This window comes from Trachemys scripta, chromosome 13 (assembly GCF_013100865.1).
Source record: "Trachemys scripta elegans isolate TJP31775 chromosome 13, CAS_Tse_1.0, whole genome shotgun sequence".
Lineage (NCBI taxonomy): Eukaryota > Metazoa > Chordata > Testudines > Emydidae > Trachemys > Trachemys scripta.
The window spans coordinates 21,345,761-21,417,849 of NC_048310.1; the positions used below are offsets into that span (position 1 = coordinate 21,345,761).

General features: G+C 42.4%; 2 protein-coding genes and 1 long non-coding RNA gene across 5 annotated transcripts in view; 2 read left to right on the forward strand and 1 right to left on the reverse strand.

Annotated features, from left to right (window-relative positions):
• Positions 1 to 7,246: 7,246 nt before the first annotated feature.
• Positions 7,247 to 9,108, forward strand: LOC117886487. 2 transcript variants are annotated; one of them, XR_004647988.1, is made up of 4 exons: positions 7,247 to 7,404; positions 7,784 to 7,876; positions 8,344 to 8,451; positions 8,976 to 9,108. It is a non-coding gene; the product is annotated as an uncharacterized LOC117886487 (long non-coding RNA). The 2 variants fall into 2 exon arrangements; XR_004647987.1 differs by having other exon boundaries at positions 7,247 to 7,876.
• Positions 9,109 to 12,823: 3,715 nt separating this feature from the next.
• Positions 12,824 to 45,380, reverse strand: GPATCH1 (G-patch domain containing 1). 2 transcript variants are annotated; one of them, XM_034788353.1, is made up of 20 exons: positions 45,283 to 45,380; positions 41,323 to 41,457; positions 40,877 to 40,962; positions 39,995 to 40,155; positions 39,551 to 39,648; positions 39,333 to 39,382; positions 38,634 to 38,876; positions 36,884 to 37,031; positions 35,517 to 35,596; positions 31,290 to 31,494; positions 27,229 to 27,507; positions 24,172 to 24,350; positions 23,771 to 23,898; positions 23,231 to 23,367; positions 22,708 to 22,877; positions 20,229 to 20,442; positions 18,604 to 18,711; positions 16,239 to 16,363; positions 15,549 to 15,697; positions 12,824 to 13,999 (listed from the first exon to the last, which is right to left on the reverse strand). In XM_034788353.1, the coding sequence occupies exons 1-20, from the start codon at positions 45,359 to 45,361 to the stop codon at positions 13,969 to 13,971; spliced, it is 2,805 nt and encodes a 934-aa protein (XP_034644244.1). In that variant the 5' UTR covers positions 45,362 to 45,380; the 3' UTR covers positions 12,824 to 13,968. The 2 variants fall into 2 exon arrangements, with proteins under 2 accessions (XP_034644244.1, XP_034644245.1); XM_034788354.1 differs by lacking the exons at positions 12,824 to 13,999; positions 16,239 to 16,363 and having other exon boundaries at positions 15,555 to 15,697.
• A 22,707-nt stretch (positions 45,381 to 68,087) lies between these two features.
• RHPN2 (rhophilin Rho GTPase binding protein 2) overlaps positions 68,088 to 72,089 on the forward strand; it is a 46,612-nt gene continuing 42,610 nt past the window's right edge. The window contains exon 1 of the mRNA XM_034788692.1: positions 68,088 to 68,156. Within this exon, the coding sequence (XP_034644583.1) occupies positions 68,088 to 68,156 (69 nt within the window). The remainder of the gene's footprint in view (positions 68,157 to 72,089) is intronic.

A 72,089-nucleotide genomic window follows, 5' to 3' on the forward strand; every position in this document is an offset into this window, starting at 1 on the left:
GAAGGGGAAAAATCGGGGGTGGGAGGTGGTAGCCGAGGTTAAGCCCGGGGGGAGACGCTGCCAGACCCCTTGGCGGGACAAAACCCCCGTTTAGGGACGGGGAGGGGGGGGAACAGTGACCCCGCGGGATGAGCCACGTGCTGTGCTCGCTAATCTAGGGGTGTGGGGGGTGCAGAGGCTGTTTTTGTTCTGCTCACAGGACGCTGCATGTCAGCCCCAGAGCAGAGGGCAGGTTCCGGGGCTGGGGACTTAAAGGCATAAGCAGCCCAATTCCTAGACTGTCAAAGCTTAGACACCAGTGTTCCTCTCTGTCTGATACAAGGGCTGCGGGGCTACGTTACTGCTCCAGCCAGGAGACTGAATGCGGTGAAATATTGTACAGACACCCCCTCCCTCAAACTCTGCCTCTCACATTTTGAATATGTAAAAAGTGTCTTCTATCAGTTTCCATGTCTATATGAAATCACTGCAGCTCCTTTCTCTTATATAACGTGCTGAATTGCTAACTCCCTCCCAGAGCCCACATGTCCGCACCCACTCCTGCACCCCAATCCCCTGCCCCAGGTCAGAGCCTGCACCCTTCACTCAAACTCCCCATAGCCTGCAACCCTCCTGCACCCCAACTACATCCCAGAGCCTGCACCCCAAAAACAGCCGGATTAACCTTTTGTGGGCCCGGTGCTAAACATATTTGTGGGCCCTCATGGGGGAAATGGGGACATGGGGCAGGGGGGAAGAGTCCTCAGAGTGAGGGGCCGGCCGGGGGCAATGGGAGATGGGCCATGGCACGGCAGGGACAGCCCCGCTCCACCCAGCCCAGTACAAACCAGGAGCTGCCAGATGCACACTGGGCAGCCCGGCCCTGCGCTGCCATGGCGCTTCTTCCCCTTGGGGGCGGGCCCATGCTGCACCATGCTACCCCCCTGCCCAGCACCCCTCTGACTCCCTATGCCCAGTGCCCCACCACCCCCACAAATCCCCCTCCCACAGACCACTCCCCCACCCACTCAGAACCCTCCCACAGATCTTCTCACTGCCCAGTGCTCCCCTAGCTGAATACCCCCCACAGCCCTCCCATAACTGCACAGTGCGCTGCACCTCCCCGCCCAGAGACCCCCCCCAGATCCCCTCACTGTCCAATGCCCCACCACCACCACAACTGCACAGTGCCCCACACCTCCCCACCCAGAGCCCCCCCAGATCCCCTCACTGCCTAGTGCCCCCCACCGCCACAACTGCACAGTGCCCCGCACAGACACCCCCCCACACACTTCCCAGTGCCTCGACACACACAGATCTCCCCACCCCCCACTGCCCAGCACCCCCCCAGACCCACTAGAGACCTACTCTCCCATACCCTAATCCCCGGCCACAGTAGCCGGCCCTGATGGGAGGTGACTGTGTCTGCCAGGCTGATCCAGCAGCGCAGCCAGAGCTGGTCCTGGGGCAGGATAACTCCGGCCCCTTAGGAGTGGTGAGATCAGCCAGGCTGGAGCAGGAGCAGAGCCTACCAGGCCTCCTCAGGACCCACATGCCTGGCAGGACCCAGCTGAGCCTCCCCTCCCCCCCACTCTCCTGTGACTGGCCCAGCCTCTGCACCAGTCCCAGGTGGCTCTTCCCCTGGGGAGGCAGGTGGGGCCCTACAGGTCCCAGGCAGTGGAGACAGCTCAGAGCTGGAGCAGTGCTGGGGAGCGGGGCAGATCCCTGGGACGTGACTCCCAAGATCCCACCAAGTCCACCTACACCCATTGGCCCCATGTCCAGCAGCCCTGCTGAGCCCGCATGGTGGCCCCCAGCTGCTGGTAATGAGCCCCCTACAGCAGTGGCGTAGCCGAGTTCTAACATCAAGGGAGCGAACACATTAAAAAAAGGCACCACCCGACATATCAAATTACTAATTACATACTTTTAAATTCGTTATACATATTTATTTTGTACTTAAAATAAAAACACAAGAATGATCCAGCTACGGAAGGGTTTGCACAGCCAGCATTTTGCAGGAGAACTTTAGATTATACTTAGATATACTTTTGATTCTAGAAAGTAAATGACAGAATACAGTAGTTTATAATTGTCACAGGATTAAAAAAAAATACTGGCCATTTTTTCCAGTTACTAATTTCATTTTAAAAATCAATGAAATGTACTTTATTCATAATAGATTGTAATCCTAAAGTCACCAAAAAGGCATGACAAATACAAGTTTTATGAGAATTGGTGAGCAAAGATCTCATAGCTCTTCGGTGTTGGAGAAAGCAGTAATTTCCCTTAAAGTAGCTTTATTCATGGGTTTTTTTAAGAACAGAAGACATCTCTACAACACAGGTATAAGTAACATCTCTCACACCAAACAGGAACTTTTCCACAGTTCATTGCAATTTGGAAGTGTGATTATTATACCTTGCCTTACAAACACCAAACACCATTACATATGCACAAAGGTCAATAATTCTCCCCCCACCACCACCCTATATACTGAGTTGTGCTTCTGCATATAATATCTATTTGAGATGAATATTGAGCTCCCAGCTCTTCAGGAAGCAGTAAAGACTCAGCAGCCAAGCCACAGGTTGAATCCTATTGCAAACAGTATGGGTGACGCATAAGGCATTCTGAAGCAAGAGGAGGAAAACTTTAAATAAGACACAGAAAGAATAAACTTTTCCTAGGTTTTGTTTCTGTCAGATTTATTGTATCATGTATAGTAAGTGTTTAATATAAAAATCAGGTAGTAGGGTTTACAATGTTATAACAAGAGATTGTGCTATTACCATTATCCAGTCAACTTGCACACTACTATTTTGAATTAGTGATAATTCAGAGAGAGAGAGAAAGAAGAAAGCTGAATTTAGAGAATAATTATTAACCAGACTCTTGGTTATTCACCAGCCACTGTGCTCCAGTCCATAGCACAAAGCACCTGGCAGAATCTGGCCAAGAGAATATTCACCTCAAATTGGCATCTGCTACACTCCCCGCCCCCCTCCGCCATCCCCCCAGTCACCACTATTCAGGATATAGCTAAGTGAAAAGGTGGCATGGCTGAAGGATTTAGCAGGCAATTGAAAACTAGTATAGAGTACAGTAGCCCTGAGAACACTGCTTAATTCTGAGCACTGGGTCTGCAGCTAGTCAGCAGTGAGACGCAGAACACATAACTGGCACCTTAAAGCACCTTTACCCCACTTTTCTTCACAAACTGCACTAAGCACAGTTTAGATACAGCCCTGTATCTGATCCACAGTATCTGTCACACTTCTGGGTCTCATGGAAATGAGTACACTTTATGTATAAAAGAGTGCACTAAAGTATTTCTCTCTTTAAAAAAAAAAAAGTCTTTAACATTCTATCTTAAATTTTTGCACAAAACCAATGATGTCCATGAGAGTTCTGCACATAGATCAATGCCAGCGTATAGTAGCTTTCAACTTTTTTACAGCTTTCCAGTGTTTTATATTGAGACATTATCTCCCCTAGACCAGTTTCATAATTCTCTACAGATTTGTCACCAAGATCAAAGTCTGCAGTGAAAAGACAGCAAGGCCTGTGTGCTGGACTGCCCCAGGCGAGGGGCCAGACCCAGCTATGTGGATGGGTTACAGGGGTCTGTAATGGGCCCCTTCCCAGGGTGGGCCTGGTGCCACGGCACCATTGGCACCATTGTAAACCCGGTACAGACCCCAAGCCCCCTCCCACAGCAAAACTCCCTTGGACCTTTTCTGGATGTCACCAAAAAATATAAAAACCTGCTGCCCCGGTGCTACTTTATTGCTACAGGAGACTTGATGCAGTGAAAGAATTTCCCTACATTCCATCAAACTCTGCGTCACACATTTTGAGTATTTAAAAGAGTCTCTCATAACTATTTGTCTAGGTGAAGTCTCATAACAGTTCACAAATTTTAGGATTACCTTTTGCTGCATTTATCTTGCCTGTGAATCCAGCCCTTACAGTCCCATGTTCACATGTCATTGCTTGTGTGTAGAAGCTGATTCACAAATATTCAGTAAGTGTATTATATGGTGTCATCTTACATCCTTCCCAAGGGCAAAAATCTTCTACAAAAATGAAGGCTTGGGCTCATGACCAGTGGCTGCAGAAGTTTTGGATGCGCAAGTCCACATTTCTGCATCTGTGTGCAAAACTCACCAAAATAAAAGCTGCACTGACAATGGAGAAGAAAAAATAATTGCACTATGGGGATTTGCAACACCAGATTCTTATTGGTCAATCAGTGGTCTCTCTCCTAAACCAAGGTAGAATGGATTTCTTTAATGTAAGTAGTCACAACATATTGTTAAAGCTCATTTCATGCTCAATGCAGTAGTGTAGCTAGGGCTGTTCAGGGGAAACAGCTGCTTCCCCTCAGCACATTTTTCAAAAGCGGCGCCTGCCAGACCAGCACTGGGCTCCTGCAGGCAAGGGGGAGGGCGGGCAGCACAGCCCAACTCTGGAGGAGCCATTGGGGGGGGTGCGGCCGGAGGAGCGAAGGGGCCAGCTCCTCGGGCATCGCGCCCCATGCTCAGCGCGGCCCCAACGTCACCGCAGCCGCCTCCTGCGGCAGCTCAGGGCTCAGCGGCCGAGCGCTCCGCAGCTGGCGGGCAGATCTCCTCTCCCCGGCAGCTTCCTGCTTCCCTCGGCCCGGGCAGCCCACAACTTCCTGCTTCCCTCGGCCCGGGCAGCCCAGCATTAGCAAGGGTATTCTCAGAGTATTCATTATGGCATACACTTCACATGCTGTCATACTCTCATTTTCCAAACAGAGCACAGTATCATTGAAGATTTCAGGACATTCTGGAGGAAAAACAGATGAACCTCAACTTTGCTAGGCCCCTCATCTTGTTCACCATTTTCCGTGTCCAAGAACAGCATCCATAGAAATTTTGGGCACTTACCCAGAGAAACAAAGTAGCACTTAACAGCCGGCCACATATTTACAAGTCTGTTTACAGCTGGGAAAAAGAAGAGGTGAGCGGCGCCGGCAGCAGCTTGCGGTCCTTCTCCACCAGACGGTCCCGATATCAGGACAAAGTGCGTCCCGACCGATGTAAGGTTGGGACGCGGGACAAGTCCCCTAAAATCGGGACCGTCCCACTAATATTGGGACGTCTGGTCACCCTAGGGTGAAATCCCTCATTTTCCCTCACTGTTTCTTTTTCTACCTCAGGTATTAACCTTTAATAATGTAACTTATTTTATTTAGGCTCTCCTTGAATAGTTATCACTATTAGTCCATAAATAACTTTACTCTTGTGTTTGTATCTTCCACATTTATTCTGCAGCAATGCTTCTTTTACCTAAGCTACAGATCCCTGTAGCGCCCAAAAATACTCTAAAAAGAAGAACAGGAGTACTTGTGGCACCTTAGAGACTAACAAATTTATTAGAGCATAAGCTTTCGTGGACTACAGCCCACTTCTTCGGATGCATATAGAATGGAACATATAATGAGGAGATATATATACACACACATACAGAGAGCATAAACAGGTGGGAGTTGTCTTACCAACTCTGAGAGGCCAATTAATTATATCTCCTCATTATATGTTCCATTCTATATGCATCCGAAGAAGTGGGCTGTAGTCCACGAAAGCTTATGCTCTAATAAATTTGTTAGTCTCTAAGGTGCCACAAGTACTCCTGTTCTTCTTTTTGCGGATACAGACTAACACGGCTGTTACTCTGAAACTTGTCAAAAATACTCTGGGGTTTGCTCATCAAGTGGGTTACTACCAGTACAATTGTGATTTAAGAGTGGGGATAGGGACATTCTAAATCTGGGACAAATAAGGGCGTCAGCTTGAAAGTGCTGTTTGACTCATTCCATCGAGCACACTAGCAGTACATTGATAGAATTACACAACCACCCCCCCTCCAGAAGAGTAACCCTAATAAATGAGCGTACCCCAAAGTATTGTGCAAAGCTGGTCACAAATTGTTGAACAAACACAGGCAGCATGTGACCCTAATCACATGTTAATTGTTGAGTAGTTGCTGTGGAGTAGGGAAACTGAGGCACAGACCTGCACAAGCTTTCTTTTTCTTACCAAGCTCCTTTAGCAAGGGGTCTCTCTCTCTCTCATAGAATATTTGTTAACCTTCTGTTAAGAATCTTGCTTAGAATACCTGTAGACCTGTGCAATAAGGAGTTAAGAGTTGTGCCTTAAAAATAAAGGTTTTACAGCAATACTGATAGTAGTGGAAAAGGGGTGCTTTACAACAGCTTTATACACAAGCAGTACATTAGTAGAATTATCAGGGGGAAAAAACCCAAACAATGAGCATACCCCAAGTAATGGGCAAATCTGGTAAAAGTACACAAATACTAATCGTCTTCCTGGCTGACTGCATGAATAATCAAGAATCTTTACAATAACTGTATAGTCATTTCTTAAATGGTTTGCATGCCTGTAATCATGGTGATTTATTTACTGCTCCCCATTTCTCTATTGTTTATCTGTGTGGTCTCTGTCTGGTTATTTGTTAACGGGATTGATTCATCAAATATTATTGAAACTGTGCCTTTTCTTTCATCATGTGTTGTAGATTATTGATGCATATTTGAGATGTGTGGTGGAGAAAGTAGATGGAAAGGTAGGCTACGTACTGTGATGGTACATGAAAGTATACATTGATTCAATAAGTAAACAATCATGTGAATATGTGGCACAACATATTTAAGTCCAAATACCCTGGAAATATCAACATAAACCTGAAATAGCAACATTTCAGTGTATTTACTGCTGCCAAACATTTACTGAAATGTATTTGGAGGTGCATATTGGACATACAATACTTGACTAACTGAGGGCCACAGTTAGTGGCTGTAAAGTTCAGTGTGTCCATTAAACACAAGTATGCGAACAGCTTAGTCTGTTTTTACATTAAGTAAGACAGAGCACATTGATTACAAATCTTTTTGTTTTTACAGGACTCTCTTGCATATCTGATTTGTAACACTAACTATCCCTTGCATGTCTGTCTATATTAAATTCATTATGTTCTTGATGTGCCAGAATTATTAATGCATTAATAACTTTGTTGACTGTCAACAGGTACAAGCCATCTCATCAGTAGTTTCCACTGTCATTCTCTCAGGCAGAGCTCCACAAATGAAAGTGTGCTAACACACTTTCATACATAGCATGAGCAAAGCACAATTTCATTCAGTGAGTTAAACACAGTGTGAAACAGCAAATACAACTCTATGTTCGATGTGGAGGAGTACTCTAATAGTAATACATGTAATGAAATTGGGAATTACAGTATAGTGTACATTTCATGGTTTGCTTCACTGGAAACTATAATTGCATTTCTATTTTTTTTTAATAAATACAGAGTGAATTACTTCAAAATGATATATTATTACTTCCTTACCACACACCGGGTCATTGGGTTCTTGCGGTAAGATGTTTTGTATTGTACTTCTGGATTATGGGCAATAAATGTGGTATTAAATAAGCGATTTGTAACACAACTATAGTAGCAGTGATATAATTTCCCGTGTTGCGGGTTTTCAATGAGTTCAGTGCATGCAAAGGAAAGTGGAATGTGAATGTTAAAAATAAAATGCTACTGTCAAGTTACGTTGTTAATGTAACTTGGAAGAATACACTCTGTAATGAATTGATCAATGATTTCACAATATGCTTTTCTCTTGTGTATTACTGAGACATTACAAACGAGAATATGTTAATTGCATAATGATTTTTGATAAATCAGTATAAAATTTTTGAAATAATCACATTACCAATATAATTTGTGAATATATTTACACTTACAGATAGCCTTGATGAAAAAAAGGAATTGTTAATAATTGACCCCTTGTGTGATGAGATGAGATGAGATATGAAAGAACATGTCTGAGGAATTGGAGGTGATTTATTAGATACTTACTTTTACAGTGGACATGAATGTTCCATTGAAATTTTTTTTAAAGGGAATGTAACAATAGTGAGACTAATATCTTCCTGTCAGCTACAAATAAATATTGAAACAGCATATACTTGTACTGAATATGCCTAGTAACGGACTTTGAGTGAACTTGTGTGATTGGACTCTGGGAAACGACTTCCCAGAATGTGGACACGAAACAGTAGCATGTTGCATGATTGAGAATCTGTTATCAAAATGGGGCACAGCAAATCAGGTGATACATTGTGTAAGAGTAAGACAATAATATGAAAGCAAGTGTGTATATATATGTGAGCAATAAGTCATTTCAATCATTAATTAAAAAGAGATAGAATGGATTTGTATCCATGTCCAGAAAGCGGAGGTGGGCTGGGGGGAGGGGGGGAGTTCATTTATGCAGTCCTCTAATGTACTCTGTAAAAATTTCAGAAACTTCATCAAACGATTAACTAGCAAATCCTCATCTGATTGGAAGAGTAAAATTGTTCAGCACCCAGACAAAGTGATGGTCACAACTGCGGACCACTCATCTTAAAGGTATTGAATACCACATTGCCATTATCATTTGTTATGTATGTGTAATTATCCAGGGTGAAAGTAAATGCCAGAGATTACCAGTGGGCACTACACCGGCGTCCTTGCCAAGGTGTGTGGGATGGGCTTGTGGCCCCCAGAAGGGACGAGGTCTCTGGCAGAAGGTGCAGTGCTGGGGGGGCCAGATTCCACCAGCCAGCCCTTCCTGACAGCTGCTGCTGCAGTGGCCAGGAGCACCAGGCCCTTGTAAATTGCAGGAACCCAGGGCCCCTTTTGCTCCCCCACTGTCGGCAGCCCTGCCAGGAGCATCCAACAGCATTGCCGGACCCTATGGCAGGGCCGCTGATGTGGGGGAGGGAGGAGCTAAAGGGGGCAGCGACGTTAAAACATAAAGCACTGCCACAGCGGAAGTGTAACGTCAGCTGTGTACGGGCCGGTACCAGTGGCTGGTTCTTACCGGTATGCTGAACCGGCCCACTTTCACCTCTGGTAATTATGATGTTTATTCTAAATATCAGTGTTGTTAGTTTGCAGAAACATATTTGCAGCACAAAGACATCAGTATGGTAGAAACAACACAAGAGGTTAATACTGCATTTAGAAGACATATAGCAATTCTTCTAATGAAGGAGGCAGGTAATTACTTTCTACCAGGTACTGTGGACTCATTAGGCACATGTGAAGATAACATGAAGAGTGGAATTATGTCACATAACTGTCTGCTATCTTTATACCCCTAAAGTGGGATATCTCAGAGGTTTGGTTCTGTAATGGTGACTATGAATCAATAATATCTTTAAGTACACAAACATTTGAATGGGGGTGAATGATTGCTATTGATTGACCAGTTAAATGAAATTGGCATTTTTTAGATACAGGTGCAGTAAAGTAAAAATTTGAGAAAATATGACTCACAAAAAGGAAAAAGATATGTTCAAACCATTGACTGGATTAAAATATTGACATTAATTAATAAATCAAGATTTGCATTTTCAGTGTTGGTTGTAACGTATTCATCATTTCATAATGCTATATTTATTTTTAAGAAAGCGTGGAGGACTATTGCATATACTGCAACCTTGTCAACTGTAAAAAGGAAAGTGAGGATAGCACGATGGTAAGAAACATAGAATTGTATGAGAAATAAATGCCATAAACTGCCTAAGGATCATGATTCTTGTAAAAATTCCACATCAGTAAACATTTTCTTCATGCTGATAGGCATACATATGTTAGGTAATGCTGACATGTGGAAGGAATAGCATGAGTGAATGCAAAGTATGTGTAACATTATAACTTCTGTGATTTCATTTCTTAATTGTTACTTATCAAAGGTCCAGTGTGATTCTTGCAAGAGGTGGGCACATATGCCCTGCATTACAGAAGGAACCAATCAAGAAAACCTGACAGATGAGAAGAAAGAGTACAATTGCAAAAAATGTGCATAGTGCACTCCTTTACAAAAAAAATTGTTTAAATGCTTCTTGTTCAAAACATAATGCAACCAAAAGACTTTTTAATGTATATACCAGATTATTATAATAAATGGTTTTTTATTTGAAAAAATTATTCTCTATATTTGTGTCCACGTGTATAATGCAAATTATAAAAGTAAATTAAAAAAATGAAAGTGGTATCACCTTGGGCTCAGGAGCAGGCTCCATACCCCCAAACCTTACCTCCCTTTTCACATATTCACACACAAAAAAGTGAAACAGCGCGCCTCAATCATCCAATAGATCAATTTGTCACATTACCCAGGAGGAAGCAGATCGTGAGTGTTTTTGACCACATACCCCATCCCTCCTGATTTGCAACCCCATGGACCAGGCGGTAGCAAGTCCTGAGCAGTAGTCCAGATGGTCAAGTTGCGTGACGGAAACTGCACCTAGTTGCAAAACAGGAGGGTTGCTATATGTGTTGTCATAGCTGTAGCGGGTACCGCACGCACCACCAGCCGCGTGCCCACGCCTCGCGGGGATTTCGGCGCCTCCCCAACACTGGAGCAATTAACCCACCGCCAGGACACCATGGGCCGCTTCTCGCCCCGCCCGGCATCTGAACCTCAGCAGCGGCTGCTGGCCCCCAGCCCATAGGCCACCGGCTTCGACTCTCCCACGCAGGGCCGGCTTTAGGCCTATTCCCTGGAATCGGGCCCCGCGCATTCACCCCGACGGCCCCGCTCCTCTGGCCAGAACTCTGGCCGGAGCGTGGCAGCACCATGGCCCGCGACCCCGGCCAGAGCGCGGCTGCCTCATGGCCCCATGACCCTGGCCGGAGCGTGGCAAGCCCCTTGGCCCCGCTCTTCTGGCTGGAGCTCTGGCTGGAGCGCGGCAAGCCCCACGGCCCCGGCTGGAGCTCTGGCCAGACTGCAGCAGCCCCACGACCCCAGCCGGAGCACAACAGCCCCGCTCTCCCGGCTGGAGCTCCAACCGGAGCGCAGTAGCCCCACGGCCCTGCAACCCCCAACTGGCAATCCGAAGTGCCGCCCCAGGAATCAGGCCCCGCACTTGCTAAAGCCGCCCTGCTCCAAACGGCCAGGAGCTCACCATCTGGGCTCTAGCTTTTAAGTCAAACCTTACAGGGCGAAGGGTTCCCACATCCCTAACAGGGTGCTTGGTGCCTGGAGCCCTGGGCTTGAGACACTCACATATTCAAGAGCTGTACTGTTGGACACATGGTAACTACAAGCATCAGGCTTTATAGCCACAAGCACTAAAAGGTGCTATCCTTGTAAATAACTTCTAAACAAATATATATATTTTAAAGAGGGGAGTATTTAGATGAAGATACACAAAAAACCTGATTACATGGAGCATGGGGCCTAAAGGCTTTGTTGGCATAAATTTAGGACAGCTGCATCATTCACTTGTCTTCAGCTCTTGGGTAGGGCATGTAACATCCCAAATTCAGTCCAATAACGTCCTTTCATCACACCATCATCTATTCTAATTTCTCAATAACAGGGTCACAACCTCAATGCAAGCTGCACCTGGATGTTGCCCAAGATCTTCCCCACCTAAAAGGGCTTCAGCCTACTTGGTAATTGGCTTCCTCTAGGACTAGGGAAGCTCACTCCATCCCTTTTTATTGCTGTTCTGCCCTGCCTCCACTGCACCTTTTATATTCTCACCTGCACTATGCTCTCAACTTTGGAAAAGTGCTATTTAGAGTGGAGCTGGTTGCCAGGACCCACTGCTCACAGCTCCCTGCCAGCTACTTTGCCTTCGTCAAATGAAGTTTCTGCAGACATAAGGAAAGAGGTACAAGGAAATGCATCAAGGCTCCCTTCACTTCTTATCTTGCAACTCTTTTCATCATTTGGCATACTCATTACTCCTTATTCAGAAGCATTTATTTGCTATTAAATTTTTACAATATACTAATTAGAAATGTGTGACCACAAAAGGTACAGGGTTGGAGTCAGGACAAGAAATGAGCTGGTTTGGGGATCAAGGGAAAAGCAAGATTGAAATACCTGTTCTATGAATGCACTGTTTAAAATAGCTTCTTTAATTTACAAAGATGTACTTCTACACAAACGAGTTGGATATATAATGATTTAAGAAATTAAAGGGGCACTGTTAATTTGAAAACTCATTAATTTTAAAGACATTTAAAAAGTTCAAATGCCACACCTGCTCTTAAATCTTCCTGCCAATTTTCTAGGATGGCAATCAGATTTTCCTATCTTCTAAAATATTCTTCTCCACTATTGCTATATGAAGAGACCCACATGAACAAAACTAGGAACGGACTATACAGAGAAAATGACTATACAAAGTGCTGTCAAATGTACAGGTAAACAAATTGAAAAAGTTAATATTTTTCTCTAATCCTGTCAAATTATACTAATTCAAGAAGTTGTGTGTCACACTAGTGGATTAAAAAGACAGAAACAATTACTTTTTATCTTCATGGCATTTTTAATTTTTTAAAATAAGTGAGAAGTAAGTCTAAATGGAAAGGATTGAGAATTGGTGTCTGATCTTATAGGAGCCATTTTTTCTCCATCTGAGAGAAGCAGATCTTGAGGCACTGATTTTTATAACAATACTGTACTACTAGTAGTCTACCAAAAATATCTGTTTACTATAAGTAAGAATTTCCTGTTGCTTTTTAGTTTTTTTTTTATTCTGCTGCTTCATTTACCCATTCTTGTAATCCAGACAGCATTCCAAATCCACATTTGTTACTAACTTTCCCCTCTCTATAAAGTTCCATCTTAATTGCTAAATTTAAATTACAAAACCTAAATCAACACTATGTCACCTTGCTCTAAATTCAATGACCTATTAAAAAGACTGTAAATGCTGAAATTTTACTTTATTTTTAGCTAGCCCAATACAACATCTACAACCTTGAGCTCGTTTGATTTTTTTTTGTTAGCAATTGCAAATGGAGAACATTCTTTTAGTCTCATAATAAATCATGATGAACTGGTTTTAACAACTTTTTCCATTCAAGGAGGTCAGACAGTCATGTGGTTCAGTATTATTTTATAGTTCACATCAGGAACAACCCTGTAATTGTAATAGGACTTTACAGACTTATTTGGACTTTTTAATGAAATTTCAACCTCCTTTTAAGTGTACAATACAGCACAGGTTTGTACTCAGAGCAAGCAAGAAAATTTTGAAGAATCTTTGGGTTTTTCAACATAACATTTGTGTTAAATATAAACATGAATGTAGAATAATGCCGATACTGATGATGACATTTTTTATGTAGGTAGTGTTCAAGATAATCCAGTACTGTAATGCTATTTTAACATGCATCATACCATTTGTTAATTTATTGAAAAAGCCATACTATGGTGATGGATAATATACAAAATTCTAAGACAGAAAAAGTCTGAAAAACAGATTAACACATTTAGAAATACAGAGAAATTCTGCATTCTGAATATCTACATAAGAGAGAGACAGAATGACTTGTTTTCATGTAAATTATGCCTTTTTAACTTCCGAGCTTCACTTCTTTCAGCATTGACTTACATTCTTGTTTATAATATTTTAAGAACTTTCACACAATGATTTAATACACCAGAAATACCATTTGTAATATACAGTTTATTAAAATATCTAGTCTCATTTAAATTAAAAGGTAGCTCAAACCAAATTATAATAGGTTCTTCAAAACAACCAAGAATTCACCATTTTGAGTCTACCTTTTTAGTAGAACACTGGGATGTAAAGGAGAAGTCCTACTCTCAGACACAGGTGCGCTTGCTACCAATAGCCCTCACATTAATTAAATGTAGAGCCTGAACGATTACTTTTGATAATGCATGCTAGCAGCAAAAAAAAAAAAAAAAAAAAAAGAAAGATCTTTCCAACATTCCACAATTCATATAGTTTAAAATGGTAAAATATCACAGAAAAAAATTATAAATTTATGATTTCAAACATATTCAGCATAAATACAACATTTACAGTGCAATCTATACATTACTGATCTTCCATCATGGAGGAGATCAAAGTTTCAGACCAAAAGTCATACAGTATTGAAGAAAGCAAGTTACTGCTTCATTGCAGGAAGATGTTTCAGTCTGGAAAAAAAGTCCATATTTAACAGTTATACACAACAACACCAGGAACATTTAATCACTTTAACAAGAATGAAAAGGTTTCTCAAACCCTCAATCTGAATTTAACCATAATGAGTTTTTGCCCTTTTAATAAAACAAAATTGGCAAATCTTCAGACAAGACAGGTCTGGCTGCAAATTTTGAGCTATCTGTTTGGAAGCCCCTTAAAAAGTACCCTTAAAAAAAAAAAAAAAAAAGAGAGAAAATGTTATACAGAAACAAAGCTTAATTTTTAGAAATAAATTTTTAAATTGCGCTCATCAGGTTTTTGTTTGCTTGTTTTTTAATGAACCAAGGACGGATGGGAATAGTCCTTTGGAATGCCTAGTTTTCCTATTTGTATTCCCTTGTCCCACTAAGGTCCTATGCCACAATGAGTTTCCTACACCAAGAAAGACAATGTTGTTACTCTGCAGAACATGTTGAGGCCACTCCTTCAATCATCCAGAGGGGTTAACTGGAGTGTGATGCAGTGATTCCTCCACCCAGAGCATGCCTGGAGCTGAAGTTACTTATGTTTAATTTGGTTGGTTTTTTTAGAAGTGTATGGAACATACTTTGAAAACAGAATAAAGTCACAGTGTTCTCTTCTACTGTTCATGGGCTTAATACTGGTTTGTTCAAGTCCATGGTTTATAAAATATTTAACAGCACACTGTCTAAAATTAGACCTACCACCTTCACTTCAGTTTGCTGAACAAATGCGCACTTGATTCAAACAGTTTCTCATTGTCTACTCAGTTCTGCCTGCCTGCTCCATATTTGTGAGCCAGCAGGGTACTGACTTACAGTAACCTTGTATTCAAGCACAGAATGCTCTTACACGTCAATAACTTGCCATCTCACAAGAACAGAACCAGCAAGCAGTGAACAGTGTGATATTGACAAGCCCTGACTGAACCAAAATAAGCCCAACAACCTGGATCTGCTGGAGCTGGGTCATTCAGCTATGAAGAATTTTAGCCAGATTACAGCATTTATTTTGGATACTAAAAATCTATCAGGCAATACCCCATAGTTATCAGGGGAGGGATAAATTTTGTTAACCTTAACTATGTCTTCTGAACAAATGTAGTAGCAAAACTTCTCACCATTTGCATTTCTCTTACCTACTCAGTATTTATTCCCATTTATAGTAATTTACAATGACACCAAGATCTCACCCAAATTAACTTTCATTATCTAGTCCTTGCAGAGTTAGCTGCTCAACGGTCTTTTCCCTGGAGCACTTTATCTTAAAACTAGTTCTTATCTGGCACATCTAGATCCAAAAGCCTAGGATAAATTATCTTTTCTGACTTGATTAGCAACATAAACTGTATTCTAGGCACAAACATATTGTACCAGATCCTGGTTGGTTTGAATTGGCGTAATTTAAATTGGCGTTTAAATTGGTTTAAATTGGCATAATTCTCCTGACTTCAGCAGAACTACACCAAGTTACACTAGCAAGAATCTGACTCATTATTGCTGCCAGATTTACAAAGATTTCAGTAAATTATCTATTTACCTTCTTAGAAGTTCCTGGGATGACAAACCTGTGATCTCCTCTATGTCACTAAGGCTGTCACTGCTATCAGCAGTCTCTGAGCTACTGTTTTTCTCTGATTTTTTATTCTTGTGTTTGCCTTTGTGCCTGTGCTTCTTATGTTTCTTTTTCTGTTAAAAAAAGAAATAGTTGAGTTTGCTATTTGTGTATTTTTAAGTTTTACAAAGAGAGTTGGTCAAATTAAAACAGAAGGTCACCAAAAAAGAGCAACTGGGATTACAGGAAACATATTTCAGTGTAAATTTCAAAGTTAACTGGAGCAGAGCAGTAACAACAGTACTTGCACATCTTCAGTTGTGTACACTTTAAATAATACAAGCCAAGGTCTTTAGGAGGCGAGGACCAAATAAATTAAATTAACATATATTTAGAAACTTCATTATTATATTGTATCAAGGTTTTCTACAGCTTTATGCAGTATCTAAGCAAACTATGCGTATGGTCCCTAAGCACAAAGAAGCAGTACCCTGTTCAGCCAATGTATCTTCTGTTCTAAGCTAGAAGTGCTAAGGGAGTCTAAGGGAGGGTGTCCACGCAGCCCAACTCTATTTCTGTTTTCCATAATCTAGCATAGATCATGGTAGTTTTCACTTGGCTGAGGAAATCAGTCCAAAGAAAGGAAGAAAGAACCAATTTATTTAAGCTGGTCACCTTTTCCTTTTTGTGTTTGTGCTCTCTCTTAGCCTTGTGTTTTTCTTTGTTCTTTTTAGGTTTCTCTTTCTGATTGGCTTCAAGAGAACTTGCTAGTGGTACTGGCTCATGTTTCTGAATAGTCTCTAAAGCAAAAATCAAATATAGAGAAATAAAAGCATTACCATATAAAAGACAAACAATATTAAACTACACAAAAATTTAAATTCCCTAATATTTGGGCTGAGATTTCCAAAGCTACATAAGGGATTTGGGACTCCCAATTCCAATTCATTTTAACTTCTCTACTCTATAGAAACACCTTTGTACTCAGATATTAAAAAAAACAAAAACACATCATGCCAACCTTGGCCCCGATTTTGCATCAGGATCGGTTAGCATTGACTCGAGTCTGTGCAGGGCCCCCATGAAATCAGTGGGAATCTTCACAGGCACAAAAGCCTGTGCTAATGGATCCCAATGTAGGATCAAAGTTTTTGACAATATCACTTTAATGTACACAGGTGTATGTGGGGCTGGAGGGAAGAATGAAGGACCCCAGTGCTCTGATAGTTTCCAAGAAAGGGACCTGGATCTGAATTGAAATTATATGACATAAGAACACATAGAATATCTTTAATCTGTGCGCAAAATTTCCACAGATGAAGTAACAACGCCTTGCTATTCACGCTAAATCTGTTGAACGTCGTTAATTAAACAGGATTAAAACAACAACAAAAACCCTGTCTGTTCAAGATTCAACAGGTAATAGCAGCAGCATACGTTCTCCTACTCAAAGATCTGTAAGGTCTGATTCTGGGTAGAGAAAAGACAGTAACTACACAGGAGTTCTGAATTTTAGTGACTTGAACACAAACTTACAGCCACATTAAGAGAGAGAGAGAGAGAGTGTGTGTGTGTGTGTGTGTGTGCGCGCGCGTACTTATTGACCCATAATATCTCTGTACCAAAAATACCTTCTACTTGCATGGGGACAGCTGCTTAACAACTCTAGGCTTTAAGCCGGTGTAACATTCACTTGCATATTGATCTCTGTATAGTACCTAATTGCAGATCAAATACCAGTCAATAAATTTCCCTCTGAAATACAAACAGTATAAAAAAATGAAATTATCCTCATCTACATTACTGTAGCACCTAGGAACCCTAGTCCTAAGACCAGGACCTCATTGTGCTAGGCACTGTACAAACACAGAACAAAAAGATGGTCCCTGCCCTGAGGGGCTTACAATCTAAATATAAGTAGAGCCTTGTGCAGGGACATGCTGGCCGCCGTTTCCCGCAGCTCCCATTGGCTGGGAACGGCGAACCACGGCCACTGGGAGCTGTGGGGGGCCGTACCCGCCGACGGTCAATATAAACTAAATGCCTCGCATCCCGCCAGCTGATTACCCTGATAGGCCGAAGGTTGCCGACCCCTGGTATGTCGGGTCTCAAAGGTGGGGAAGCATCTGTCTGCAGCTCATAGCCTCTGAGGCTGCTTCCCCGCCTTCCAGATCCTCACTATGAGGCTATGAGCTGCAGACAGCTGTTTCTGATCTATCACCTCCCCTTTCTCTGTATACTGAGGAGAGGGAATATAGGATCTGGAAGGTGGGGAAGCAGCCTATATCCCTTTCCCCCACGTATACAGAGAAAAAGGAGGTATTAGATCAAGACAGGCAGCAAAATTTACCATGTTCCTATCGCTACGGTTTAAGCATCCAAGCTATTTAGGAAACCTCTCCCAACTTCATATTGCTATGTCAGGTCAGTAAATGCGGAGTGCGGGCGGGGGGAGGAGTATAGGCTCTGGAAGGTGGAGAAGCAGCTTCGTAGGCTATGAGTTGCAGACAGCTGCTTCCCCACCTTTGAGATCCTATATTTAGAGCCCTGCGTGGATACAAAATTTGTAGCCACATCCAGGAGTGCTGGAACAGTTTTTATAGTGGCGGGTACTGAGAGACATTGATCCAAACTGTAAACCCTGTATATAATGGAAACCACTTCAAGCCAGGGGATGCGACAGCACCTATGTCTGCATCTGATCCGCGATCTGCAAAAATGGTCTGCAGATATCGGCATCCGATATCCACGGATATAAAGCAGATATCCACAGATTTGCAGGGCTCTAACTATAAAAGACAAGAGACAACAGATGAAGGGAGAGAGACCGGGGACTACCAGGAAGTAATAAGACAATATTGGTTAGCATGATAGGCAGTGGTCTCAGCACACCTGACATCATGACAAAGGAGAGTTTTGAGAAGGGGATTTGAAGGTAGATAATGAAGTAACTTTGAAGATGTTTATGGGGAGCATAAATAAAATAACTGCATAAAATATACATTTTCAGTGTACAAAATTTAAAGTCTTCAGTACTTACTAGAAAAGAAAACTGGAGGCAACCTCGGTCCAAATTCTTCTTCCTTATCCAGCTCCTCCTTCAAAAGAGGTGGCACAAGGTCAGGCTCTTTTGTAACAGCCATGCATTCTAGAAAAACAAACATATAGGTTAACTTAAAAGGAAAAAGTACTTCCCATACCCAAGACAGCTGAGAAAATATTCCATTAAAAATGAAATATCAAATAAATAGACAAGTTAATGAATTTTGCACCCTTGTTTAGATTTTGCACTTACTAGTTTTTCAAAGAAGCAGAAGGTGATTCTCACCCTTATTTCTTATTGAAGGGATCCTCAGAAGGCCCCAATAACTACACAAATTCTTTTAAAAGGACTTCAGTTACATAAATATATGATTTCTTAAGCTTTCTTTTTTGTACACAACCTTCTTAACTTTTTAAAAATCTGTATCAACAAAGAGAAGTTGATGCCTTTTCCTTTTGCACCTTCCTGTGCATTTCAAAGATTGGTTGCACTGGCTGGGATCACCAAATATTTGATCACAGTGCTACTGATTTTTAAATTAAAATGGCAGGCAACACAAGTATAAATATTAACAAAAGAATCTATAACTTAAGGGCAAAAAACAGATTCACCCCTGCAAATTTTTCAAGAATTATGCAAAATTCCAGTGTTGAAGATATAATAGCCTAAAAGGTGATTTTAGACCTAGCAGTTTGAAAAGTTTCCATATTAAAAAGTATATATAAATTGGTATTTTAACTATGAAATAAGGCTACTTTACATTTGAATGGGGGGTATTAGCTTATTTTTATTTAGGAATTTATTACTCCATCTGCCATTTGCACTAATTAGATTAACTGGCACTAATTACTGGGAGATCCACTGCATATTGCCTTCTTTTCTAGTTGGTAAGTATGCAAACAAAAGCCAATTTAAAAATTAAAGATACATCATCCCTAAATGTCAAAATAAATGTTATTTTGCTTACTAATATTTCCTAGTAAACTATTAATTTCTAGTATGAGAACTCCCTATAATACTCTGCTATTAAATCTTGCTAAATAACAGAAGACTACTTTTTCCCTCCAGTCCCGTGAATTTATTTGCTTTGTAGACCGATAATGAAAACTGATGAGATACAGCTATATTACTGTACTATTTAAAAATCCATTTCAATATTATATTAAATGAGAATATCAAAATATAGAAAGGAAATTCCTTTTTCAAATAAATGCAAATTCTACCTATTTCCAGTCTGGTCAAAATTTCATTCAATATATATACTTTATCATATATCATACACCTTATTACAGGTGTATAAAATCACCCAATTTGGGGGCTTTCTTTACAGAGTAATATAGGATTTGTCCTCATCCCTCACTCTGTTTAGCAAACAAATGCATCTGACAGTGTATCTGTAAAAACTGTCATTGGCCTATGGCTATGTAGATAATATTTAAATAGAGAGCACTTAATTCAGCATTCCATTACTCCAGTTTTACACTGATGTTACTCCATTGAGAACAGTGTAGTTACACCAGTGTAAAACTGGTGTAAAGCATTTTTCTTCTAGGCTCATAATATTTTAATTTATTATAAAATTGCTAGAACTTCATGAAACTGAACAAACTGTTTACTATTACCTTGTACATCAGCTAAGGAGGTATCTGGTAGATTAGCAGGCTTTGTACTTTCTGAGTTTGGCATAGCAGAAGGTGTCTGATGCGTCTCTTCATCGCTATCTTCCTCAGATGAGGATGATTTTTCATCTGAGGAACTGGCAAAGATAGCTTTAAATAAGTCCATAGATGGTCTGCTTTCTTCTTCTTTATTCTGATCTGTGCTTTCATTAACTGCCTGCATAACAGTGCCCATAAGGGAAAAAAATTAAACACTGACAGAGGAAAGAAGTGTCTCTCCATTAAGAGAGAATATTGTGACACTTTTAATGGTATTTTCATTTTAAAATTAGCAAATTTTACAGTAAATCTGAAGTCTATAAACTTGACAACTGTTGATGCACAGTAGTAGAGCTCAGATACTGATAAATTAAGTCACTTTCCAATACAGGACACTGCATCCTGTGCCTTTTTCATGCAGGTCAGAACAGCTCACTTGAAAGAATATAAAATATTAACACTTTTTATTTTTAAGTCAATAGACTCTAGATACTTTTTCTTTAACTTAAGTTCACAACAAGCAAATCTATTATCTTCCTCGGAATAATATGTATCTGTCCCTGTACAAAGCAGAGAAAAGTGGACTTTGGGCAGGAAAAATCAGTGGGTGTAATAGATGGAATTAAATCTCCCATCTGCTGGAAGGCATCACAGCCTCTACAACCATAATCCCAGACTATACTTGCAATCCTTGTGTCCTGTATGTATGAGCTATAACCATACAATTCCTGTAAGCACAGATCTCATGTTTCCCTTTGCGCACCATTCTAAACAGTGCAGAACACTTTAGGGATTACAAAGACTGTAGGGTGATTCCGTCTGCAACCTAGCTCCCCCCACAGTCCTTACATGGACCACAGAGAGGTTTGCAGACCCTTTCCAAAGAGTAAATTCCCTCCACCTCTTTATTAAATGTGCCTTGTTCAAGCCCCCAAGTCCATTCACAATAAAATCAATGTCACATGTAAGAGTCAACCAATGTTTGCATTAACTAACAAAAGAACTATCCTGCTAACCTAAAAAAACTGATAGCCCTTAACAAATTTCACTGTTAGGGCCAAATTTTCAAATGGCCTCCACCAACATATCTGCTAAAACTGCACAAGCAAAAAGGGGTAATTGTTATTTATGATAACTACCCAATTTGTGCTCTTTGTTAACCCCTGTAATTTCTCATGGTTGGAGCTACAGAAGGTCTCCACAATTCGTCCCCACATGTAATAGAATCACACTGCTCTCTATAGCAGATAGTACTCAATCAAAATACATTTCCTACTTCATATCAAGATCTAAATGCATGCAGAGTTTCATGTACATCAGATTAGTGTTTTGCTTCTTCAGTAAAACAGCAAGAATTAGAAGTACAAGTGTTTTCCTTCATCTGAACTATACATTTCTCCATAGAAAGCAAGGATTGGGTTTTTTTTCCCCCCATTGTTTGGACCACTTCCCCTCCAACTTCTAGAAATGTACACAACCTTTCCTCACACTCATTATCATATATTTCTGTGGCAACTACACCAACTTGCTTATGAGAGATCTGTTTTTAGCTGTCTTATTGAAACAACAAAGACTGCCAACACCCTGAGATCAGCCAGCTCTTCATCTACCACCAGCAACACATGACCACAGGCTGAGAACCACCGATATTAAAATTATGTGCTTTATGTAGGAAATTATAGGGCAAAATGATGTGAATAAAAATACAAAGCATTTCAATGCTAAATACTGTTATGGCAATATCCCAGATTCCCCATCAATGTATAATATGTTTCCCCATACAGAAGACTACAAATTTAATAGTTTACTGTTGCAGAGTTTTTTTCCCCATTTTCTGTTTGAGCAGGGGGGAAAATTGGTGTTTTTCCTCCCACCGCACACAACAGGGAGATTCAGGCCAAAGAACCCATAGAACTCCAAGATCCATGCAGTGCCACTTATAGTCAACTGGTGCCTTCACACTGCCTCCTGGTTTCCTCATCTTCTTGACAACATGCTGCTGCAGGAACTGTGGTGACCAGGACCCTCCCTGCCACTGCCCATCTTTCATGGGGATGGAAGCTTAAGCTCACAGTATGGGAACCTAAGTAAGTTAGAGCCAAAGTCAGGAAGTTCCCTCTAGTGTACATTTGTGATTATATGATGCTGCAGAGCAGCTAGCTCTGTCCTGGGCCTGCGGCCTCTCCATTTGAGGAACCCAGTGCTTGCAGAGCCCCAGTAGAGGAGCTTCCATAGGAGACATATTGTGGAGAAGCAGCTCTCTTTCCCACAGGTGGAGGGCATAATTTGTGCAGACATGTCTTTTCTAACTTAGTATGAGTTGCTACTACTGACTCTCTCCATGCACAAGGAAAGGCATTTCAAAACAAGATCAAGAAAGAGAAGAGCAATGTGCAATAGCATGAATGTTACTGAAAATGTCAAACCTTTGGAAATCTTATACCTTATTGGGAAGGGGATCACTTGTTCTACTTCTGTCTTCTTCTATTACTGATTCTGGCTGTTGCTGCTGAATATCAATTTTTGATCTAGCAAGACTTATGAACTCACTAACAGAATCGTTTTTCTTCTTCTCTTTGTCAGATACATCCCATCTTGATGGTTTCTTTGGCTCTTAAAAAAAGAAATGGTACAAGATCCCAAGCATCATGGTCAATTAGCTTTATATTAAATACTACAGCATGTCATAGTCAGGTCAATTATTTACTAATACTTGCTTTATCATTACTGCCTATATTTAAAAAATAAAAAAATCTTAAAACTAGAAGATCTCTATTGGCCAGATTCTCAGTGCTATAAATCAGTATAACTCCACTGATTTAAATTGCTCTGGCCTTATATATGTAGCTCTGAGTTTTCAAACAAACAATTTCCTTTTATTTTTAAGGAAATTGCATCTTGGTATTTTTACATTCCATGACGAGTACATCAATGGGATTACACTAATAAAATGCTGACCCACTTACTGTTAGGATTGATATTCTGTTGTACTTTTTCATTTGTTGTTTGAGTTATAGTTGTCGTGGTAGACTCCGGTAGAGTTAAGAAATTGAATACAGAATACTTGTCACGTTTCACTTTGGGTAACCCAACAATCGATGAACTAGAGGAAAATGAAATTATTTGTCAATCGTTGTTTTTAATGATGGGATGGATGGACAACATTGGAAAATGAAGTCTCAGATTATCCACAAAACAAGCAGAGTCCATGAATACAAACCCTAACAAAGGAGCATCTACTATGTTCTGGGGGGGGGATCACCTATTTCCATTCAAAGTATCTCTAATGAGGTGATCCTTCTAGTTTAGGTAAAAAGCAAATTGGCAAGTTATCAGAAGGAAGCCTGACTGTTGTTCTACCTGGGTTGCATCTATTCTGAAGATAAAGAGAGGGTTTCAGCCTTCAGAGATGTCAAGCTGGCATGTTCCCCAAACATTACACAAACACACATTTCAGAACAATTAAAAAAATTATTTTGAAAGCATTAAGATATTAATCATCTTACTCAGAGTAGGGATCAGGAACATTAAATCTTTTACACAATAGCTTCTCAGGGTGCCACTCAAACTTATCTCTTGTGAGCTTGCCAAACATCTTCATCTTCACTGCAGATTCTTTGTCATTAATATCCATCTGTAAAATTCAAATGTTGATTATATACTCTACAGAATATAATCACCTTCTTAAAATGCCTGTTATTATGGTAATGGTGTCAACATTCAGTGAACTTAAAGGATAAATACTTAACTACTGCTGTGCGAGCAGTATTGTATATTTCCTTTTGGTTTCTTACGGCAACAGAACATTATTACATTTATCTTCTACCATGATGTTTTAAATAAATTGGACTGTGCTACTGAGTGTTAACACAGGTTATCACAATACAGGATTATTAACAGCATGAACCTCTTCGTCTCGAGGAACTTCCACTTTGTCGGTGTCATCTTCATGCTTGGCCCGAGTAAACCTTGATGACAGGACTGAGTTAGAGGATTTGTAGAGCACTGCTGCATGGAAGAACTCCTCTCGTTCCCTTCCTCGCTCCCATTCTGTCATACCCGGATCTGAATGACTTTCTGGTGTATCTATTGTAAGTTAAAGGACAGAAATGCTTAGAAGCCCTTAAAAGTTACTTTTAAGTATAAAATACACTTGTATGCTGTTTGAAAGAATCACAAAATGAGTTAAACCAATTCAAGAAGCCAAGCTCATCTCCACAAGGGTCTGATGAATATGTAGTTGAATATAAATGTGCCAAAAACTTCAGAAATAAAGACTAGGGGTAACCCCGGGTGTCTTGCTGGATATACTATTCTTCTGTAGCCAAGGATGACTGCCCAAGATAGTGTCAGAATGACAATCTTTGACAAATGAATGATGGCTACTTCATTTACCTAACCCATTACTGTACTATCGACACCTAACTCACTGCTCTGTAATGCACGCTGGAATATACAAAATATGAATTGCTCCATAGAAAACAAAACAACTCCACACACAACTCCAACAAAATGCTTGAAATGTAAAGGTAAAAAGCTCAATATGTGAACCTGCTAGTAAAGTTTAAAGTTTAGATATGTACTTGAGTATTCAAATTGGCTTTTTGGATGCATAAAATGTGTGCGCTCATAAGTACAAATTCAGATGTGCCAAGTAGCTTAAAAAAAAATAAAAAATCATCCTTTCCTGTTTACAACGAACAGATTTTGGTTCATATTTGCTTCTAGAGGAGAGAGGACAAAATCAACATCAAGCCGAGCTTCTGATATGAGGTTTTTGACCTTCCACATTATTTCAAGATTTCCTGCATTTTCATCCTGTTCTACTAATAAATACATTTAAGTCGTTCCATTTTATACAAAGCAACAATCTATGTCCTGAGCAGATAAACTACTGGCACAAAGACAGAGCTCAACATCAAAGAACAGCCAAATGCACCTGAAATAACATAAAAAAACAAAGTACACCTCTATCCTGATATAACACGACCCGATGTAACACAAATTCAGATATAATGTGGTAAAGCAGTGCTCCGGAAGGAGGGGGGCGGCTTGGCACTCCGGTGGATCAAAGCAAGTTCGATATAACGCGGTTTCACTTATAACGCGGTAAGATTTTTTTGGCTCCNNNNAAAACAAATCAACCGGCATAGTATAAACCAGGGATGTCTACATTTGATAGTGTAAAGATCTAGACTTCATAGAAATCTGGAATGTAAAATTTTGTACAGCATATGTATATGCTCCTTTTTTTTTTTTTTTTAAACCTTCAGAATCTAATACAGTAAAAGCTTTGTTATCTGGCATGTTGGGGAAATGGGAGGTACTGGTAAGTCAAAAATTCCGGTTAACTAAGAGGGAGGGACTTTGGATGGGGGAAGAGGGTTCAGGGCAGGGGAGTGGAGGACGACGAGACGACTGCACACTCCAGTGGATCAACGCGGCTTCACCTATAACGCGGTAAGATTTTTTGGCTCCCAAGGACAGCGTTATATCGAGGTAGAGGTGTAGTAACATGCCTCCATCTCAGAGACACAAGGTGGGTTAAGTAACATCTTTTATTGGACCAACTTCTGATTCCAAGTTTTCCTTCATCTTAGTAAGAGACCCCATGGACTCCATAGATATGGCTTTTTTCAAAAATACCTCAAAAATCAGCATTTTTGCCACAGAATTTGCCCTTTTGCTGCAACTGGGCATCTGACATTTGTTTTCTGTTTCCCTGTCTTGCTGAGATCTGTCTCTCATTATCCAGTTTTCCCCACAAATGCAAGTCAACTGGATTACAGTACCTGCTCCCTACACTGATCCATGAAGCCCAGCAGAGCTGAAGCCCAGTTTGCAGATGGAAAGCGGGGGGAACCCAGAAGCACAGGCTGGGTAGCTGATTTTCCTGGAGAACAGCACAGCCACTGAATAACAGGGAGCCCTGGATATTAACTGCTAAAGCCAACTACCATTTCCCTGGCATATTTGGGGAGCAGGGGGGAAGGTTTTAAGCTGGACCTGAAGAGTGGAGCAAGGTGGCCTGGAGAGCATAGCAAAAATACCCATCCCTAAAAATAACAACTATTGAAAATCATTATATTTTACGTAAATGGGTATTCTGAAACATGAAACTGTTGTATGGGGGTAGGGAATGAAGGATACTTCCTGGTGACAGACTACGTTAACATTACTATGGTCCCACTGTACCCAGAGTACATACGGTCTTAATTACAAAAGAGAGATGAGTATTAAAAGCAGGTTGAAGGTATGGAGCTGGAAGGTAAACAAGAAGGAAACAAAACAAAACAAAAACTGCAAGATCACAGTATGGTCCATGACAGCAGTTCTCAACCAGAAGTCCAGGGCCCGCCCCGGGGGCCACGGGCAGGTTTCACAGGGGCTGCCAAGCAGGGCCAGTGTTAGACTCGCTGCGACCCAGGGCAGAGAGCTGAAGTCTCACACCGGATGGGGCTGAAGCCCAGGGCCCTGAGCCTCGCCACCTGGGGCAGAAGCTGAAGCCAGAGCAATGTAGCTTGGTGGGCAGTTGCCCTGCTTCCTACCCCTTAGCACCAGCCCTGGCATTTATATGCCGAAAACCATTTGTTGTGGCACAGGTGGGCCGTGGAGTTCTTAAAGCATGTTGGGGTGAGCCTCAGAAAGAAAAAGGTTGAAAACCCCTAATCTGTGAGGTTGTGAGCTACATTATGAGGGATCAGAGAAACTAAGATGAGTATGATCAAAGCTCCCAATCTTGCAAACACTTAAATTAATGCGTAGTCTCACTGAAGTCAATGGGATTACTTATGTGCCTAAATTTTGCAAGATTAGGGCCTCAGAAAACAGAAGGAAAAACGCTACATATGGAATTCTGGAATCAAGCCTATGAGAAGCTTAAAATGAAATACTTAAAATTACAGAAATAACTTTTTCCAAATAAAAAAAATGCAGAAGAGTTTCATGACCATTTGCTAGTTACCTTTTTGTCCTTGTTTAAGACTCTCTATGTAATCCTCATATCTTTTTTGTTTTTCTGGATTTTTTGCAAATGGTTTGAAGTCACTAGAACCAGGGGTGGCTAACTGCCCCCCCAATGCCATTTGCCACTTGTGCTTAACACCATCTGAGGCAGATGAAATATTCAGGGATTGCTGAGGCAAAGTTTGTGTTTTCATTTGTTGTTCAGCTGCCTGTATTGCTTCTTTGATTCTCTCTTTGTCTTTCCCTGACAGATACTCCAAAACAGAAGGAGATGGACCTGAGGATAGAAAAAAGCAATAAGGAGGTATTTGTAAAAGTAAACATCTTTGTAACTATCTCTACTGTCATGAATAAAACATATTACATGTATATTATTTCCCTATCTAAACAAAAATGTGTCTAAATATAGGATGTATACACATTCAGATACCCAAGAAATCATCAAAAAATCAATACTCTAGTAGTGGTTAATTTTAAATGTCACAATTTTGCTGGAAACCCTGAGGGAATATTTTTAAATGGTCATTTAAAGAGATGAGATTTTTTTTTTTTTTTAAACCAGAAGTGGCTCTCTCTGCAATTTTTACACTAATATAAAAAATTATAGACAGACACACATCGCTTTTACAAGTTACATCTTTGGTGCACCTACTGTTGTTTGAGTGGATGCATCTTTTATGAAAGGAGCAGGATAGTGCCTCACACTCATTCGTATGTATTGTGCCCCACCAGATTTCTGTACTGATAGATATATATATAGATACATATGATGAAAAACAAATCAACCGGCATAGTATAAACCAGGGATGTCTACATTTGATAGTGTAAAGATCTAGACTTCATAGAAATCTGGAATGTAAAATTTTGTACAGCATATGTATATGCTCCTTTTTTTTTTTTTTTTAAACCTTCAGAATCTAATACAGTAAAAGCTTTGTTATCTGGCATGTTGGGGAAATGGGAGGTACTGGTAAGTCAAAAATTCCGGTTAACTAAGAGGGAGGGACTTTGGATGGGGGAAGAGGGTTCAGGGCAGGGGAGTGGGTGCAGGGCGCGAATTCTGGGAGGGAGTTTGGGTGCAGGAGGAGGTGCTGGATCCAGGTAGCGCTCACCTCGAGCAGCTCCCCACAAGCAGCGACATGTCCCTGATGCTCCTAAGCAGAGGCGCAGCTAGGTGGCTCTGCGCGCTGCTTCCACCTGCAGGTGCCGCCCCTGCAACTCCCATTGGCCATAGTTCCCATTGGCCAATGGGAGCTCTGGAGCCAGCACCTAGGGGCGGGGTGGGGTCAGTGCGCAGAGCTGCCTAGCTGCATCGCTGCCTAGGAGCAGCAGGGACATATTGCCACTTGCAGGGAGCTGCCCAAGGTGAGCGCTGCCCGGATCAAGCACCCCAAAACCCATCCCGCACCCTGACCCTCTGCCCCAAACCCCCTCCCGCACACAAACTCCCTCCCAGACCCCACACCTCTCATGGCCATTCCTCCGCCTAGGAGCAGCAGGGACATGTTGCCACTTCCAGGGAGCCATGTGAAGCCAGCTAGGGAGCCTGCCAGCCCTGCACCAACCGGACTATAAACCAGACTTTCAATGAAGATCAGAAATGCCAGTTTATAGAGCTTTCCAGTTGGCAAAGTGCTGGATAACATAGCTTTTACTGTAGTTACATTAGTGGTTTGAAAGTTTTGGACAATTCCATATATTTTCTTTTTTCATTACATAAACATGTGCATATATATTTATTAATTATATTGCATATAATTTAGCTATTATATTAATCTATTATGCTGTTTTCAGTTATAAATATATTTTGCGCTTGGTTAGCCCAGTGATCTCAGTGCCAAACTCTGCCATGTACAGTGCATCTCCCGGTCCCAGTCACTTGCTTCCCAAGTGAAGAAGGGCTGGGGATGCTACAGAAGCGTCATGGTCAGCCCTCGGGGGCAAGGATGAGGGAATTATTCATATTACCCAACAACAACTATTCCTGTTGATTAAAGAGTAGCACTGTTAGTTCGGAGAGTATCTCCAGTTCTCACGAGGCGGAAAGTTAAAGGCCATGCCATGGAGCTTTACCAGGTGGAATGCTTTAAAAGCTGACAAAATAGCATTATTGTAGCCATTATACAATCTTAATTTCTGTCACAACTATTTAAAAGTGACCTGCAATGGATATTTTTTTAAGTTATGTTTGTGCCATATTTTGCTTATTTATGATGTGTGGAAAAGGCTTGAAAGGCTAAAGACAAAAAGGAAGCGTCCTCCTTAGTTTTTACTGAGAAATGTGAAGTCTGACCTTTCCAGGTTTTGCGGGGGCCCCTTCTTCTGGGGGGGTCTCAGAGCAGGGTGGATAAAAATCTATTATTTAAAGAAAAAAATCAAAACAATCAGATGGCTTTTATCAAAATCAGATTTTTTTATTTAAATAAAATGCAGGTTTATTTTTTTTTTTTTATAAATAAACCTATTTCAAGTTAAATTTGAAATGATGACAACCTATGCTAAGGCCTAAACTTATTATTGTCTATTAAAATAATTTAAATAAAATAATTTAAATTAAACAACAAATATTAAGCAGTACATGTTTGCTGGCAAGTTTTAAAGAAAGTCAAACCACTGCACTGGTGGGAAGTACACTGGCTAAGTATCTGGAACCTGAGATTGTTCAAGTGCTAAATCAGCTTCTGGCAAGAGTAGCCTCTTGTGCATGCAAAGAAATAATGTTTTCTTCATCTCAGTTTATTCAACTAATTCAATTCAATGACTAGTTCACTCAAAGTAAAAAACCCAATGGGAGTTTAAAAAAAAAAAAAAAGGCAGAAAAATAGGTTTTTCTTCTAATCTATTAATAAAACTAGGTGAGAGAACGAGGCCTATTAGTTCTAAAATCTTGAAGGACATGGCGATGAGAAACAAAGAGTTCAGTAACCACATATAATACTTCCTTTGTTTAATAAGTCAGTTTTAAATGAAGAACACATTTTGATAAATTAAGACTTGTTTTTTTATGTATCGCACACATTTGATAGTTGTATTTGTCTAATAAAATTAAAAATGCTTGCTTTGTGCATTTTTAATTAAATTTCTATTCAAACAGAGCTTGATACAAATCAAGTAAAAAAATGAATAATCTAGTAAAGAAATGCATCATTCGCCACATTCTAAACAATGTAAATGTAAAAATTAAAAATCTGAATAAATGTAAATTAAATGATATACTTGTTTAAATACATGTGTATAAATATAGAATATCTTGGTTAGCAAAAAGAAGAACCTTAGTACAAAGGCTACATTTAGTTGCAAATCAACATATTTTAATGGTTACCAACCAATGAGAACCAACCTTTCTTTAGCATAATAACGCCAACGTACAAATGCAAAGCAAGATTAAAATAGATTATTTTACTAAAGGTTACCTGCTTGCGGCTTAAAATCCACCCTGTCTCGCAGCATGAGTATTGTGGTCTCACAACTTAACTGAAGGGAAAGGCAATTAATATGTTCTTTCTCCAGTATCTTTACTGGTTGATATTAAACAAGTGTTAACCAAAAAAGTTTTAAAAAGTCTAACATCCCCTTTCCCTCTTATTTGCTATTTTCTCGAGACTCATATAATGTCATAACACCACTAGTGACTAGAGCGCTATAAAATCTTCCAGGCTACACAAGATCTGAATTTCTAGGGTTAAAAAAAAAACAAAACCAAAAACCCACAAGCAGAAATTTAAAAAAATAAATTTAGGCTTCATGGAAGCAAAAAATGAAATACCTTTACACACACACTGTTCTCCTTTAATTAGTGTGAGTAACTGAAAACACCTGTAGGTATTCCCAGTAATTGACATTTAGGGATCATATTGTCTAATATTTTGGCTAACATAAGGGGTGTTTTATTTTTAGTTTTAGTTTTATTAAATTAGAAAATATATATATTCAAGATTGTAAACAAGTATTTCCTGTGCTAAAAATATTATGGGGATAACCTAGTAGTTTAGTCAGTGTTAAGTGAATCTAAATTATAATGAAACAAGGAGAAGTATGGTCACACACTATGTCACATACCTTTTAGAGCAGTCTCTCCTAGCAATTCCCTCCTCTGAGATGCATTCAGTGTGTGTCTGTTTTGCTGTGGAGTATCAATCTCACGTTTCCCAGTTGATTCAACTAATGCCTGAAGTAAAAGGGGGTTTTCATTTCTAGCTGTTATCACTGGTCGAAAGTAATGGACTGGTCTGTAATCCCTTGGCAGGTCAGGCGGTAGATAAGTCTTCCAAAATAAACAGAAAACACAGTGAGAGATGTAGTTTCATATTTGTTATTTATAGATGAGATGTCCTTCACTAACACCACAAGACAGCGTACAAAAGTTAGTCTTACTATAGACTACTAGTATATACTGCTCAGACTTGCAGAAAAGGACATCCACAACCTATATACTCCTTTAAGTACTGTCAATTTAATTTGTGAACATTAACAATAGAAAAGTAAGCTATATAACAAACAAACAAACAAACAAACTAGACAGGCTCAATTAGTCTGAATCAATAAATAAATGGCATTGTAATAAATAGGAACATTTGAAACTTGAAAAAAATAATTACCAAATTGTCAGTTTATAAAAATTATACCATAGATCAAATAGCAAATCAAGAACTGCTTTTTTAAAAAAAAAATATTTCAGAAAATGCTTTGGATATTGCTTAAGAATTTACCTTCCTTAAAATGGGAATTACACTGGTCTACAATTTTTGAGAAGTCGTTGGCTTCAGAGATAAAATGTGCTATTTATTATGTATTTTGATGTGCTGAATTCAAATATAACAATTAAAACAACTGATTGGCTACTGTTTCTAAGATACTTAAGTTTTTACATTTTATGTCTATGTATATTGTGTAGATAGTAGAGTTTTAATCATAAATTGTAAACCTAGGTCTTTTCATATGTTTATGGTTGCTTTACATGATAATATTTCACCTGTCCTGTTTATGTAACACTTTAAAAATCAGCAAAAGGATTATATAAATAAAATTTATTATGAAACAAAAGGCAAAAAACTATTATGTATATAGTTTAGTCCTATTCAGTGTCTACTCAGCGCTTCTTGGCTTGTCTCGTGTATTCATTAAATGGAGCATCTCGTCACTGTCCAGCAATAGTCTGCAAGCATTGATGGGCTCCATTTGCCCTGACAGCATTTCTCCATTGTTGCAATGTCCTGGTGAAATCGCTCGCCGTGCTCATCGCTCACTGCTCCGCAGTTCGGTGGAAAAAAAAATCTAGATGAGAGTGCAAAAAAATGTATCTTTAGTGACATGTTGCAACCAAGGCTTTTGTATGCCTTGAGGAGGTTTTCCACCAACAACCTGTAGTTGTCTGCCTTGTTGTTTCCGAGAAAATTTATTGCCACTAACTGGAAGGCTTTCCATGCCGTCTTTTCCTTGCCACGCAGTGCATGGTCAAATGCATCATCTCGAAGAAGTTCATGAATCTGAGGACCAACAAAGACACCTTCCTTTATCTTAGCTTCACCTAACATTGGAAATTTTCCACGGAGGTACTTGAAAGCTGCTTGTGTTTTGTCAATGGCCTTGACACAGTTCTTCATCAGACCCAGCTTGATGTATAAGGGCGATAACAAAATCTTCCTTGATTCAAGCAAGTGGTGGATGCTGAATACTTTTCCTCCCAGGCTCCAATGACTGTCGGAGTGGCCAATCTTTCTTGATGTAGTGGGAATCTCTTGCACGACTATCCCATTCGCAGAGAAAACAGCAGTACTTTGTGTATCCAGTCTGCAGACCAAGCAAGAGAGCAACAACCTTCAAATCGCCACAAAGCTGCCACTGATGTTGGTCATAGTTTATGCACCTCAAAAGGTGTTTCATGTTGTCATAGGTTTCCTTCCTATGGACTGCATGACCAACTGGAATTGATGGCAAAACATTGCCATTATGCAGTAAAACAGCTTTAAGACTCGTCTTCGATGAATCAATGAACAGTCTCCACTCATCTAGATCGTGAACGATGTTGAGGGCTGCCATCACACCATCAATGTTGTTGCAGGCTACAAGATCACCTTCCAGGAAGAAGAATGGGACAAGATCCTTTTGACGGTCACGGAACATGGAAACCCTAACATCACCTGCCAGGAGATTCCACTGCTGTAGTCTGGAGCCCAACAGCTCTGCCTTACTCTTGGGTAGGCCAAATCCCTGACAAGGTCATTCAGTTCACCTTGTGTTATGAGGTGCGGTTCAGAGGAGGAGGATGGGAGAAAATGTGGGTCCTGTGACATTGATGGTTCAGGACCAGAAGTTTCATCCTCTTCCTCGTCTGACTCAAGTGAGAATGATTCTGGTGCATCAGGAACCGGCAGTCCTTCTCCGTGGGGTACTGGGCGTATAGCTGATGGAATGTTTGGATAATGCACAGTCCACTTTTTCTTCTTTGACACACCTTTCCCAACTGGAGACACCATGCAGAAGTAACAATAGCTGGTATGATCTGTTGGCTCTCTCCAAATCATTGGCACTGCAAAAGGCATAGATTTCCTTTTCCTGTTCAACCACTGGCGAAGATTTGTTGCACAAGTGTTGCAGCATATGTGTGGGGCCCACCTCTTGTCCTGATCTCCAATTTTGCAGCCAAAATAAAGGTGATAGGCTTTCATAACTATAATGGTTATACTGCGCTTTTGTGATGCAAAAGTCACTTCACTACAAACATAGCAGAAGTTATCTGCACTGTTCACACAAGCACGAGGCATCTCTGCTCATTTTGGCTAAACAGAAATGTGTCCCTTTGCAAAATCAAACACTGACAAAGAAGAGAGCACGACACTGGATGATTTCTAGAGCTGATATAGGGCAATTTGTTCAGCAGAGTGATGTAAGCTTCGTTATGATTGCATCATCCATGACTTCTAGGAATAACATGATGCAATTCATATCATGTATGACCCAATACCAGCTTCAGATTGCATCATTCATTGTTTTGCCTAAAAAGCAAGTACTGTCCAAACCCAGTCATAGATTTATTCATAGATCCAGTCAAAGGTGTATTTTAGTCATTTCTGGTTTAAATTGAGATCCCTTCCCTTTATAACTCACTTATCCTCCGCCATTCCCAAGTCAAGGGTCGTATATACTGACCCAATAGCATATCTTGAAAACTAGAGCCAATCAACAATTTTAAGCATCATTTTCGTTCTCAGTGACCCAGAATTAATAAAGTTTGACTACATTTATTTCAGAAGCATTTTGGCTGTAGAGCAGTGATACATGCACTTTCAAACGTTAAATTTTAGAAGTTGAATAGTTTCCCTAAGCTTCTAAAATACCTTTGTATCCTCCACTGAAATTCTGTTTTCATATCTCTTAAAAGAATAGTCCTCAACAAACAACAGATATCCCAATGCCTCCTAATGGTGAAGTATACTAAGTGGATTTTTCTTTCTATTTCCTCTTTAGGAAAAGCATACTGTCACAAAATTTTATATATGCCTGGATTTTACCCCATTCTACACTTATACCAATACATCGTGGGGTATGTCTTCACTACCTGCCGTATCGGCGGGTAGCAATCGATTTATCCGGGATCGATATATCGCGTCTCGTTAAGAGACGGGGGAGCCGCGCCCACCAATCCCGCGCCGTGTGGACCCCAGGTAATTCGATCCAAGATACTTCGACTTCAGCTACGCTATTCGCGTAGCTGAAGTTGCGTATCTTGGATCGATCCCCCCCAGTGTAGACCAGCCCTTGTATTTAAAATTAAGTCCTAAAAATAGGGTTAAAACAAATTTGTCATTACGAGTGAATTTGAGAGGTCTTGGTCACTAAGAAAATATGATGTTATGTTTGAACAACAGACAAGCAGAATATATATGTTATTCTTGCTAAAACCAATTCTCCAAACTGCTGCCAAACAGTAGTGAGCAGCTCTGAATGTATTTAGTACATTTAGTGGATGGACAAACTTCAGGTTTGTATTATCAACCTGAAAACCTATAGTTTTGACTCTTTAGGATACCTTTGTTGCTTACCAAGAAGTTTATTCCTATTACAAGACACAATATGAATGCAGTAGAATAGAGTAATAACAAAGGAGCTCAGTCAAATTGCATATCACTCTTTAGATCTATATTAGGCTTGTTTACAACTTTCCTTCATAAATTATTTGATTATTATTGACATATGAGTGTTTACTTATTGTCTACATTTAGACACGTAAAGATGGCAAAATTATAACAGTTGTTTTTGCTAAGAGAAAAATTATGTTTTATTTACCTTCTTTGGAGCTGATGATTTAGAAGCCAAGGAAAAGCCATCCAGAATTTTGCCAATATATCTAACTTCTTTCTCCATTCCTATAAAATGATTACAGAATTAGTCATAACTTTCAAAGCCAACAACTAACTTCATAAACAGGGATATTCAACTTTAATTTTTTAACTAAATAATTTCAAACTATTCTATTTTCTGATACAGCATCCTTTAATTAGTATGTCCTAATATTTTTTAATTCCTTATTAAAAACCTTTACAGTTTTTCTCAACTTGTGAATGATCAGCAATATCTAATACTACTATGCATTGTATAATACAAATAGAATATGCAAAAGTTACCACTGACTTTCATATCCTGCATAATTTTTGCTTAACAACAATCCCTGAGGCATGCCTATCTCATTCAGAATCCATCGAAGCCTCCACGGCTGTGACTGGCTATACACTATGTATGTTGATGGAACCAAATTCAAGCCAATGTTGATGGAATCAATTTCATTTCGAAAGAAATTCAGAAGTTTATGTATGTACATTACATTAAATCCAAAGATGGTACTTTACCAAGTGCTGCTTTGCATGATACATGGCAACATGATACACGTGATCCTACAGCACTTACTCATGTGAGCAGCCCCACTCAAATCTCCAAGACTGCCCATATTAGTAAGAGCGACAAAATCAGACCCTATATTTGCAAGTAAATTACTGAAGGATTCTTAAATAGTCATGCATCTTTTCTGACATTAAAACTACTGTGTTAGTTATCACGGTCTAGTATTAGTTCTAACCTAGTGCACACAGTATTTCTGAGATTTTCAACCATAACCACTAATGTTAGTGGTGAACTATCATCACTATTAGTGGTAATTATTTTCCTCTTACAACTGCCCTCTTTCGTAGTAATTTTGAGCTGTATAATGCTAATTAGTTTCATATCTATTGCATAGGCAACTTTCATCCTGGCATTTCCTAACTTTTGAGTGCTTTTCAACCACGATATTTAACATTTTTTCCATATAATATTTTATACCTTGGCCATGGACAACTTTGGAATAAGCTCTCTTAACATCATCTGTATTTTTATAGTGGTTTTGCTTTTCACTTACTATTTTTTCTGGAGCAAAAAAAAAAAATTTTTTTTTTCAGATAAATACATGACTAAACTGAAGAAAGCAGAAGTTTTCCATTTAATCTGCTTTTGAACTATAAGTAACGGTAATGGAGGAAACTAGGTGAAATATTGAGATCTCAGGGCTAGAAAATATCAATCCTTTATAAATGAGCATATTTGGGAAACAGAGGTTAGCATTCTTATATACATCTTAAGTATAATTATACTGAAACTTCAGATCTATCTATAATTCTTACCTTTCTTGTTTTTATACTGCTTAGGTGCAGTCCAACCATACAGCATATCTCCAGGTTCCTCATCTTTCAGAACTGTATCATATTTTGACAATGTTTCAGTAGCATATATATCATCGTCGTCTTCTTCCAAAGCTCCTACACCAAAAGCCTAGAAAATTTTTTTAAATTAAAAATGGTTAGAATTCTACAGTGTCAAAATATAACAGTTCTGTCTTGAAAAAGTAACATGTCAGAATATGTATATTTTGTCTCTGAAATTAAAATTACATGTTTGGGACCAGTTTAGTAACTTTCATGTAGCAAGTACTATACCCTGCCAAATGGGAGACCAATGATCAAAACAGCAAGCGTGTCCTCCAGCTCCTCCAGCAGAGAGGGACTGGGACCACTATGTCAGAGGCATGTTTGGTTTATAATCGGCAGGATTAGCTATATAACACTGAACAATGTATCCTGCCATCTAAATACGAACGGCACTAGTTGACCTCTAAAGGAAGAAAATAATATGCTGGCAGAAAGCCTTTAAAGAGGAGAAGAACAGCGTAATGGGAATAAATACAACCATATTTGACCATATTTATTTTTTCCCAAACATCACATAACTTGACAATGTTTCTCCTGTGTGAAAACATGAATCACAGGGCATAGTGCTAAAGGGAAATTGAATGTAGCTGACAGAACCTAGCGTTGGAAGGAAATGGCCAAAAATTAAACATCTTTGGTTCACAAAAAGCTCATTTTACTCCAATTGGAGAAATTTAATGTTCACTTTCATTTTTACTTACACCACACTCATCATGATATTATTACATTACACCCATTAACTAAGCCATATAGAAGCTTCATGGACTCAACCATGTCTTCATAGCAAGCCCTGTTAGCAATGGGAACAGAAGCAAGATAACCTGCCTTCCAGTCCTGTTCTCAAACCACACAAAGTTTCTTGCGATCATTCTACAGTTTCTGAGTATTTTCCATCTCATGGAGAAATAAAAATCAAATTATCTACATTTTATTTCTCAAAAAGCCAGGAACAGTAGGAAAAAAGAGAGACTACCTTATGAAAGGGAACATTTAATGAAAGCATTGCTTCACATTGATAAGATAGTGTCATTTTTTTTCTACTGTTCCTGGCTCTCTGAGAATATGAAATAACACTGTAATAACAAATATCTACATTTACAGCAAAAATTGCCATTGACTTAAACAGAAGTGTTGCCTGATTACGGACTAGGAAGCATAGCATCTGGCCCTTGCAGATTCTACTGCAATTTTAAGAGTACTTTCAATGTAAAAAAGGAGAGTACTGTATACATTTGTTTTATTCCACTCTCCCACAATTTATTTCAATCACAATATTAATATTGGAATGTGATGCATAATGTAATAGGAACCAATGATCCTTGCCTCTTTCAACCAATAAAAATATATTAAATTCAAGATCCAGGCTGACCCTGTTTTTTGGTGTTTGGTCCATTTTACCTATCTGTGCCTTAGTTTTCCATCTCAAATTTGGTATACTCCTACTATCCCATATCACAAGGTATTATTAAGATTTAATTCATGATCTCTTTCAGATTCTCAGAGAGAAGGGAACAGAGTAGTACAAAGTATTATTTTTAATTACAGAAATGGTATTTTCAATTTGCTTTAAAACTTTGTTTTAATTCCATTTTAGAGAGATTTTAAGACAAACATATTTATTTCCTATAACTGGCACTGCAACACAGTATATACAGTAATGTTTTACCTGGCCTGAGATACCCAATTTTCTTCCTTTACTATGTCTCAGATCACCAAGTAGATTACTTGTCTTTTCAGAACCATCAGTAAAAAGACTGGGGTGTTCTCCTGAAACCCCAAACAATGCTTTGGTGGGGTCTAGACCCTTGTAACCAAGTCCATGGACATTCTCTTTAGGAGTCAAGTCTACAGGCATTACATCTTTGGGTGCAAACGTCACATTCTCTGGCTGATATTCATCCTCTTCATCCTTTTACAAAGTTAAAGTAAACTACAAATAAATAAACATTAAACTCTGTACAGCAGTATAAAAATGTAAGTTCCACAGCAACATTTAGATAAAATGAAGTCCAATTCTGAAAAAGCTTAAGAGTTCTCTAAATACACACTGATATCACTTCACATGCCTGACTAGAAAAGGAGCTGTTCTAGGTTTACCTTAACCCAACCATTAATATTCAGAAGAGCTCTGTGTAGCTTGAAAGCTTGTCATTTTCACCAACAGAACTTGGTCCAGCAAAAGACATTACATCACCCACTTTGTCTCGCTAATGTCCTGGGACCAACACTACAAATATTTGTATTCTAGTCATATAATAGATTTTTTTTGTTATACATTTTTACATATATTGAAAGTTATACTTTAAATATAACTTACGAATACTGTTTTTTATATAAAAAACAGTAACTTTTGCCTGCATAATACCTCAGATCCTTCAGGTGGTAGCGCACAGCCATATACTTTTACTTCAGGATCTGTAAAGACATAACAGCACCATACTATAAAGTTACAATTCTTCAGTAAGTTTCTCTTAGTTACATTAACCACAGAGCAAATGAAAGGTTTTTACAAGATCTTCTCAATAGCACAGAGAAGACTAGAAACTCTACATTTTCCATGACTCAAAACTTAATTGAACATACCAGGTTTTTGTTTGCGTGGCTTTCTCTTTACTCGAGGTCCAACTCCTTGTCCTTCTTTCCAGCCCATTTTTCGCAATAATTCAACACCAATAGTTATTCTAAGAGAAAATTAAGAACACAACATTTATGCTGACAGCCTAATTTAAAAGTATTCATAGTGAAGCTCCTGAAAGCTATAAATTCATAACAGTATGTGCCAAATTTTCAAAGCAGTTTTCTGTAAGCACAATTCTTCATGTATTATCATTTGTACCTTGCATGCAGAACTGCAAATGACAGTGTGCGCAAATTTGCATGTGCAAAACAAGAAGGCAGGTGGAGGTCCCTTTGAAAATGCAATTTTATATATTTTGCAGTAATTTGCACTAACTGCAGTAGTCAGATATTCCTTTACTTGCCAATACAGCATAGATGTTTTGGGGATGAGGCGCTATATCTACTCACTTTGCTGGTGCTATTAAATCATCCAGTGCAGTGGCTCCTGGAATGGATGCAGTTACCCCTGCAATCTGCCTAGCTTTTTCTTTTATTCTATCTTTGGGTTTGGAAGCAAAGTCATCTGTCGTTGTGATTTCTTTAGGCGCTATCCCATATTCACTTAGATCCTGAAAAACACACACACAAAATGGAAAAATTCTAATTAGAAATAACTTTTCTTCAAATATAGACTAATATTAAAGATGACCATCCAAGGAAAACCTGGAGTTTATGCCCTTTATTTTGGCTGGGTTTTCAAAGGCACCTACAGGAGTGAGGTGTCCAACTTTAATTAAATTTCAATGGAATTGGGCACCTACCTCCCCTTAAGCACCTTTGAAAAATCACAGTCTTTATTTACATATGTTTCTTTATAATGGAGACCTAGAAAGTTTTGTTTGCTTTCTGTTTCGTAAGGTTTTTCTTTTTGTTTATTTTAAACAGGTCCTACCTAGAAGACTCTTAGTTAAACAAAATAGGGTTTTTAAATTGCCTACAAACATTCAAGGGCTGAAACTGCTCCCAACTACACCCATCAGCCCTCAAAACTATGCCAGCAAAACTAGGGATGCTCATATTTTACATCCTAATATTTCCAAGTTAAGAAGTAAGCAGAACCCACCACTACCAAATGCACACTTGTCCCTGACAAGATTCAATCAGTTCTTTGATGAAAATTTAAAATAATGGATCATTCTTACACATTTCTTATTAGTACTATCTACAATAAAAATGATTCTATTATCCATATCTACATAAATTCATGCAACAATATACACAGTGATAAAATGCCCAAACATCTGAAGTATTGTCATGCCACAACTTTTTGTATGATTTTTGTAAACTTACCTCTTCATCCATAAAGTCTTCTGGTCCAAGGACTGTTTTGTCTGCTCTCTTCTGACGTGATGACACAAAAGTTGAAGGGGCCCATCCTTAAAAGAAAGCAAATCTTTAAGAAATGTATAAAAAGAAACTCTAATATAATGTATGAACGCATCAAGGAAAAGGTAATATGTTGCCATTTTGCCATTCTATTAATCAGAAACACATTAAGGACACGCCAACACAACGTGATGCATCCATAAGGAGAACATTCCACCGGTAGCATCTTCAATGATGTTCATTTTAATAGAAAAGTATAACTATTTACAGTGAACATCAGCAGAAAAAAAATACATAATATCAATTTACATTTGTTTTCCCAAAAACAAATGTAGTAGTGTTATGTTTTGACAAATTATTACTACAGTTCTTCTCCACGAGAGGAACTAGTTTCAGACACAATCTCTGACCTTCCTTTGAACCAACAGTGTTGAAGTAGCCAGCAGAGAAACCACCACTAAATGCTCCATGAAAACGTTTGTATCGTCCCTTTTCATCTTTAACAGTCTGCTCTTGAAGAGGAACTGGCTTCTTAATTCGTTCACCTACAAATACAAAAAACAGGAAAATAAGTTAACCCGAACAGAGAATCAAATCCCCACTCTTCTCAGTAACTATTTGTTCCCCACAGGAATAGCAGCCAACTCTAAAGAGGAAAGTGACAGCAGTTCAACTGTGCATGTCAGCACTACATGCTGCTATTTAAAACAGGAACTGAGAGAATAAGAAAATAAAAATAGTGAAGAATTTCTAAATCCTAATCCCAGTTCTGACACCAACTTTTTCCATGGCTGTGGGCAAACCACAAACTATCTGTCTCCTTAATGTCCCAATCTGTAAAATGGGACGAATAATATTTATTTTCCTATTTTAGAGGGTGCTCTAAGCACTGTTTGTAAAGCATTATGAAAATTGCTAAGTTTTATTAACATCATATCCAACTGAAGCTTTAGGAATTTGGAAGGCAGAATATAACTATCCAATTTTGAAATTAATCGAGACAGAGGTTAACTAACAACACTATCATTGCAAACAGTCAACAGGATCTTTAAAAGTCAGGGCTATCTTTAAGTGGTCAGAACTTCAATTGCATGACACTGCCAAAAGATAACACTTGTAATAGCACCATCCCCCTAAGAGAAGTCAATGAGGCTCCGTACAGGTGCAAACATCTGCTGCATGCAATCTATTGCAGGATCATGGACCTTGAAATATTTTATACAACTAACTGTGCTGAAATCACACTTTAACAAGATGACTTCAAAGGAACAGAGGGATTTGCATAATAAGCACTTTTAAAGTGTATATATAATCTCCTTTTTGTGTAAACTCATTGTTGTGTGTACACTCATTATTATTTACTGAAAACCAAAAGCGTGCTTGGCTTGGCAAAAACATGTAGAATACTGTCATTTCTCCAAGAGATTTATATTCTCAGGGACAGACAATTGAAAAATTGCTGCATGCAGTGCTTTCTGCCCACTGACTTCAACACTACCCACCATTAAGTGTTTGCAGGATCAGGCCTCAAAACTCTTGCCATGGCCTTTAAAGGGCAGGATTCCTACATTATGCAAATATTTACCATTGAAATATAATACTGTACATATATAATACATGGGATGAAGGTTAAACATTCATGTGGCCAGTGCACCTGTGCATGTACATGCATGCACACCCACCCACCCACAGCTGGTTACATGCACTCTGTGCTTTTGATGCTAGGATGCCTATTTACACCCAGCTGCAGGGCAGTTTTATGAAACTGGATATAACGGAAAAAGTATTGACCCTGAACCTTATAAGGCAATAAGAAACAGTATTAAATGAGCAACACTGTATTTATTCCTTGGGTAAGAAGCACTACAAACCACAGGGGGATTTTACTGTATAGAGTCTAACTTTTACAACAATTAATTGCTTTCTACTTTTATCTAAGTAAATAACAATGAGGGCTTTCACAGTTTACTTCCATCAGTTCTATTCCAACATTTATGAGAAATATAATTCTGTTACAGCAAAAGTCTTGTATCAGCCATGCACAGTGTTTTTGGTTATCTGAGTACAGAAGTGGGAAAAAAAAAAAAAGGTCAACTTTAATAAATATAACATAGCTTTATTTTTAAAAATCTGAACACCAACAACAAGGCTTTACAGAAATGCATGGAACTTCCAGGTCATTGAAACAGTCTGAATGTACTGAGAACTGAAGCCTTAGTGCTTCAATGGTGCCAGGATTTTTGATGTTCCATTTAAGCACAGTCATTTGAGAACTTGACCTAGCAGTGACATTGTTAAAAGAGATACTGTCAACTTAGGCCTTGTTTACACACAAAATTTGTACAGCTTTAACAACCCTGGTATTATTAAAGAAGTACAAGTAGTCTAGCTTATTCTTGTACATGAAGGGAAATAAACTATACTCACATAAAGCATCTTTATACCAGCATAACTGTGTTCACATTATGAGTTGCACTGGTATAACTATTTCGGTAAACAAAATCACAATCGTAATCGAATTTGTACAAAATCCTTGTGCAGACCCAGGTCTTAATCACACTTGTGTCTGAAAACTGAGGACCACCTACTGCAACAAGAACAGGAGTACTTGTGGCACCTTAGAGACTAACAAATTTATTTGAGCATAATCTTTCGTGGGCTACAGCCCACTTCATCGGATGCATGCAGTGGAAAATACAGTAGGAAGAGATATATATCTATAGATATAGATATATCTATCTATATACACACACACAGAGAACATGAAACAATGGGTGTTATCATACACACTATAATGACAGTGATCAGTTAAGGTGAGCTATTATCAGCAGAAGAGAAAAAGAACTGTTTGTAGTGGTAATGAAAATGGCCCATTTCCAGCAATTGACAAGAAGATATGACAAACTGTAGTGGGGGCGGGGGGGGAATAAGCATGGGGAAATAGTTTTACTTTGTGTAATGGCCCATCCACTCCCAGTCTTTGTTCAAGCCTAATCTAATGGTGTCCAATCTGCAAATTAATTCCAATTCAGCAGTCTCTCATTGCAGTGTGTTTTTGAAGTTTTTGTTGTTGTAATATTGAGACTTTTAGATCTTTTGCGGATACAGACTAACACGGCTGCTACTCTGAAACCTGTCTACTGCAACAAGTAACACCTGAGACTTCAGTAACTGAGGGCTTGTCTACACTACCATGCGGGGTTGATCTAAGATACGCAACTTCAGCTACACGAATAGCACAGCTGAAGTCGACTTACTTAGATCTACTTACTGCAGTGTCTTCACTGCAGTAAGTTGACAGCTGACCCTCTCCCGTCGACTCCGCTTGCACTTCTCATTCTGGTGGAGTACTGGAGTCGATGGCAGAGCGCTCAGCGGTCAATTAATCTATGCTAGACACAATAAATCAACCCCCACTGGATCAATCGCTGCCCGCCGATCTGGTGGGTAGTGTAAATAAGCCCTCAAAGATTAGAAGGGAATCCCCTGCAGCCCCTCCAGTTTGTTTGTTTTGTACATTTGCCAGCTCTTAGCCTATCATCTGTACTACCCACTCCCCCCTAAAGCTATGTCTACACTACCGTGTTAAGTCGACCAACACTACTCAACTCCAGCTACGTGAGTCGAAGTACCTTAGGTAGAGTTACCGCGATGGGTCGACAGGAGAAACTCTCCTGTCAACTTATCTTACACTTCTGTTGAGTACAGGGGTAGACTGGAGAGCGATCTGCTGTCCATTTGGCAGGTCCTCTGTAGACCTGCTAAATCAACAGCCAGTGGCTCGATCTCAGAGCCTGGATCCTGACTGTAGTGTAGACCTGCCCTGGTACGACTGTGTTGGCTGTGCAGTGTGCACTAAGAACTACTACATCAAGCCTCCCCAACCACCAGGCCGAGCCAACCCTGTCCTCCCCTATTAACACCCCGCAGCACAACAGCGTCGGTGCATAGTATTCGCCCACCCAACCCCTTCTCTCCCCCGGCGAGAGGGAACCCCGCGGGCTAGGCGGGGGTGGCCGTGTTTACTGGGCCCTGACCGGGGAGAGCTGGGCGGGTCTCTCCCAGGCGCCGGGCAGGGAAAGGGACTTGCGGGACACAGGGCGAAAAGGAAGCCGCAGACCAGGCGACGGGCATGGAGAGGAGCTGCTCGTCTGGCTCCCTGAAGCAGACAGGATGTGCGGCTGCCGAGACGGGGGCTTCCCCGCTGGGTCTGGCTTCAAGGCGACTCCCCCGCCTCATGTGGACAGAGCGCTCCGGGGAGACAAGGCCCCTCGCTCACCGCCCGCCCGCAGCGTTAGCCGGGCTAGATAGGGGGACGCCTCCGCGCAAGCCAGGGGATCGGGGCGGCTGTGCCCCCCGAGCTCCCTTACCCTCCAGCAGCGGCTCCAGCGCGGTGCCATAGCCCGCCAGCTCCTCCTCCTCACTGTCGCTGGCCTCCGGCGCCGCCATCTTCTGACCAGGGCGCCACGCCGCTGTCACGTGAGAGAGGCGGGGCGCTCGGCGGGCGCCACCATCGCTGTGGGGGGGTGGAGCGGAGCAACCTGCGGCCTGCTCGGACTTAGTCTGCTCTGCGGCTGCCCTCAGGTGCCCAGAGCCCGCAACCCCAGGGGGCTGCTGTAGCTCAGGGCCCCTTCCCCCATTAAGCCCTGGGGCTGCTGAGGGACGGTGTGAAGTATCACGTCTTTTTCTCTCAAGTTTATATTTCTGCCACCCTCAGGCATACAATGCAATTATCATCAACTTTCACTGTAATGTTTAAAATGTAACTTGTGATCAGTTTTAATAACATTTCAGTACATCTTAAAATAAGGGATGGGTGGACATCCTCCAGGACAAATCAATGAAATAAGGGACAGTCCCATGAAATAAGGGATGGGTGGGCACCCTAATAATAATTATAACCCTAATAATTTTAAATGTATCATTCATTGGCTCATATTTTACATCTGGATATTTCCAAGCTAAGAAGCAAGCAGAACCCACCACCACCAATACACACTTGCCCCTGACAAGATTAAATCTAGATGGGGCAATACAATAGAAAACATACTCAGAAAGAAACCCTGTACTTGCGGAGGGAGTAAGACTGCATTACCTAACAGGGCTTTTCCATTTCTAACGTCTATGACCATACGAATGTTTGCAGGATGCAGGACTGCCACAGCAAAATCACAATGAACTTGGAAATAACAGGACAAGTGTTTGAGATCTCTTTCATATTCCTGTCCTGGAATGGTGTGCGCGTGGGGCCAGGTTCCTCTGGGATTTCATTTTTAATTTCCTGTAGCTTCATCATACAGCAACACTAGCACTTCCTCCATGAGGATGAATAGGCAGGATACGACTTTCTTCATTTACTGGCCAAAAGAGGTCACTCAAGAGCAACATTATTGATCCCAGGAGCTAGCCCCTTTGCCTTTACAGACCTTTTAACCTAGGGAGCGTGAGATGTGCTCATATAAAAAAATACTACAGTGCATTGTTCAAAATTAGTGGCCTGAAACACTGTAGTTAACCACGTTTAAACATGATTCTTGCAAGAAAGGTGGTAATAGTTTCCAAACTCGGAGTTAACAAGGCCAACAAATCCCAGATATGATCCCACAACAGACATGGAAAGAAACTGCTGTCAGGATTGAAGAGTAATGGATAATAGCAACTGCAATTTTGTGAAATGAATCCACTTCCAGAATCAAAGTGTAAAACATACTCCATGTGTATTCAATGTGGAAAGGGGGAAACATGGATGTTACTGACTTACAGCTGATAAAACTCACAGAGCCAATTTTGGTCCAGTTTATTTAAAGTGCTGCTCTACTCAAAAAGTGTTTGTGCAGAAACTGCATTATGGTACTTAACAGAGCTGTTCTCTATTTTCATTGAGTCATATTTGCTGACTAGTGTCAAAAATAAGCTTTTACTACATTTTTTTCCCCTCTTAGCCCTGAAGAGTCAAACTCTAGCCACCCATGACAGGTCTAGACTGTTCTTAAAAACCTCCAAGGATGGGAATTCCACAACCTCCCTAGGACCTTTTCCAGTGTTTAGCTATACTTAGGAAAATCTTTCTAATATCCAACCTAAATCTGCGTGGCTGCAAACTGCAATCAGTGGACATGGAGAACAACTGATCACCATCCACTAACAACCTTTTACATATTTGCAAACAGATGGACATCATACCAAAAGGACTGAAGGTAAAAAATCCATTGCAATCAACATACTACACTGAGTATGGTGAGAGACTGTGCCACACACTCTCAAAGAAACTGAGGAACCACCTGATCAGCATCCTGTACAGCAGACAGGAGAAGATCAAGAATGAGCTCTCAGAACTGGAGACTCTCATACAATACCAGTCTTCTACACAAACTTCAACGTGGCTGGACTTTACAAAAATGAGACAAGCCATTTACAATGCACATTTCACTTCTCTACAGAGGAAAAAGGACTGTAAGCTATCTAAACTAATACCTGCCACTGGGGGCTATAACAATGGTACCCTCAACTCATCTAACAACATTGTCAATCTTTCCAACCACACTCTTAGCCCAGCAGAAGAGTCTGTCCTATCTCGGGGACTCTCTTTCTGTCCCACCATCCCCACGAACATGATACAGTTCTGCGGTGATTTGGAAGCCTACTTTCGTCGTCTCCGACTCAAGGAATATTTTCAACGCACCACTGAACAGTGCACTGACCCACAGGAACCTTCCTACCAACACTACAAGAAGAGGAACTCTGCGTGGACTCCTCCTGATGGTCGAAATGACAGACTGGACCTCTACATAGAGTGTTTCCGCAGACGTGCACAGGCTGAAATTGTGGACAAACAACATCACTTGTCCCATAACCTCAGCCGTACAGAACGCAATGCCATCCACAGCCTCAGAAACAACTCTGACATTATCATCAAAGGGGCTGACAAAGGAGGTGCTGTAGTCATAATGAACAGGTCAGATTATGAACAGGAGGCTGCCAGGCAACTCTCCAAGACCACATTCTACAGGCCACTATCCTCTGATCCTACTGAGGAATACCAAAAGAAACTACACCATCTGCTCAAGAAACTCCCAGCTACAGTACGGGAACAAATCTACATGGACACACCCCCAGAACCCCGACCAGGGGTATTCTATCTGCTACCCAAGATCCATAAACCCGGAAACCCTGGACGCCCCATCATCTCAGGCATTGGTACTCTGACAGCAGGATTATCTGGCTATTTGGACACTCTCCTCAGACCCTATGCTACCAGCACTCCCAGCTATCTTCGAGACACCACCGACTTCCTGAGGAAACTACAGTGCATTGACGTTCTTCCTGAAAACACCATCCTGGCCACCATGGATGTAGAAGCACTTTATACCAATATTCCACATGAGGATGGACTACAAGCTGTCAGGAACAGTATCCCTGATGAGGCCACAGCAAGCCTGGTGGCTGAGCTTTGTGACTTTGTCCTCACCCACAACCACTTCAGATTTGGGGACAACTTATACCTTCAAGTCAGTGGCACTGCTATGGGTACCCGCATGGCCCCACAGTATGCCAACATTTTTATGGCTGACTTAGAACAACGCTTCCTCAGCTCTCGTCCCCTAGTGCCCCTCCTCTACTTGCGCTACATTGATGACATCTTCATCATATGGACCCACGGAAAGGAGGCCCTTGAAGAATTCCACCTGGACTTCAACAATTTCCACCCCACCATCAACCTCAGCCTGGACCAGTCCACACAAGAGATCCACTTCCTGGACACTACAGTACAAATAAGTGATGGTCACATAAACACCACCCTATACCGGAAACCTACTGACCGCTATACGTACCTACATGCCTCCAGCTTCCATCCAAGACACATCATACGATCCATTGTCTACAGCCAAGCCCTAAGATACAACCGAATTTGCTCCAACCCCTCAGACAGAGACAAACACCTACAAGATCTTTATCAAGCATTCGTAAAACTACAATACCCACCTGGGGAAGTGAGGAAACAGATTGACAGAGCAAGACGGGTACCCAGAAATCACCTACTACAGGACAGGCCCAACAAGGACAATAACAGAACACCACTGGCCATCACATACAGCCCCCAGCTAAAACCTCTCCAGCGCATTATCCACGACCTACAACCTATCCTGGAAAATGATCCCTCACTCTCACAGACCTTGGGAGGCAGGCCAGTCCTTGCTTACAGACAACCCCCCAACCTGAAGCAAATACTCACCAGCAACTACACACCACACCACAGAAACACCAACCCAGGAACCTATCCCTGTAGCAAACCTCGTTGCCTACTCTGTCCCCATATCTACTCTGGCAACAGCATCAGAGGACCCAACCACATCAGCCATACCATCAGGGGCTCATTCACCTGCACATCCACTAATGTCATATATGCCATCATGTGCCAGCAATGCCCCTCTGCCATGTACATTGGCCAAACCGGACAGTCCCTCCGCAAAAGAATAAATGGACACAAATCGGACATCAGGAATGGTAACATACACAAGCCAGTAAGTGAACACTTCAATCTCCCTGGTCATTCTATCACAGATTTAAAAGTCACTGTCATTGAACAAAAAAACTTCAGAAACAGACTTCAAAGAGAAACAGCAGAACTAAAATTCATTTGCAAATTCAACACCATTAATCTGGGCTTGAACAGGGATTGGGAGTGGCTGACTCACTACAGAAGCAGCTTTTCCTCTCCTGGAATTGACACCTCCTCATCTATTATTGGGAGTGGACTACATCCACCCTGATTGAATTGGCCTTGTCAACACTGGTTCGCCACTTGTGAAGTAACTCCCTGCTCTCCATGTGTCTGTATATAATGCCTGCATCTGTAGCTTTCACTCTATGCATCCGAAGAAGTGAGGTTTTTACTCACGAAAGCTTATGCCCAAATAAATCTGTTAGTCTTTAAGGTGCCACCAGACTCTTTGTTATATTTGAAGACTGTTATTTGTACCCTCAGCTTTCTCTTCTCTAGATTAAAGATGCCCAGTTCTTTCAATCCTTTCCTCATAGGTCACATTTTCTAAACCTTTTATCATTTGTATTGGTTTCCCCTAGATTCTCTCCAGTTTGTTACGAGTTACATTTAAACAGCGGCACACATGTTTTCTTAACATTCCTAGATATTTTACCATTAGTGATCACTCATATTTGCCTCCTTTACCCAAAGGATAGAAGACAGCCATGGGTGAATTGACGTGGTTCCACCCCTTATTCCATGAAGGCCTACCAGGATATACTACAGATGGTCCTGAGCAGCAAAGTTTGGGACAGGTGTTTTACTTCACAATCATCTATAATTTTAACTGAAACCTGTACAAGCTATAAGTTAAAGGCTCTAGGTGCTATTACTGGTTTCCTGAGCTATCCAATTACTTGTACAGACAGTTTTAAAGGAATTAGTGTACATGGTTAGAAGGGATGTCCAAAACTTTTTTTTTACTAAAAGATGAAGGGGGAAATAATTAGTGATGGTGTCAATTTTTTTCCAGTTCACATGTGAAGAAGGTTTACTCTGTAAGGCCATTATCAAGGCGGTGTTAGAAACAATTGTGAACTGGAAAGTCATGTCTGTTAGCTGCTACAAATAAGGTCCACTTTTATAATATATACCCTAGGAAATTTTGAGCACATTCACATATGTACACAGACTTTCTCTCAATAAGTGTATTTCTGCATTAATAATTATACAAAGGAGAAAATACATTTTATTAAAAGAAAAAGTTGACGTCAACTCAGTCACCTTTGTTTACCTTTCATGTACAGTCTATACACAAGGTGTGTTGATAGGTCTTATCTGCCCTTTGGACCAGCACTGGGTGTGGCTCATTAGGCACCAGGTAGGAATCTAAAATGGTGACATCCACCCAACCTGTTCCTTCCCTGTAGTCAAGGACAACAAGCAGGGTTTGATTACGTACAGTATTTACCTTTTACCCTAATCATACCTAGTCATAGCTGTGTGATCAATTATTAGAATGTAAGTGGACAGCAAAAGCACTGCTGTATGTTGTATGAGAGCTCAACTAGAGCTGTGCAAACCTGCCATTTTTGGTTTGTATGGGTGGAAACTAATGCTGGGCCTGCCCCAAAACCTTGGATCCAAATACGTCCAGATGATGGGCTGTTTCTGGATCCAGTTTTTGCAAACTGGCCTTTAAATAATGAATACAAACAAACTTCTAGATCTGAAATCCTGCAACTTTTAATCTCTCTCTGCATTTTAATTTTGTGGCTTTACCCATTATTATCAGAGAGAAACTTTTATGTACATTTTGATTCAAGTGGTTTCCTAATCTTGCATTTTTCTTAAAATTCAGGTTAATTCAAGGTCAAGGTGCTGAATGCAAAACTTTATAAAAAACATCTGATGTTAAATTGTGTGCTGGAGATGGGTTTATTGAGGTTTCTACTGATCCAAGATTTATCATACGAGCAGCTGTCACAAGTTTCTTTAAAACACTGAAAGGAAATCACAACACTCAACCTAGAGAAATTCCATTCTAATCCTAGATTGTAACATGTTTTGCTTTGAGTTTAAATCAAGTGTTTTAGGACCAACAATATTTTGCACAGAGCTCAGCTGCTTTAACTTCTGTGTTCAAACTGAAACTAGCTGAGTTTCATATGGTTTCAGGCTTTCATGGGAAATATTTACACAGCTTTAAATAGAATCCTCCCTATCTACATAATTTGTGGCTTTAATCCAGCTTTAAAACTGTAGAGAAGGGAACAATGGATATTTACATATATTATCTTATTTCTCATCATTGCTAATTACTGAGCAGTTGGCCATAATACCTAATGGTAAAATGAGCTGTTAGTCATTAGTATGGTAGGAGGTTTCCTTTGATTAGTAAATAATTGATCCTAAAGACTTTATAACCATCAAGACACATACACACAAGCTGGATTTTGCACAAAATGAACATTAATAACAAATCTCTTCCACAGGGCTGTCTCCAGGCACCAGCCTACCAAGCTTGTGCTTGGAGCGGCACCTGGAGGGGGGCGGTGCGGCGCTCCGGCTCCGGGGAGAGCGGAGCCGCAGTTAGCTCACCGCCCTCCCCCGGCACTCTGGCCGCCGGGGAGAGCGGAGCCCCGGCTGGGCTCGCCACCCTCCCCCGGCGCTCTTGCAGTTGCAATATTGTGAACCTTGTTTTATTGTGTAATTTGAAAGTTCACTTATGGTTTAAGACTTGAAGAGTGTAAGTAGTGACTAATAAAGGACATATTTAATGAGATGCCAGAGATATCTATCGAACTCCTAGCTACGCAACAATATAAAAGACGGAAATCGCTTGCTATTTTATCACTTGAAAATGTCATTGGCCAGTCTTTGGATCTCTCAGACGCTGTGATTCAATTCACAAGCGTAAAGGCAAGAAAAGTGACTTTTTGAACTAAAAGACTAGAGTTAACATTCTAAGATTGTTACCTACTGAGACACTATTTAATACTGGTCCATTCACTGTTGGTGCACAGTTCAATTTCTTGATGTTAGTACATTTCAGTTATTCTTAAAATTAAAGTTTCTATATGCTTAGAGGAAATTAAATTTTTTATTTGCTTATATATGGCATGAATAAATACAGATTTACAGATCCTAGCATGCATGTTTATCATCTTATGTAACAGGGATAAATCATGCATGCAAATCGTGCATCAAACTTGTGAAATGGGCTACAAATGCAATAAAAAATAAGGTATTCAAAAGTTTAACAAATGGAGAAGGAGCCAACAGGGCCGGCGCAACCCATTAGGCGACCTAGGCGGTCGCCTAGAGTGCTACAATTTGGGGGGCGGCAACCGCGGCGGCATTTTGGCAGTGGGACCTTCCGCTGCCTCTGTGGGGGGCAGCATTTCGGGGCGAGACCTTCCACCGCCTAGGGCGGCAGAAAAGCTGGCGGTGCTCCTGGGAGCCAAAGACACGCCTTGCCTGGGACACCATTTGGCCTAGGGCCAGCCCTGGTTAGTGTGTATTTATATTAGAGAAGGAAAGGCACTGAAATCATCACAAAACTCACAATTTGCAGGGCAAGGTCAAAGAAATGTGCCTTGCACCTAGAATGGAAAGTTGTGAGGTTTGTGATGACTCCAGTGCCTTTCTACAACAGTGACATATTCAGCGACAATGTGGCTCTCTAGATTCTACAACATTGAGGATCACTGATCTAATATATTACCCATCAATTAAGTAGATAATTGTTAATAATGTAGGCATGTATATTGTGAAAGATTTTTGCCACAGATAGGCTAGGCTAGGCTAGCAGAAACATACAAATACAGGAGGATACATCAAAACCAGCAAGAAGGCCCCAAATCCACAGACCGATTTAATTTTTGTTATAATTTTTAAGGTCAGAGTGAAGTTTGCCAGTACTTGTCAGTGCATTTGTTTTTAATTAAACTTGTTAAGAGGATGGACCAAATTAGGCTGCTTATTATATCTTTTGTGTAGAAGTAACCTTTCAAATAGGTAGTGTAATGTTTGGTTTTAAACTAAATGTGAGTCACTGACATGCCATGGTAACAAACACATTATAAACTTCTTAAGTAAATATATAAAATTAGGTGATTAATTAATGGGAGTATTTTAAACATGGTAACAAAGAGATAAAAACATATCAACAAGAAGAACAGAAAAAAATATTAAACCAACTAAACTCTCTTATTTTACCAAAATTATAGAAGAAATAAAGGCCTTGACTTAGCTGCTGGCGCTAGGGTGACCAGATCATTGATGGGAAATATCAGGACGCGGGGGGGGGGGGGGGGGGGGAGGAGCAAAAAAAAAAAAAAAGCTGTTTTGCAGGTGCCAGCCGCGCCGTGGCTGCTGCCCCTCGCCCCCCCCAGGGCACATGCGGCACGTCCCGCCGCCCCACGGGGAAGGAGCCGCTGGAGTGAGAGGCGCGGGGCTCCGGACCCCAGCAGCGGCGGGGGAGAGCGGCTCAGGGCCGTGCGAGTGGGCACAAAGTTTATCGGCTGGTGGGGACCCCGGCCGGCTCCTCGCCCTGCCCTGTAGGGGGGTAGTGTCCCCGCCCCGTGTCAGCATGTCCCGCCGGCCGCCGCAGGCCAGGTAAGGAACCGAGTCCCCCCCCTCCTCCTGGCTCCTCAGCTGAGCGGCATTCCTCCTCCCTCCCAGGCTTGCTGCTGGAATGCCGGCGCAAGCCTGGAGGGAGGGGGTGGTGGCCGGCTTCCAGTTCCTGCGGCTTGTGAGTACAGGCACCGGGCGGGCAAGGGGGGCTGGCAAGGGTGCTGCTCCCCCAGGAGGGTGATGGGGGGGCTCAGCTGAGGAGCCAGGATGACGGGGGAGAGGGCGACTCGGCTCCTTACCTGGCCTGTGGCGGCCGGCACAACATGCTGGCGCGGGGCAGGGAGCCAGCCGGGGTCCCATCCAAGCCGATAAACTTTACATGGCCACTCGTGCGGCCCCGAGCTGCTCTCCCCCGCCGTTGCTGGGGTCCGGAGCCCCCCAGTCTACCTCCTGGGGGAGCAGCCCCCTTGCCAGCCCCCTTTGCCCGCCCAGTGCCCCTACTCACCAGCTCCAGGAACTGGAAGCCGGCCAACACCACCTCACTCCAGGCTTGCCCCGCCATTACAGCAGCAAGCCTGGAAGGGAGGAGGAGTGCCACATGCATGGGGAAGAGGCGGGGCCAGGGCGGGGATTTGGGGAGGGATCCAATGGGGGATGGAGGGGGTGGAGTCGGGGGGGGGGGGCGGCAAGAGCCCTTCCGGGAGGGCAAAATTGCTTGTTCGTCCAGTGTCCCGACTGCACATTAGTCAGGATGCGGGACAAACAAGCAAATATCGGGACAGTCCCGATAAAATCGGGATGTCTGGTCACCCTAGCTGGCGCTTAACTCAGGTTCCACTGAAGGTTTTCTCTTACTGCACTCCACATTCACACATCCACACTGTACCACACAGCAAAGCAGCCATCCTGCCCTGTGGCTTAGGACAGACTTTGCATCTGTCTTTACTGACACAAAGGGAGCTGTATGCAATGTAGTTATAGCCATGTTGGTCCCAGAATATTAGATAGAAAAGGTGGGTGAGGCCATATCTTTTATTGGAGCAACTTCTATTGGTGAGAGAGAGAAGCTTTTGAGATAAACAGAACTCTTCTTCAGGTCTAGGAAAGGTACTATCAGCACAGCAGCAAGACGCAGGGTGGAACAGATTGTTTAGCATAACACAGACACTGAATTTATGGCTTATTAAAACAACCTGTAACCCACTAACCCACTCTTTTTATCTTATGACTGCAGAGGTGATAATGGGTCAGTCTACCTTGAATGGTCCCTTACAATATGTGCTAACTACATCCAAAGAAGTGGGCTGTAGCCCATGAAAGCTTATGCTCAAATAAATTTGTTAGTCTCTAAGGTGCCACAAGTACTCCCGTTCTTTTTACTTATGCTAAACAATCTGTCCCACCTTGCATTTAGCTGTGATGCTGGGAGTAGACCTGAAGAAGAGCTCTGTTTGGCTTGAAAGCTTGTCTCTCTCACCAACAGAAGTTGGTCCAATAAAAGATATTATTACCTCGCCTCCTTTGTCTCACAAAGGGAGTTGTTTTTTTACATCAAGATAACTAACATGCAATAGCCCTAGCGCTATAATCCTCTCTCTTCTCCCTTCCCCCACTTGGGGTTGACCTCACCTAGTTTGCCTTGCAGTAAAACTAAAACTATCCCTGGAAGAGAACGCCTTTACAAAGCTTCACAAAAGCCAGAAGTTTGCTAGCCAAGTGAATCAGCAAAGAGAATTGTTGTTCTTTTAAGATAAAAGTTGCTACTTTTTGATGCAGCTGTGTATGCTGAATAGGACATTGTAGGGCATACTGGGCACTCCCAAAAAGTGAAGAAAGTAAGATAAGAAGTGTAAAGAGAAGCAAAGGAAGAAGGACAAGGATCCAAGGAGAAGCTGCTGACAGTATCTCTGCCAAGATCATGAGATAAGGGAGTGAAACATGGAGTTCAACAGCTATGTATTTGAAAGACTGTATTTTGGATTCTCTTCAGGGCACTATGGCCTCGTAGACAGAACAAGTCACCCTCTGTGACTCAATTTCTCCATCTGTAACATGCAGATAATGACACTGGCCTCCTTTGTAAAGTGCTTTGAGATCTACTGGTGAAGAGTGCAATATATGAATTAGATATTATTATTCAGGCTGATGAGATGAGGAGTGATCCATGAGGCAGATGAGCAGATTTGCCTCAATTTACCATGTCCTACAACCTATGGTCATAAATGTCTGGATAAGTTAGTCAGTGAGTCATGGAACCCCCACATCATCAACGGTGTCTGATGCACTCTACACCTGCTCCAGTATAGGGGAAGAGAACCTATACAGTCATGAGTGGCGGGTATCATAGGCTGGGGGAGGCTGAGCCTCCCCAAACAGCCAGGTGTGGCCCTGCCCACACTCTGGCCCTGCTTCCCGCGCTCTGTGGGCAGCTCTTCCCCTATGTCATCATGGCCCCAGCGGGGGCAGGCACTGAGGCCGCGCTGCCTGGCCTCCTGGGGCCGGGGGGGGAGGGCGTGTGTGGCTGTGGGTGCTAGCCCTAGCTCGAGGCAGGGGCAGGAGCCATGGGGGGGGGCTAGCATCCCCGAACCTGCATCTCAGCCCCTGCCCATGGATACACCCGAACCCCCTCTACTCTCACGTGAGGCTGGTCCGAGTCGCTCGCCCATGCCCTGCCATAAGGGGCTGGCATTATCGCTTATCCCCCCAAATGTTCCTCTGCACCCCCGTTAGGGAAGCACCTCCCACTTTTTTGGCAAAACTGGGCATTTGTCCCATTTGCTCTTGCCAATGAGACAAATGCCCAGTTCTGCCAAAAAGGCAGGATGTGCAGGACAGGACTTAAAAAGGGGACTGTCCCAGCCAAAATGGGACATAAGGTCACCCTACCAATGTGCCATGAAAAACAGCATTGGCTAGTCCATGCCTCCATCTTCACATAGTCCCATTTTATTGTGCTTCTGCGTGTAAGCTGCTACCTTAATGAAAAATAGCAGCTGTTATTAGGAAAGAAGGAATAACACAGTATAGGCAGGGAACTGTACAGCCTAGAAAAACCTGGTCAGGAGGAAGAGAAGCACAGGTCTCCACGCAATAGAGGTGATGGCTGAGGACTTGGGAGCCTAAAGTGTGTGCCCTTGATGGACCAGTGAAGCAGAAAACAGGTGCAGTTTCCCTGAACTATGACAAATGAGACATTTGCTCTTGACTGCAATGGAAGAGGGATCGCAGACTTTTAGACCAAGTTGTCTTCTTTTAAGTGCTTTCATCTCACTGGTTTTCTACAAGAATAAAAAAAAACACAGTTCACCAAAAGGCACCATGGGGGCTTATCATTAAATTGCATGAGTATCCATACTGAAATATAACTGACTCAATACCTTTTTGGTTAGAGAAAAATCAATTTAGGAGCTTGTTTGTAAATATTTTAACAGTTTATTGTAAGCATTTATTGTCATGGATTGTAATGTGTTTAATGCTGTAATCCATTTAAAGTGATTACAGTAATTACCTCACTAACTGTAACTTATTAACTGTTACTACTCCTGTAAAGTTAATCAAGATTAACTAAGGGCATGTCTACACTTACCTCCAGAGCGATCAATCCAGCAGGGGTCGATTTATCGCATCTAGTGAAGACATGATAAATCGACTGCCGAGCGCTCTCCTGTCAACTCCAGTACTCCACCGGAAGGAGAGGCACAGGCAGGGACGGCTTTAGGCTGATTCCCCTGAATCGGGCCCCGCGGGTAAGAGGGCCCCGTGCCTTAGGGTCACCCAGCAGTGGACTGCTCCGGCGGCATTTTGGCAGCGGGGGTGGGGGAGGGTCCTTCAGTGCCGCGGAAGACGCGGAGTGGACCCCCTGCCGCCGAAGTGCCTCCAAAGACCCGGACCGCTGCCGGGTATTCGAATCGGGCCCCGCAGGTCCTAAAGCCGGCCCTGGGCACAGGTAGAGTCGACAGGGGAGCATCAGCAGTTGACTTACGGCAGTGAAGACACCATGGTAAGTAGGTCTAAGTACGTCGACTTCAGCTACGTTATTCACATAGCTGAAGTTGCGTAACTTAGATTGATTTCCCCCTCCCCTGCAGTGTAAACCAGGCCTAAGATGATTGAAGAGGAAGGTGCCCAGCCCAGAGAGTAAAGGCTAGAGCTTCACATATTCATGGGGCAGACGTTCAGAAAGAACACATTGGGCTACTGGGTGACACCAACATCACAGAAGAAAATTTGACCTACTTTATGTAACGCACATAGGATTTTGTGTCTGTGGTGATGTTGCCCATTACATAGACTTCAGTGTGACCAGGTTTGAGCCCTTTGATTTAAAGCTTTGCAATTCTGTGCCTGTTTTTCATGTAAACTCTGTTTTGATTAAGTGGTGGGTTCATCTGTAAACAAAGAAAGTCAACTAGTACAGAGATCTTTAAAAAAGATGAAGGGGAATATTTATTTTGATTCAGAGTTAGATTCAGTGCTTTCTAGTTTTTATTTTAACCAAAAGATACCAAATGTTTCTTAAGAGCCAAACCTGTGAGTAGCAAAGAAATGTTTTGGTACAGAAAGCCCAATGTCAAGTGTAGCAGTTTGCTATAGTTTCTCTCTCCTAATAATAGAGGTGGACTTGAACCAAAATCCTACATCCATATACCCCAAACTTTGAGGACATTTAGTTCCAGATCCATACTTTACTCTTGCTCTTATTTTTATAATGGAACAAACCCACAACCCTGATCACTACCTCTTTGGAACCCTGCAGAGTCTGTGGCTTGGGTCCATGTCCACCTGAGATTTCTAATAGCAAGGAAACAGATATAATAATGTGTAGCTGGTAATAGATGAGGGATGCTTGGCCATCTGGTTCTAAGAAAGATCAGAAATGTGATTGTCCGAGAGTAAATCAGCTATTGGAAAATACAAACTTGTGATTTACATTCCACGGGCATGGAGCTTTCCTACCCAGCCATTACACAGCTCAACTATAGCTACTGAAATGATACAATCAACATGTTGCATGTTCTTGGGGAGAAAAATTGCTAAGGGCTTGATCATGTACTCTTTATGTAGAGTAAACTCCCATCAATTTATGTAAGGAATATATGATCAAACCCTACACATATAGTATGTTATTATGGTTAAGTAGCCTTTATCAGTGTCAGGGATCATTTTAAAGTAGTCTAATCTAGTAAATAAAAGTGCCTGGTAGGAAACATGCAGGACAGTGAGTATGGGGTGAAAGTCCCTTAGATTTACCCTGAACTCTGCTGCGTGCTGTGGAAATTCTCAGGGAAAGCACTGCTAGAATAATATACAGTAATTCAAGTTTACATGGCAAGTGAGAACGTGTGAATTGTTAGGTTCCATTTTGTCAAATAGGTTCTGGCATACATAAGTTTGGCATGTTCCACAGAATTTCCTACTTCACTTACACCCTTATATTGGTTGCTTTTCCTCTCAAATTGCCCTTTGGCAATCCTGCAGACACTTAGGCCTTGTTTATGAAGAAAAAGTTGCACTGGTTTATCTGAGTTGATTTAAAAAAAATCTAGTTAAAGCAGAACAAACCCCTCAGTGTATATCAATGTAGCTTTAGTTTGTAATTTTCTAACACAAGCTAAATTAATATAAACAAAAGGTAAACTAGTATAGGTGCATTTGCATTGGGGGTTTCCATTGATTTAGCTAGACGGATGTTAAAATCTATTTTGTTACACCAAGGCCCTTTTCTAGTATTGAAAAGACCTGTTACACTCATTTTGCACACCCATTGAATGGAAATTGGTGCAAGTTACACTACTTTCCCACTTATGTATCAGGGATATGTTAACTAGAAATGGTTGTCTTTCACTACAGCCTACCTTCCCTATGAACGTGGCTTAAAAATCTTTAGATTACTACAGCTGAAAGAGTTTTTAAAATTAAAAATACTTTTTACTAGTGATACCGTTTACTTTTTGCATTTAACTCAACTTGGACAATAAAAATAGACTAGTCAGTTTCAATTTTGTTTATAGCCAATTTCAAGCTCTCAAATACTTGAACAAAGCTTCAGTATGTAGACTGTAAACTCTGTTAGAGGATGTTTCATTCCAAACAAAAAGGGTTTCCTTTGATATTAAAAAAGAAGAAAACTGCAATATTTCTGTTATACTGGGTTTCATAACTCTCTTTTCCCCTTCACCTTAAAGGAAATAATGGGTCTCCATCCTGTTTGAGACCATAAGGCAACACCATAACATATATGAATATATTAAATTAGTAATAGTAATAATAAAGCCCTCTAATTTGGGGACTATTATGTTAATAAGGCAGTGTCTCAGGCCCAACAAGGGATGTTAATGAAACTCTTTTTCATGATTAAAATATCAAATAATTACAGATGGTCCTGAGCTGTGTCTCAAGTTATTGCTGGCTTATTTCTACTGTAACAACCATGATTAAAAATCTTTTAAACTTATTATTAAAGGTGCGCGCACACACACACAAATCAGTGAAGCATTTGAAATGCAAAGTAGTAAGTAAGAGTTTAATTGTAACAATATTTCTTATTCCTTTTAGCTATATAAAATCTTTTACAAGGACAACCCCTGTTTGACAGTCTTTTAGATGGCATTTAAGATTACCTTTCTCTTTTGGGGAAAAGGGAAAAAGTTAGTTTAGATGGTCTGGAACTGGTGGTGTTACTGCTGAAGTCTGATCCTGCTTTTTTTAAGGCAAAGCAAGACAAATGCACACAAAAGGATAGAGAAAGAACAGCAAAGATAGAAAATGCAGCTTCTTTCTCTGGTGCTTTCACTTGCAACTTCACTGCTAGAGAATCAGGCCCAGCACAGTGTTATCAGGCATTCTGAAGCCTAGCAAACTTGTACCAGTGTTGGAATGCCTAAGTGTTTGTGGTGACGACGCAGGAAACAGAACGCCAGGTTTGTTGGTAGCCAGAGAGCTTTACAAGCCTCTTGCAAAAAGCCTCCCAGGAAAACTTTTCCTGGGGTTTTTATTTCTCTCCTTACTTTGTTTACAACTCTTCTTAGTGGTTACATTCTTGCGCATAGAAAAGCTAGGCAGTATACATGCATATAAGATAACGAACCCATCTCTTGAGCGCGTGAACACCAGCTGCGAGGGTACAATCAAATCAGCCAAATAAGTTTCCCAAACACAAACGCTGGATTGAAGGTCACTCCTGCCTCGTAGCCATGGGAGCAGTTTGCCGCGCCTGTGGGCTGGCGATTCGGGAGCTATGCGTCCCTACAAGTGTTGCTTTTAGATGTCTGGTCACAGGTTCAAAGTGCTGTTTCAGAGATGGTGGCTTGGCCAACTAAGCCAGACTCTTAGGCCTTGTCTACACTGTAAAGCCTCCCCCAGCGCTGTAACTCACTCCCCGTCCACACTGGCAGGGCACTTGCCTAGGGTTACCATACATCCGGATTTCCCCGGACATGTCCGGCTTTTTGGTACTCAAATCCCCGTCCGGGGGGAATTGCCAAAAAGCCGGACATGTCTGGGGAAATAGGAAGGCAGCATAAGCCAGGGTCCGCCCGGCCCCAGCAGGACCCACCGGGTCCACAGCGCAGCCCAGCCGCCCGGCTACATTGTAGTGAGCTTGGGAGGGGTGAGTGGGGGCGCAGCCACAGAAGGTGATGAAGGCCCCTGCTGCCCCCGGAGGCCGGGCAGACTGCGCGCCCCAGCCGTGCCTGCAGGACCCCAGGGAGGCCGGGCCCAGCCAGCGGCTTGGGCTTTCCTCGTGGGCGGGGACTCCCCGGCCACTGGGGGACCCTTCCTGCGGCCCCGTCACCCCACGCGGCAGGAAGGAGGCTGCGGTGCGGGGCAGGAGTGCGGCGTGTACCGGGGCTGCAGGGACCCGCGCTGCCCCGGTCGCCGCTGAGCATCCGAAGCCCCCACCAGGCAGAGGCTGCCAGGGGAGCAGGGCAGGCGGGTGCAGGGGCAGGGCATGTGGGGGGCACAGAGGCTGCAGGGGCGGGGGGGGTGCAGGGGCTGCAGGGTGAGGAGGAGCAGGGCAGGCAGGGGGGCACAGAGCCAGGGCAGGTGGTGGGGTGCAGAGGCTGCAGGGTGAGGAGGAGCAGGGCAGGCAGGGGCATAGAGACTGCAGGGGAAGGGGGGCGCAGGGGCTGCAGGGTGAGTGGGGAGCAGGGAAGCACTTAGCAACCCCCAACCAAGATCAGAGTGGGAGGGAGGAGAGGGAATGTGGGGTGCTCAGAGGAGGGGGCAGAGTTGGGGCAGGGACTTTGGGGAAGGGTTTGGAATGGGGGCGGGGAAGGGGTGGGGTAGGGGCTGGGAAGGGGCCCCGTGGAGTGTCCTCTTTTTTAAATGTTTGAATATGGTAACCCTAACTTGCAGCGCTGTATCTCCCTGGTATCTTCACAGCTAACCTGGTGGCTGAACTTTGTGATTTTGTCCTCACCCACAACTATTTCACATTTGGGGACAATATATACCTTCAAGTCAGCGGCACTGCTATGGGTACCCGCATGGCCCCACAATATGCCAACATTTTTATGGCTGACTTAGAACAACGCTTCCTTAGCTCTCGTCCCCTAACGCCCCTACTCTACTTGCGCTACATTGATGACATCTTCATCATCTGGACCCATGGAAAAGAAGCCCTTGAGGAATTTCACCATGATTTCAATAATTTCCATCCCACCATCAACCTCAGCCTAGATCAATCCACACAAGCGGTCCATTTCCTGGACACTACTGTGCCAATAAGCGATGGTCACATAAATACCACCCTATACCGGAAACCTACTGACCGCTACACTTACCTACATGCCTCCAGCTTCCATCCAGGACACACCACACGATCCATTGTCTACAGCCAAGCTCTAAGATATAACCGCATTTGCTCCAATCCCTCGGATAGAGACAAGCACCTACAAGATCTCTATCAAGCATTCTTAAAACTACAATACCCACCTGCTGAAGTGAAAAAACAGATTGACAGAGCCAGACGAGTACCCAGAAGTCACCTCCTACAAGACAGGCCCAACAAAGAAAATAACAGAACACCACTAGCTGTCACCTTCAGCCCCCAACTAAAACCTCTCCAGCGCATCATCAGAGATCTACAACCTATCCTGAAAGATGATCCTTTACTCTCACAGATCTTGGGAGACAGACCTGTCCTCGCTTACAGACAACCCCCCAACCTAAAGCAAATACTCACCAGCAACCACACATCACTGAACAAAACCACTAACCCAGGAACCTATCCTTGTAACAAACCCCGATGCCAACTCTGTCCACATATCTATTCAAGTGACATCATCATAGGACCTAATCACATCAGCCATACCATCAGGGGCTCGTTCACCTGCACATCTACCAATGTGATATATGCCATCATGTGCCAGCAATGCCCCTCTGCCATGTACATTGGCCAAACCGGACAGTCTCTACGCAAAAGAATTAATGGACACAAATCTGACATCAGGAATCAAAATACTCAAAAACCAGTGGGAGAACACTTTAACCTGTCTGGTCATTCAGTGAGAGACCTGCGGGTGGCTATATTACAACAGAAAAACTTCAAAAACAGACTCAAAAGAGAGACTGCAGAGCTAGAATTGATATGCAAACTAGACACAATCAACTCCGGTTTGAATAAGGACTGGGAATGGCTGAGCCATTACAAACGTTGACTATCTCCCCTTGTAAGTACTCTCACACTTCTTATCACACTGTCTGTACTCGGCTAGCTTGATTATCACTTCAAAAGTTTTTTTTCTCTTAATTAATTGGCCTCTCAGAGTTGGTAAGACAACTCCCACCTGTTTATGCTCTCTGTATGTGTGTATATATCTCTCCTCATTATATGTTCCATTCTATATGCATCCGAAGAAGTGGGCTGTAGTCCACGAAAGCTTATGCTCTAATAAATTTGTTAGTCTCTAAGGTGCCACAAGTACTCCTGTTCTTCTTTTTGTATCTCCCTGGGTACACCGCTGCAGGTACTCCACATTTCCGAGAGGAATAACAGCTGCAGCAGAGTGGCTACGACTCACGGGTGTGAGTGTAAACGCTTGCAGCGCTGTACTAATCACCTTGTCAAGTGGCCAATCCTCTCCATTGTTGTGACCGGCTGCAGGAATGCGGAAGTGCCGGTTTCAAAGCCCGTACCACAGAGAAAAGCAAACAATTTGCAGCTTGCTTTGAGTGAGTAAACGAATGAGCAGGGGGCCGGGAGTTTGGAACTTGCAAAATAGAGAGCTGACATGCTCCAAAAAGCACTCTCTCTCCCCCCACACACCCTGTCACAATCCCCCCCCCACCCCTTTTTTGAAAAGCACGTTGCAGCCACATGAATGCTGGGATAGCTGCCCATAATGCACCGCTCCCAACACAGCTGCAAATGTTACAAGTGTGGCCACACCACTGCGCTGGCAGCTGTCAGTGTGGACAGACTGCAGCGCTTTTCCCTACTCAGCTGTACGAAGACAGGTTTACCTCACAGCGCTGTACAGCTGCAAGTGTAGCCAAGACCTTAGACTCATAGACTTTAAGGCCAGAAGGCACCATCCTGATAATCTAGTCTGACCCCCTGCACGTTGCAGGCCACAGAACCTCACTCACCCACTCACATAGGTGCTGGAGCCACTTGTGTTATTGGGAATCTGAAGACACAGCTTTGCTACTTCTCAAAGAAATATACAGGTGGATGCCAGGGTCCTAGGAAATGGTGAGGGTGGCAGACATCATGGTAAAATTTGCTCCTTCCAGTTCACATGTCCCTGCTGCTCCCACTTAGTTAAATAATCCTCAGATAAACTGTATCCAAGAAGAGGTGGCAACCTCACCCATTAAAATAAACCCTTTAAAAACACATTTCGGTTATTTCAACTATGAACTTTTCCTCCTGTTTCAGCTAGTTCTGCTGACCCATGACTTTACCAGGAGCCTTGAAGACCCTTAGAGTTCTTTTAACTTAAACAATTTTTGTGACTTTCAGAAACAATTTTAAATAACAGGCTGAGTTAGACTTTTGTTTTCTTGGGCAATTTAAAATACAGGCCTTAGAATAACAGGATTACTAAATTACCTGAAATTGCCCCTTTAAGAAGATACTGAGATGTTAGCTTAACCAAAAAATCAGATGTGAGTCTATATACGTTTAAGAGAATCAAAGCTGGTATATAATTAATATCTATTTCCAATCTTCTCTGCATGAATGTTTCACCAACTTCCTGAGCCTGATTCTGAAATGCACTGCTAAAAATTTCCCGACTGATACCACTGAAATCACTGGCGTCAACTCAGAACAATTTTTTTCCTGAGTTTGTTTCAATAAAAACTCAGTGAAAAAAAGGATTTCAATTCAAATTTAACTGACTTTTTTTGGATTTTTTGGGTCAGGAGACTCCGAACTGAAAAATCCATTATTTGCTCAGCTCTACTATCCACTGGACAACATATTAAAACAGTGATCCCCAGCCTTGCAGAACTAGAAAGTCATTTTGTCAATGAATGGAGTCTCACAAAAGCCACAGGAAGGATTATCCTGATTATGCGGCAATCTTTGCATATTGATGCTGCATTGTCGTGACACAGTATCATCATGTATTGATGTAATACTATTACAAACTTCTGAAAATAATTCCCACACATCTCATCACCATTATTTTATGACTGCCTTTGACACAAGCTCTGCTTTCTCTTTTCTCTCTTATCTTTTGTTGAGAAAGTGTGATGGGCAATTCTCCAAAGGTGCACTTTTCAAATTTGTGACTTCCACAAGAAATGCAGACTCAAAAGACTCGCAGAGCTCAGAGACTGAAAATTACTATATTAGTTATATTCATCATATGAGTTTATCACATTCCAGTAATAGTCAGTCAATTGAATGGAAAGTGCTTCTGGAAGTCACACACATTTTAAAAGCAGCAAAGACAGTTAAAAAGATGAAACAGCTGGGTCTGGCTTTGCTTTTGACTTGGATGGGACCTACAACTGACAGATTAGTAAAAGGTAGTTGCAATTCATATATTGAAATCATGGCAAAATTCTGATGGATTTAAACCAGGGCAGGATTGGGCCCTTAGATCCAAATTTTTGATCTGCTGTTTCTAACATATCTCAGTTCCATGGGAACAGAATAAATGTACAACCTATCAGACTACAACTCATAAATAACTCTACAAACATTGGCATCTTAAAAAAATGCAGCTGCAGTAAAAGAAGAGAGAACGCCAAAGATATTTTCCCTAGATAATGGGGACTTGCCTCCGCAGATTTTCTCTCCTCTTTCTGAAGATTGTGGTTACCAGACACTTTAAACTTACAGAGCATTTGTTGGAAAAAAAACCACTCACTTCTACTCATGGAAAGTTAATTATAAAGTATTTTGATGTATTGCATCTTTAACCAGTACATTTCCACAGATCTCTGTAGGTCAGGACTGTGCAGTAATGAGCACATTATTCTGGTATCTAATATTTAAACTTCTTTATATGACTAACAAAAATTCCTATAAAACCAGTTATACAATGGAACTTTTTTTTGAAGGATGACAGGTTTTTATTTAAAGTGCTGCAGATTTCTGCAATTTTGAGGAAAACGTTCAAGTATTTTGGGTCCAATCTTGCATTGTTTACTTAGGTTTTTTGTCATTGACTTGAGAGGCCTTTAGTCTGTGTAAAGCCTGCAGAACTAGGCTCTTTGAGTAATACCGATTTTGTCAAAATTCTTCCCAGATTTCTGCTGCTTCTGGGTGATAAAGGGTTGAGATGTAGGTTACAATTTATTATATCAATTTGGGAAGAATTTGTTTTTAAAAGTGTAATGTGTAACCATTTCCAGAGGTGTACTAAAACTACTGCGTTAGTCTAAATACATAATAATAAATAATGGAGCCTGATTGTACAAGAACAAATAAAAAGAGTTCCTGCCCCCCTAGCTGCTGAGTTATCATTTGTATTATTTTGCTGTACAATGGGCTTTAACAGGAAAGCAACAGAGTGCGTAAGTGCACAGCACATACAGTAATTCTTTCCTGCTATTAATTATCTTGACCAGCATTTTGTAAATACTCCCCCAAGCGCTGAAGAATGAATCACTCATGGAGAAGAGTAATGAGCCATGGTGACCATATTATCTCTTGAGTTGAAAGCTTCAAATACAGAGAAATCAGGGGAAGTAAACGGCCCCAGGAAGACTGGTATGACAATGTGTATTTGAAAACAAAGCCAGCAGTTCCCGGCGCCAGGGGGAGAGTGCTCCCTGCAGGGACAATTTCCAGGCAAATGGAAGGCATTGTCTCCAACTACGCGAGCTGATGAAATAGACGCACCTGCAGCTTTCAAGGCTGGAATTGAACACGATTGCATGGGAAGGAAAATGCACCAGGGAAAATACATCATACATGAATAAAGTCTTCTGAGGCCACATAATAATATGCCATCACCACAGATTATTCGTTTCACAGCAGAGATGTCCAGACAGCAGCAGACTGGATGCTATAAGGAAGACTGAGAGTGGGGCATCCAGAGCAGAAAGGGTCCGGGATTTTACTAAACACAATCACAGGAGCTTGCTTCTTACTAGGGGAAGAGAGGAACGAGGCAAACGGCACCCGCCGGTCCAGTACAACGAGGCACCGGGCTGGGCGCTGCCCTGTTAATCAAGCGGGAGGGAGGCTCTGGGTGAGGTTAGGGCACTTGTGTTGCCCGTTCCCTATAGCCTGCGTGCACACAACGCGCCGGGGGTAGGTGTGGCAGCACAAGGGCACACGCAGAAAGTCACAGCGAAGGAAATCAGGGGGCAACGAAATGCACAGGCCCTCACGGCCTCCATGCCACCCTCAGGGCACCACTCGGATAGCCCGGGGCAGGGCGAATCCCGCGCCGGGGGAGATCAGGCGGGGGTGGGGACAGGGAAAAGTGGCTTGTCGCGGAGTCCCCGCCGGCGCATCGCCTCCCCGCACCCCGCCCCAACACACGCTGGGCAGGGCAGGGCAGGGGGGCGCGGCGGCGGGCTCGGGGGCTGACTCAGCCGCCCCGCCCCGTGCGGGGGGTGGAGCTGGGCTGCGGGACTGGATTCACTCAGGCCGGGCGTCGCTCCGCGCACAGGGTCAGGCGAGCGCGGCACAGCAGGCGGGACATGACGGACACCTTGGTGCCCCGGGGCTGCCGGGCGGCGCGGCAAGCGGAGGGCAGCTATTTCCGAAAGGTAAGGGCGGCCCGCTCCGCGGGGATCCCGAGCCTGCAAGGTGGGAGGAAGAACAGGAGTACTTGTGGCACCTTAGGTGGGAGGGCGGCAGCCCGAGCCCCAACAGCTCCAGCGCACTTAAATAGCCCTTAGCCGGAGCCCGCTGGTACGGGACAGCCGCTGGTGACGGTGTCCAACCAGCCGTACCCGGAGAGCGGGGCCAGCGACAGACACAGGTGGCTTGAGCCAGCCTTCTCCCACCCAGCTTCTGCTGGCGGGAGCCTCCTCCTTCCCCGCCTTGCCAGTGTCTCCTGCCCCAGCCTCTCCCGCACCGATAGGGGGACTAGCTAGCAAGTGTGAAAATCAGGACACTTTTTATTGGGGGGGGGGGGGGGAGGGTACAGTTGCCTATATAAGACAAAGCCCCTAATATGGGATGTCTTGTCTGCCTACACACCAATCCCCTTTCCTTACTGTAAAACAGACTGACTGTAATGGTCTGCGGCAAGTGCCTCCCTAGGGCCAGATTGATTAACTATTTGTGGGCCCCCATGGGGGCAGTGGGGTTTGGTGTGGAGGGGCAGGGTCCCTGGAGTGAGGTGCCATGGGGCATGGCACAAATGCCCAGCCCAGTGCGAGGTCACTTTACAAACCGGCAGCCACCACACGCACACTGGGCTGGCCTGCTGCGTTGCCAGCGTGCCCCTTCCCCTCGGGAGCAGCCTGCGCTGGCACAGCGCTCCCCACCCCCTTAGTGCCCCCCTGCCCAGAGACTCCTCCACAGACCCCTCTGCCTGGAGATCCCCCACAGACCCCATGCCCCACTGTTGAGACCCCTATTGACCCCATGCCCAGCTCCCCCCAACTGCACAGTGCCCTGCATACCATCTCCCCACCCACAGAGCCCCCAGTGCCCGCCCTCTACAGCCCCTCCTACAACTTCACAGGGCCCTAGACAGATCCCCCCACTGCCCAGCACCTCAACACTCACAGACTTCCTCCATCCCCCACAGGCCTTCCACTGCCCAGCACCCAAAACATACAAACCTCCTCCACTACCCAGCATCCCCTCCCCCGTCACTGCCCAGTGCCTCTCTACAGACTCCCCAGAGACCCACTCCTCCACACCCTGTCCCCTCCCCCCACCTAACTAGGAGGTGACTGTCTGCTGTGCTGAGCCAAGCAGTGCGTCAGGGCTGGTCTCGGGGCGGGGCGGGTTTTGCATTGCTTTGGTCCCTCAGGAGCAGTGCGATCAGCCAGACTGGAGCAGGATCCAGTTGCCTGGTGGGACTTGCCTGAGGGCCCCCCACCCCCAAACTCTTCCTCCCCCCTCACTGGCCAAGACCAGACCAGCCTCTGCACAGGTCCCAGCCAACTTGGCTCTCCGGGAAGGCAGCTGGGGGCCCTGCAGGTGCTGGGCAGCAGAGACTGCTCGGAGTTGGAGCCACACTAGGGAGTGAGGCAGGTCCCTGGGACAACTCCCGAGAGCCCACTGGCCCTGCAGCCAGCAGTCCTGCCCAGCCCAACATGGTGAAGCCTGGCTGCTGGGTGGCAAGCCCCCTATAGGCGAGCAGGATCTGCTGGCTGTGAGCCGCTCACACAGCAAGACCTGGTGCTGGACTGCCCCACGTGAGGGTCCAGACCTGGCCTTGTGGATGGGTTAGAGGGGTCTGTAATAGGCCCCTTCCCAGTGTGGACCTGGTGACACTGGCACTTTTGTTAACTCAGTACTAGGTGCCTCCAACCCTGCATCTCCTCCAGCTCTTACCACTAGTGCAGAGGATAGGGCATTGAACAGTTCTGGAGGGTCTCCAAGACTCCCCCTATCTTTAATATTAAACCACACTTGTTATTAATGTTACTTCAGATAGTACCCGCAGTTTGTTCATCCATTTAGGGTCTACATTTCATGAATATTAGTTAGGATCTAAATTATTTACTTCTCCTTTTACTCTTTGCAAAATGTTGTGAGCTGTTTCCTTACATATAGATGATCTGGTTTAAAGCTTAGTTAACTAATTAAAAGCAACTGATAAAGGGAGCTGGCCCAGGAACTGCAAAGGAAATGTGATAGGGGATTTAGATTAGAGCTGAGCATTTTTAGCTTGCCAAAGACTTGACAGTAGGACCAGTGCTCAAAACTAAGCAAAGCTCTTTCTGGGTATTAGATTACATATTGAACTTAAGGCACCTTTTACATTGAGAGTTCTTTAGTGCTCCCATGTATATAGGTTTCACCGGGTGCCTCTTCAGAAAGTTCTGATGCTGCCTATTCTGACTAAGCTCCCTGGCAAGGCAAAATTCCCCACGACTTTAATGTGAACGTCAGCTTCCTCACAGGGGTCAGGCATGAACACTTCAGATCTTGTGCTGTTTTTCTTTAAAATAATAGAATATACTGTCACTGTGTGCATTAATGTAAAATCTCAAAGCTTTTTCCCCATTACATGTCCACTACAACTGCTTATCCACCTTTTAATATTTGTTCTAATTTTGTTATGTATGTGTGTTGCATCTTACTGGAAATAAGACACTCATCAGTAGCTTCGTACTGGAATATCTAATACATATCTCTATAACTACTTTTTAAACAGAGTGGATGGTTTATGCAGTGATCCACACCTGTATTACTTTTACATGGCAGTAGTTCTAATATTAAAATGTCACTGAGGATGCAATCCTGTAAGGTGCTAGCTCCTATTAACTTTGATGGCATTCAGGGCCATCTTCAAGCAGCTGTGTTTCGGTTTGAGTTATTAAATCCCATCTACCCACTCCCCTCACCTCCTCTTCTCTGTGGAGCTTCACTAACTTCAATGTAGGTGCATGGGTGAAGGGATGCATCACTGTGCTACTCAGTGCAAAATCAGGGTCTAAGGCTGTAGCCATATTTTAAACAAATTAAGGCTCTGTCTAAAAACTGTCATGTTAACCACCTTGTGGCCCCCCCCATACAACTGTACACACATCACATCCACCCATGCAGAAGCATCCTCTACAGTGCATTTATAACCATCATTTGGACTAGATTGGCTTTAGGAGGTGCAAGTACCTTGCTCTGCCATGTGGTGTGAAAGAGCTTTTGTCTGTAGTAGTTCATCTCCACATCACCAGATTAAACAGGGTTGGTGGTTTTTGCTCAGGAGAGACTCAAGACTGACATTATAGTAATGTTTCAGGTGCATCTTCTAGCACAGGCATGGGCAAACTACAGCCTAGGGGCCGCATCTGGCCCTTCAGACGTTTTAATCAGGCCCTCAAGTTCCTGCCAGAGAGTGGGGTCTAGGTCTTGCCCCGCTCTGGTGCTCCAACCAAGTAGTGGGATTGGGGACTTGCCCTGCTCCGCGCGTGCCGTAGCGCCGTGCGGCTCCCGCAGCTCCCAATGGCTGGCAACCGCAGCCAATGGGAGCTGCAGGGACAGCGCCTGCGGACAGGGCAGCGCGCAGAGCTGCCTGGCCACACCTCTGCGTAGGAGCCGGAGGGGGCAGGGGACATACCACCGCTTCCGGGAGTTGCTTGAGGTAAGCACTGCCCGGAGCCTGCATCCCTGACCCCCTCCCGTGCCCCAACCCCCTGCCCCAGCCCTGATCCCCATCCCACCCTCCGAATCCCTCGGTCCCAGCCTGGAGCCTCCTCCTGCACCACAGAGCCTGCACCCGAAGCTGGAGCCCTCAGCCCCTCTCCCCCCCACACCACAGCCCTCAATTTTGTGAGCATTCATGGCCCACTACACAATTTCCATCCCCAGATGTGGCCCTTGGGCCAAAAAGTTTGCCCACCCATGTTCTAGCACCATGGGGACACTCATACTGTCATATAAATAGCTAGACAGACAAAAGACAAACTTTGGCTCAAATCCTGTTTGCTGTCCTAATTTGAAAAGTGTCACCGATGTCACTGGGAAGTGATTGCCCTTTGGTTTGTTTTTTGGTGAGGATTGTATTAGATTTGCTT

Coding starts and splice junctions, on each gene's coding strand:
- GPATCH1 (XM_034788353.1), bottom strand. CDS start 45,361: ATGGCGGCGCCGGAGGCCAGCGACAGTGAGGAGGAGGAGCTGGCGGGC. Junction 38,877..39,332: donor TACCACCTGAAGGATCTGAG/GTATTATGCAGG, acceptor ACTTTGTAAAAG/GATGAAGAGGATGAATATCA. Junction 20,443..22,707: donor GTGATCCCCTTCCCAATAAG/GTATAAGATTTC, acceptor ACTGTTATGCAG/GCAGTTAATGAAAGCACAGA.